Here is a 72,089-nt window from a genome sequence, read left to right on the forward strand (position 1 = left end):
TCTTAGATCCATAATATGCCAACGAGATTGATGTGACTTTCTTAAAAAGGAAAAATGTGAAAAAGTACTCTCAAAGTACAATCTGTACTTTCCAAAAGTGTTATAATTGAATCGAATAGAAAGCTGTCTAATCGATTAACAAGTAATCGAATCGAATTCAGAAACAATTCTAATTGAATCATAATCTAATCGAATCGAATCATCATTCGATTATATTAGACCATTTGATTAGACAAAAATCTTATTCGATTAGATTCATCCATTCGATTAGATTATTGTGCCATTCATTTACTTTACACTTAAACATTTTTTCACAGAAACTGCTTGGTCATTCGATTACTTGGCCATTCGATTACATTGTATTCGATTACTTTGGACTTGTGGTTTTTAAGCATAATCTGTTTGAACTTGTTTTGATCTTGAGTTCATCTAAGCCATGACAAATGCAAATGAGGAGGTTAAGAATGAGGCTGTAAGGAGCTACATGATCTTTGAGAATGAGGCTGGAACTACAACTAAGCCTCCCAAGCTACTGAAATGGGACAATGATTTTGAAGAATTCAAATGGCGTTTCAAGAACTACACTAGAATCGTTTATTATGGACTTCTTAGATCCATTGAGCTGGGTCCACATATTCCCATGACTACCATTGCTGACGGCCAAGTTCCCAAGCCCGTGACTGCTTATGATGATGATAGGAAGATGTTTAGTGATGATAACAAAGCTTATGATGTTCTTAGTGTTTGCCTCTCACATGAAATTGTTCAAACTTTGAGAGATCACACCACCGCTAAAGGCCTTTGGGATGCCTTGGTTAGCAAGTTTGAGGCTAACACTGAGATGAAAAACAATAGAAATGGGATGCTAAAGGGTGAGTTCAACATGTTCAACCATGTGTAAGGAGAATCAGTCACAAGCCTCATCCATAGATTTGAAACATTGATTATCAAGATCAAAGTGCTGTAATTGATTATGAATAGATTGAAATCAATGACAAGCTGTTAAACTCACTTCCGTATACCTTGAATAGCAGTGTGATCACAATCAAGAGGACAACTAATTTCAGATCACTACTCTTGCTGACTTGACATCCATCGTTAAGTCATTTGAGATGGATGACAAACTCAGATTGGTAATCACATAAGTTCTCTTAATCAAGCTGGGATATCCACCAGCTCTGGAGTAAGCACAGCTTTTCTGAGCCATGCACACCCTATTGTTTATGCTATTACTGGAATCAACAATTTTACAAGTCAGTCAGCTCAGAACTCAACCTTTAAACCAACTGCAACTCCTCAAGCACCATCAGGTTCAAGCTCTTTTCAAGATGCTGTTAATAAAGCCGTTTAACAAGCTTTGAAAGCCCATGGGATCAAGAAAACCACAAACAACACATCCTACTCTGCTCCTCAAACTCATCAAGTTGAAGACTCCAACATGGCAGTGTTTCATGCCTTTATTGCAAGCCACGATGTAACATCACGTAAAAATTCGGGCCAAAAATGTTAATTTTCAAAAGTCAAGGGACCACTTCTGCCAAATTCCAAACTCCAGGGACTACACTGAATCTGCAATATTTTTTTACTTTTACAAATAAGTTTTTAATTAAATGGATATTTAATTATTATGAAAATTTAGTAATTGTCAGTAATTAAATCTAGTTTAAGCTCATCTTGTGACTTGTCTATATTTTGCTTCCAAACTCCAGAGACTAAACTGAAAATTCTGTTTTCTTGACCCATCACGCTACGCGACAGGTCAAGAAAGACACCCATCGCGTACCTCGATGGGTTGTCTGACACAAACTGACACGTGTGCCACGTGGCACACGGTGGCAACGCCTGCCGCCACGTGTCACCATGTGGCAACACGTCCACCACGTGTAAGCGGTGCCTGCCACGTGTCGATACGTGGCAGGTCTACACTCTGACTCACCAACCCTATATCGCGGTACACGATGGGTGAGCCAGAGAAGCCCATCGCGTACCGCGATGGGACCCAAAATCTAGCCTATAAATAGCGGGTTCCGGCTCTTCACTTTGGCACATCAAAATCACATACATACTCTTTCACTACTCTCTCTCTAAAACCTCGAAGTTCGTGCCATCGATCTACCTCGTTAAACGTGTCCTGAAACCTCGTTTTCCGTGCCCATTATCTCGATATATGTACCACTCCCCGACGACGTTCCAAACCAAAAGGAGGTGCTGTCCCGACATCCTGACGATTTACCTCGAGGTACGCGCCAAGGGTGTTGGTGTCTCGAAAAGCGTGCCAAGGGTTGATTAAGCAAGTGTTGATAAGAAGGATAGAGTTGACGTTCTGCCCGAGTAAGAAGGAAATATTAAGCCAATCAAGGTAGGCATAATGCCCGACCAAAATAATAAAATATTATAAAGGCTTAATACCCAAGTCGATATTATTCTCGATAATCAAAGAAAGATATAACAAAGAAAATAAAGAAAAGAAAAGATAAAATATATATATGAATAGATATATATATATATATATAAGATTAATTTTTGTTATGAAATATATTATTTAAGTATAATGAGTATACTTAAATAATAATGAAAAGAATACGTTTCTTAAAGAAGAAGAAACGTCGAGATTTATGAATAAACTAAGGTTTATAAGAATTACTTTTCAACTAAAGGTTTTAAAGTAAAAAGAAATATTGAACTAAAGGTTCATCGAGATAAATAAGACTAAAGGTCTTAAGCCGGATCGTGTATCCGACTAATGAATGTTATACTCGTACTATAGGTGCGAGATAGCGAAGGAAGATTAACGGATGGTGTTGGAAGCCGATCCCATTGAAAAGGTGAATACGCCCCACTTTTACAAACTTGTTTCAAACAATCAAATGTGTTATGTGTAAAACTTTACATGAGGCTACGTGTCTCTAAAAAACATTGTAAATAAGAGTATAAGCCTAGCCCTCAGGCTGTGGTATACGTTTGTATGGATCCTTACATATGTGGTATGCGGTGGGCACATCGCACCACGCCTGGTCACGACCTCCAGCCACGATGGGCCGAACCAAAGTATGTTCGAGTGAGAATGACCTTGTGTATATTTATGGTACCTAAGTTATGTCGAGACGTTGCGGTGTCGTGCTGAGGTGACCTAGTGTAGAGACTCGAATTTATGATGATTGTTTAACTTGATTATTCCTAAGCCAAGATGGGCCGAGGCTTACGTGGTCACGAGGGGTAATTAAGTAAAGAAAATATTTTTAGCGTCAGCATATTCACCAACATTCGTTGCTGACGTATTTTATTAACATTTTGCAGGTAATCAGGACTAGAGATTGAGAAGACGAAGAAGCTCAAGAATCCGATGGCTCGGATAATTTTGTGTAAATATTAAAACATGGTGGTTTTGTAAACTTATAAACAAGTAAAATAAATCGAGACTTTCGTCTCGTATTTTGTAATGTAAATATTTATATTATCGATCCTTATGTTTTTATAATACCTCCGCTAATAACCATAACTCTGATTTATTTACAAATATGGTACCAACTATGGTTCACACTCCTAGGCCTAGATTGGGGGTGTGACACACGAGGAGTTGTTTCAAGGAAAATTGCTTCCTCATTCGTTTGAACAAGAAGACATTCCCGAGATCAACAAGAAGGATCTCAATAAAATGGACATCAAGTATCAGATGGTCATGGCTGTTCACAGGGCTTCAAACTTCATGAAGAAATATGGCAATAACCACTTTAGAGTCTCAAATGGAAATGATATTGGGTTTTGATAAAGAAAAGCTCTGTTGTTACAACTGCAACAAATTTGGGCACTTTGCAAGGGAATGCACTAATCCACCCAAGGCTGCAAATGACATCAAGATCACTGAGATGCCTGACAATGAAGGTACTTGGAGAAGTGACAAAAAGGTTGTTCCGAGCTACTCCTCAAAATCAAGAGTTTCAAGAATCAGCCAAGGAAACACATCCAAAAGGAACTTCGAGACAAGCTCAAAGGCAATGATCACCAAAATAGTTGAAAGAACTAAACCAGATTGGGAAGATGACCAATTTGAAGAGCTGGTGAATCTTCTAATCTTTGCTGGGATGGCATATGCACATGAAGCCAGTACCTTATCAAGTCATGTTGCTGAAACACCTCCATTTGTCTCTGACATTCCGAGGTACACAAAGTCTGCACTCAAACATGTATTGATAAGGTCAAGAGCTATAGAACACATAATGCTGACCTGATAGATAAAAATCTTAGCCTTAGTTACCATAACGGTGATCTTAGAAAAGCTGAAAAGATATTTGCCATTAGGATTAAAACTCACAATAATGATATGACTAAACTTAATGAAAAACTTTTCCAATTTGATAAACTAGCCGAACATTATAAAAGACGTATTGTTGAATTAAATGCTAAAATGAGAAGCTAGAATTAGACCTGACTCAAAGCTAGAATTATATTAGGGCTGCGTGGGTCTATCTTATGAGACATAAATATGAGGTTTCTAATAATATATAAAACCTCATGTTTATGTCTCATAAGATAGACCCACACAACCCTGATATAATCATTTACAATGGAAAGAAAGTATTTATACCTTTATTTGCTTGGAATCCTATAAGGAGCCCAAACATCAAGGTATAACACCTCATCTAACTCTTTTGACTTATGATCGCTCAAGGGAAATGATGGTGCCCTGTTCTATTTTGCCTTATGACAAACATCATAGCAACAAGTTTTTTAATCTACAAGCATCCTATCTACAAGCCCAATAGCATCAATCCACTTGATCCAAGCCCAGCTACTTAATTTGATCAGATAATCATTTCCTCACACAAACATTGAATTGGATTAGTCATTTCATATTATAATGTGTTATATCTTTCAAGAACATCAAATTAACCGGTGAGATTGATAATAAGCTATTGCAGACAAGGAAGCTTCTAACTTAGCATCAAATCCCTAGTCCAACAGGCAAAAGTAAATATGAATGGTAAATCTTTTTAGTTGCTTATTTCTTAATAGACCAAATTTAGTGGTCACTTGTTTGTAATCAATAAACTCAGTAGCTTAATGATTCTAATTATAGTTCTTAATCCATCTTTACTACATAACTTAAAACAAACTCTTTGTTTTCACTAATTCGAACTACAAATTATTAACCCACAGGCTTCTTGTATCAATTTACATCTAAAAGACACAATATAATAGAACGGAAGACATAACTCAAACATAGTCTTTAGATGATCAAGTTCTTTGTCCAAATCGTTGATAGCTAGATTATAAGCCTGCATTGGAGAAGACTGGATCGTTGTATGAACCTGTCAAATTAATAACCGTTAAACCATGTTGCATGTTTCCAAAGTGTATCAAGTGCATTAAAAAACCATAGAACACTTACACGAATGATGATTTTGTACTGAAGCGGGTGCGGAAGCTTGTAACTAGCGAACAGAACATATCCCATCCCTGTGCAACTTCTAGTTCACAGACTACAGAATTAAAGCAAGATTGAAATTTGAACTGACATATAAGAATAATTGAGACGATTGCTTGCATGTGAACAAAATTTCCAATGGTGTGATATTTTCTCTCGATGGTAATTGAAGCTGCGTTTATGATCTTAGTGCCACGTTCATAAGAAACACTAGAAATTCATCCGTTAACAGAACACAGTATACATAAGGATACAAATTATCATTGTGAAACTTCATTTATATGCATAAACTTAAAGGCTATGAAGTTGAGAAAATTTACTTCTTGGTACCTTTTGTCAAGAAAACAAATAATCGATTTTAGATTTGGAATATATACATACAATGACAAAATCCTTAACAAATACCAAATAAGAATCATACAAACCACTAGGGGTGCAACTGAGCATAGCTGATAGATAAAAATTAGACGGATGATGTATGCAATTTGTATTTTGCATAACATGATTTTTAAAGATGTGGGACGTGTGATTTATGAGTACGAGGATGAAAACGTTAAATATCAGCCAATTGACGAAACATAAAGAGAGTATAACATATTGGCTTCGAAAAATGAAGACGCACATGACGTGCCACGTTCGGACTTGGTCGAACATATATGGTCGTTAGCGCCTTCTTCCGACAACGAAGACTGAATATTGTTTTAATCTTAAAATATTTTTGGTTATTTTTTAAAGCTTTAGTTTATTTCATAATAATGTTTCCAATGTTTAAGTTTTAGGTTAATTATTAATATTTAAATATTATATATATATATAGGGTTATATATATATATAGGGTATGGTTAACATAAAAAACAATCATTTTGGGAGAAGCATAAGAAGAGATCTATACCATTGAATCTAAGATCTAGTGGTTGAGATTAGTAGTTTCTAAAAACCGTATAGTTTCCTATTTACATGATATAGTTTTCTATTTAGGTGGTTTGCTTTATTTTAAAGCAATTCTTACACTTCTTACAAAATAATTGTTTTTTATTTCAACTCTTATATATATATATATATATATATGGTATTGGATCATTTCAGAAGTTTTTTTACAAAGTGAATGTGTAACTCCATCAATCCCTAATTTCACTCCTTTTTTTATGTGTAGGTGCATATGTATGTTTGTAGGTACGTATGTTTGTATATGTGTATGTATGTTTGTATGTGTGTAGGTACATAGGTTTGAATGTGGCTCGGTACATTTATATGTTTGTAGGTAGGTTTGAATGTGTAATTAAGACATAAATACAACCAACCTACATATATGTATGGAACATCATATGAAATGGAGTGAAATTAAGGATTAATGAAGTTTTACATTCACTTCTCGCACTTCTCGCTGTAATATCACTTCTCGCAAGATCCATGCCCTATATATATATATATGATTAGGTTCATTTCAGAAGTATTTTTTAATACGAGAAGTATGAGAAGTCATCACAACCTATCATAAATTTTCTTTTATTTATGATTTATTTTAATTGAAAGGGTATTTTAGTACAAAGATTTTTTTTCATATATGGCAAGTAACTTATGTGTGGGATAGGTTACATTTTTTTTGTTTTTATTATAAATATTATTATCATATAACTTGTTTCATTTATCATAAAATAATTGATATTCCAAATTCTAATTTATCAATTAATATAACTAAGTTACAAACTAGTTTTTTCATTAAATTATTTGTTTTTGGTACTTTTAATTTATGATTAATTCTTTCATTTTAATTCTTCTAACTTACTAAATTTATGAAGATTTTCAACTTTATATCGAATTCGTAAAACCACATACACAGTACATAAATGATTATACACACGATAAAATTTACACATATACAATTCGAAATACCATACACACTGTACATATATGAACCTGCACATGATAAATTTACGCATACACAATTAGAAATACCACATACACAGTACATATATGAACTTATATAACTACATACGATAATATATACAAATACACAATTCAAAATACCAGGTACACAGTACATATATGGACCTACACACACTAAAATATACACATACATAATTCGCAATATAACCTACACAATACATATATGAACCTACACACGATATAATTTACACATACACAATTCGAAATACCACATACACTTTACATATATGAACATACACACTACAAAAAAAATTAATTATTTTTATATTAAACTACATATAATAAATAACATGTCATGCTAATAACCTACACTTGTAAAATTTTCACATACACATTCGTCATATCACCTACACGGTACATATATGAACTTACATAATAATATTTGTATAAAATAATTTCACGAATCGCATTATTTATGATTTGAAACAAAAGAAAAAACAGCTTAATGAAGTTATATCGTAATTTATTTTAGTATTTGAAAAAAAAGAAAGAAAAATGAAGTCAAACCTTGGTATTAAATTCGGATAGGAATATAATGTTATTTTTAATCAATAAATGATTTATTAGCAATTTTTTAGAGAATTCAATGATTGTAAACGTTTTGTTATATAAGAATAAGACCAAAGTACCCATTTTCTATTAAAAGCCTTATAAATGAGTTGTATATTTATTACAAGAATGCCATTATGATTATGAACCATAGATCAAACATAATCAATGATTCAGATTCATTTCTCACACTTCTCGCATGAACCACCCATATATATATACATATATATATATATATATATATATAGGGGATGGATCTTGCGAGAAGTGATATTACAGTGAGAAGTGCGAGAAGTGAATGTGTAACTCCATTAATCCCTAATTTTTCACTCCCTTGCTTATGATGTTACCTACATGTATGTAGGTTGGTTGTATTTATGTCTTAATACACATTCAAACCTACCTATACACATACAAATGTACCGAGCCACATTGAAACCTACGTACCTACACACATACAAACATACATACACATATACAAACATACGTACCTACACACGTATATACGCACCTACACACGTACATACGCACCTACACAACACACCTACACATAAGAAATTGAGTGAAATTAGGGATTAATGGAGTTACACCTTCACTTCTCGCACTTCTCGCTGTAAAAAAACTTCTGAAATGATCCAATACCTATATATATATATATAAGATTATGTTAATTTCAGAAGTGTTTTTTAGTGCGAGAATTACGAGAAGTAATTCTAACCAATCAAATAATTTCTTTTTAATTTATGGCTATTTAAATACAAAGGATACTTTAGTAAAATATAAATTATTTTATTTTGCAACTAGTACTTATTAATGGTCTAGTTAATGATAAATTACTAACTAATGGTAGTTACAAATTATTATTATTATTATTATTATTATTACTACTACTACTACTACATAAAAATCAACACAGGTGTATGTGTGTATTTGATCAAATAAGATGTCGATTTATATGAGAATAATAATAAATAGAAAATGAAACGACTGGATTAATATATTTACATAATACATACCTTATGATTTTGGGCATAATCCATAGTACATACAACATTTTAAGTTTTTATGTATTCACATACACTTTGTTTTGTAAAAAAAAAAACTTTGTTATTATTATGCATTTGATCACATACACTTTAAAACATGGCTAATTATTATTAGTTTTCTATTTGATCTCAAATGTAAGTTTTTTTTCCTCGATTTTAATCAACTAATGCAGTGTAGGCGTTATGTAATATAGATATAGCTACGTAACGTAGTGCAAATAAAATTTTTAAATGTTGTGTAGTCATAACTAATATATTGTAGACATATCTAATGTAGTGTAGATACACTTTCAAATGTTGGGTAGTCATAACTAATATAATGTAGACATATCTAATGTAATGTAGGCAAACCAAAACTAATATAGTGTAGGCACACTTTCAAATGATGTGTAATCATAACAGATATAGTGTAGACATATCTAGTATAGTGTGGCAAAAATAATGTTTGGTGAAAATTATCCTACACACGTAATATTAGTTAACTGTTTGGTAAATATAGTAAGTATTTATCCTACTTACCCTACTTGTAAACAAAATTATCCTACACACGTAATATTAGTTACTTGTTTGGTGAAAATGAAATGAACCAAAAATAACTTAAAATTGAAATAATCCCTAAATAGTATAATACATGAACCTACACAATGCACAACTCAAAATACCACATACACAATACATATATGAAACTATACCGTAAAAATTAATCCTTACATAGCAAAATATATAAACCCACACTACTATACGAACATTTTATCACCCCACACATACAAATTTGAATTCAATAGGTAACTACACTTTCACAAAACCCATACACATAATTGTATATTTTTAATTTTCTCTGTAGGTGCTATATGAAAGAATCCATAATATACAACCTAATAATGAAAAAATTAGGTGCCTTATGAATATATACTATAAAAATAAATAAATAGCTTACACAACTATAAATTCCAATATATATATATATATATTATAATTTATTTACAAAATTTGAATGAGGAAAATTAAGTAGTATTAATAATCTTATGAGCATTGATTATGGATAAAAAATAACCATTAAATTCATTAATGTCTGGTAATGAGACACAAAAGAGTATACCCTTTTTAATTAAAAATATGTCATAAATATGAGTTATTAATTACAATAATGTCATTTCTATTATAGACCATTGATTAAACAAAATCAATGGTTTATATTTATTTCTCGCATTTCTCACTATAATATCACTTCTCACATGATCTATTATATATATATATATATATGATTGATTTCTTTTGAGAACCACTTTGAGTTTTAAGAACTCGAAAGAACTCAACGTAACAATTTTTTTTCGAATTTTTTTACACATGTGTAATACGTAAGTGTAAGTAATATACAAAAAATCACAGTATTTTTTTACACACCGAATCGACTTTTTACACATGTGTAACTAACGTTTAAACTTGTGTAATTATCAAAAATACTTATTCTCTCTCATGCATCATTTTTAAATTAGATTTAATTTCAGCCACATATTTCATATCATTTAATTAAATGTGTGGTTCAAAATTGAGTTCTTAAAGTTCTTAAAACTTACCATGGTTCTCAAAATAACCCTCCCCTATATATACACACACACACACACACACACTAGGTTAGTTACCCGTGTAGCACACGAGTTATAATAAGTAAATTTTTAATGTTTTAATATAATGTGAAATACAAAAAAAATGTATCACATATATAAAGATTTATTATACAATAAAAAAATTACACATTACGCAATTTGGAAATAAAAAGTTGTTAGAAAATTCATAAATCATAAATTATTTATTTGTTCTTTTCTATATCAAAACTTAGTTGAAATGACAACTTTTTTAAAGTAACTCGTGGACCAAAACTCATTCTAATATTAAACAATTTTGACATGAACAATGTTTGATACTTTAATCGGTCAAGGAAACCCACCCCATTCGTATTGGTTACTTATAAAAATCTAATATTAATAACTAATGCAATACATTTTAGATTAAACAAATTAACATATTTATGATGATATTAATTCTTTTAAGTTATGATGGAATTATTAAAAATTGAAAATGAAATATTTAAAAGAGAAATGTAGTTAATGTTAATGTGAGAGAGATTAGGGAAAACTATTGGATCAAAACCGCATATTTCGACAAACCATAGGGACGAAAACCGCAGTTCACTTAATAATAATAGATTGAAAAAAAAAGATAAAATATAAAACTATTAATAAGAAAAAGAAATACATATTTAACATGAGAGAAATTGGAAAATTTTGTAAGGATCATTAATGTGTAATGGCATATGACATTAAGACCCGTGTAGAACACGAGTTAGAATAAATAAATTTGTTTAGATAATAACACAATATAATATGTCAAATGATTAATAATATAATATATGATAGAATAAATTACATATTACACAATACGGAAATAAAAAGTTATTGAAAATTAATAAATCTCTAAATATTTTTTGTATACAATATTTGTAATTTTAACCTACATATTAGTAGTTTCGTTTTATTTTTTATTTCAACTTTAGATAATGAAACACATCACTTACCATGCGTTAAAACAGGTTGTTTCAAAAACAAATCAAACCATCTATAGCGATTGACTGTAACTTTTATTAATCTTCATTGCAAAACAAACATAAAGTCAAAATTTCTTTATTTAAAATTAATTATTTTATCTAAATCAACGTGAAAATTTGTTACTTATAAAAGCTTAATATTAATAACTAATACAACATATTTATATAAAATTAAATAATATATCTATGTTTGTATAAATTTTTAAATTAACAAATAATTATTAAAAAGAGAAAATAATTGATTAAGAAGGAAAAAAAGAGTTAAATATAAAACTATTAATAAAAAGAAAAATGCATTTAATAAGAGAGGGTGGTGGGGAAATTTTGTAAGAAGCTATCTTATGTGATGCCATGTGGCATTAAAAACCTTTATTTATTATATAGTATATATATATATATATATAAAATGCAAAATGAGAAATGATCAATACCATGGGTTGAAGGGTGAGGTTGAATGATGGAGATAAAACTTAGTTGACACTGAGGTGGGGCAGATGGCGTGTACGTAGGTAGAAAGAGTGTTAGTTTTTTCAAAATGTTTTGCGTCACACAAAGTTGAGTTTTTAATTTATAAAATAAGTTTTATTTTAACTAGACCACACACAAATATGTAAATGTACCTATCGTATATGCAGTATAGTATATGGTCAAGATGTATCAAGTGAAGTCCTAAACTATAACTCACTCAGTGTAGCTGAGTTTTAGTATGCACGTATAGATTGTTAATTAAAGAAAGTAAAAAAGTTTGGAAAGCACGCATGGCTATCCACACGGTGTTATCATCCAAAGAGTTGTTTTATGTAAATGTAATAATATTCCGTGAAAGTTGTAATAAACTTTAATGATAGAACCATGTTTATGAGTAAATCGAATATTTTATAGGATTCTCGGGTTTGAGGCATTACATCTAATTTGATAAATATCATCAATCTACAATCACACACACATACTAGGTTTGTTTAACCGTTAGATTTTGGATTCTAACCGTTAGATTGATGATAAATATCATCAATCTACAATCACATACCTTGACGCCCTGCTTGAGGTGCGCGCATATTATGTATATATGTGTAAACCCTCGGGTGGGCAAAAATGAAATTGCACTAATTTTGACGTTATTTTACTAATCTCGTGAAAATAACGTTAAAAGTGACGGAAGGTTAATCAGGCATCATGTGGTGGCGTTGATAGCCGAAAGACGAGGGTACATGCACCAATCAGCCGGTATCCCGATGATTGAGTGCTATGTGCTTTATGTCCAAGGCTTGATGCAAAACTACTATCGAGCCGGGGGTCTCACCGGAAGCAGCCTCTCTATCCCTATGGGGTAGAGGTAAGGCTGTCTACATCTTACCCTCCTCAGACCCTAACATAGCTTTGCTATTGGTGGGATATGCTGAGTACGATGATGATGATGATTTTGGATTCTAAACCACAATATATACAATTGTATATATATCATACTACTAATAATAGAAGAACCACTAATATTGCCTAACGATAGACGTACTCGGCAAAGGAAGTAGACCAGCTATATAACAGATCGTCAGATCCACACTACCTAATGGTATGACGGACCTGTGATGTATGTAATTATAAAATATAGAGGGTTAGGTGAAGAATGATAGATATACTGTAAACTAGTAACAGTTGAATTGAAAACAAATTAGATGTCACCTAAAACGTATTTGAATATACAGAAACTCACAAATTAATGTTTTCAATAAGTTAATTGAATATTGAAGCATTATTTTATTAATTGTATTATTTAACATTAAGAATATATATTATGTAGTGTTTGGTAGATTATTTTGTTTGGCGTCATTTATTTAATGCAGATCAACGTCAAGTAATTTAAATGATAATAGATGGTAGTAACGAAGGAAGAAATATTCGCACTAAATTAAAATAACATGAAACAAGTACTTACTAATTGTTATCAATAAATTAAAATAACATGAAACAAGTACTTACTAATTGTTATCAATATGAGAACGTACATGAGTTGATTTAAAGATAATTAATGGCGAAGATAAAACGATTGATAATCAATCTTATAACGTCCACTAAGAAAGAAGAGGAGCATTAGATAATATGTTTTAGAAAATTACTAACGTTGTAAAGAATGTGGGAAAAACAATTTAGCATTATTTCGTGGGGAAATGAAAAACTTTTATCAACAAAACAATAAGGTAATTTGTTTATGTAAAATTGATAACTGAAATTTTTAACACAATATCTATAATATATATAAACGAAAACATAAAAATCCTACGTGTCGCGATGTGATCGCTCTCATTTTTTTTGGAATTACCAGATTTGCTTGATTTTTAAATGGAGACTTCTCATGCATTTGACATGAATTCATGGGTATGAGTCTTACCAAACCCAGATATTCCTGAAACGAGTTATAACATCCCATTAAATTAAAAATTATTCTCACCAAATTATTGATGTAAAAATCCTATAAAATAAGATGTACTAAAAATTAATATCTTATTTATTTTAAAAAAGATATATATTTTATTTATATTAAAAAACCATTTTGATAGTAAAAAAAATAAACGGGTCTTGGGTCTCATCAAACCATAAGTGTATTATTAACTTTCATAAATATTATTTATAACTAAACAACCAAATTTTTAGTAAAAGAAATAAACGGGTCTTGGGTCTAATCAAAACCATATAGCTTTTAAACCGGGTTATAACATCTCATTTATTTGTGAAACAATTTATCATCAAACCATAAGTATATTATTAACTTTCATACAATAAAAAAATATAAATGTAAAAAATAAATAAATATTAGAACAAATAATATAAAACAACCCCCGTAATACAGGGGATAAAAACTAGTAAGAATATATTCGTTGAATAAAGAACAGTAAATTATGTCATAATCAGTACCTTGGACAGGTAGAGAAACGATCTAAACAACTTATTAGTATATGAAATAAAAAATATAATGGTGAGAAATAGTTAAAGAAACTACTTTTGTTTTTCAACCATAGTCGGTAAAGACAGGATATATAAAAAGACCCACACTACTACGTAAATGTAATGGTATGACTTGTGAATGTGATCCGATCCATACACACAAGGTTAAAACCAATCCTCAAATAAAATATAAAGGGGTTAGGTGAGTGACAACGATAGGCATTTTGAATATAGAGGTGAGTGACGAAGATAGATGTATTGTTAACCTGAAAACAAGTTAGACGTCAACTAAAACGTCAAAAGTTAAATGTATTCAAAAAAATGTTTGAAATATTGTAATCTTATTTTATTAATTGTATTATTTGATTTTAAGTATATTATACAGGGTCAGGTAGAGTATTATGTTTTGGTTTAATTTATCTAACGGAGTGTTCACGGTTCGGTTTTTACTGTTATCAAACCGTAAATCAAACTATTAACGGTTTTTTTATTTCTGTAAATCAAACTATCATTTCCGTGTGTTTTTTTGTTGTGCATTTCAAAATTGGTAACATTTTCTCACTATAAACTTGTTGATTTAAATCTTATTCTTGACGGAATATTTCCCTAGCTAGCAAAATTATTGCATATATAATTTGTATAAGTATCAACTAATAAATATAATATCTTTCAATTGTGGCTTAGTGGTAGGAGGTAGATGTCACACCCTCAAAATCCACTAACGGAGTTTTACCGTCAGAGGGTGTGAACTGGCAGGATCGGAATCATCAGTTATAATCAAACCATAAAATAAAGTTTCAAAACCATGAAAACGTTTACGAGTAATTAAATGCGGAAGCGTAAAAACCTTTAATCAAAAGTTGCGTCACGCAGGACGACTTAAAACCAAAGATAATCGTTAAAAATAAGTTTGCAGGACAAAAGCGTTTTCAATCAATGCATGTTCCTAAACCGCGCGCCCGCCTCGGCTACCTGAGAATAACATACTAAAAGTGTCAACACAAGGTTGGTGAGTTCACAAGTTATATAAAATAAATCGTTTAGCGTTTGCGTTCAGCGTTTTGCGTAACCACGTTACGGCGTTTTGCGTTAAGCGTTTTGCGTAACCACGTTACGGCGTTTTGCGTTACCAGATAGTGTTATGTCAAATTATATATCGATAGGTAGCTAATCTATACAACAAGTATTACTAAGTGTTCGACACCGAAGCTGACTCGTTTAGTAAGTGCCTTGTCACCAGGTCCTCCAGACCATGGTACGTGTTAGCCAAAATTACACCCGCTCGACCTCTAGTCGAGTTTAGCGTTGGGTGGGGTTTGTCAAACCCAGTAGTACTACTCAACAGTGACTCGCTATTCTAAATATTAACCGGTTCGATGTGTAGGACTTCAAATATTTCGTTTGCCACTTAGCCTTTACAAGTGATATATAATTTATAACAAAATCTCAAATGCGTTGTGGAGTATGTTATCTCCCCCAAAAGAAAAGCGTTTAAAAAAACAGTTTAAAGAGGGGAAAGTGAAACTCACTGTTTGCGAAGAATTTCCCAAAATAATCACCAAGATGCGCGTCACCGAAAAACTCTCTCTAACGTTCTAAAACAACAAAGAGATTTTTCTAAGTGTCGGAATATTATCGAGTCTCTAGACCCGGCACATAATACCTATGCACATAACATGTTTCGTGTTTCGTTCGTGAATCGTGTGTGACTTTAACAAGTGTTTTTGTGACACATCACATGTGTAAGCAATCATATACGTGTCATGTATTCATAATGTACATTACTAGCAATTTTTCCCGTAAGGGCATTTTGGTCAACAAATAACAATTAACTAGCCATTATTCCCCATAAGGGCAATTTGGTCAAATCATGGCAAACACTTAGCAATTATTCCCCGCAAGGGTATTTTGGTCAAAACATAGCAATTATATAACAAGTATCATGTTTCATGCATTTTTACACAACTCAGCAGCTAGTTTCACCAAGACAGAAATCCTACTAGAAAGATTGTACTATTTCACCGATCATAGCATCTCAATTAATTTACCAAAAATCATCACAGAAGCACATATGTCTTAGGTTTCCAGAACATATTTTATTACATTTTTATTCCTCATAGTTTTCTCACAATCATCAAATCATTACAGCAAACTCATAACAGTCAAATTCATGCGCAACAGAATGTTATTTGCAATTCCCGTTAAAAGAAAAATCCAATAAATGCAAGACCACTTGGGTTAGGTTCCTAACTCAATGAGTCAACTTCTAGAAGTGGAACCAACCCAATTGGTCTCGTGGTTCATGAGATATAACATTTACAACATATCCTAACAGCAGGTCTAACAGCTCAGCTTTGCACAACGTATTTGTAAAATCATAAAAGTTAACTTCTACTTGTCCAAAAATTACAAACTTATACTTTATAGAAACTAGACTCAACCTAGTTTACTGCAGTACCCACAATCTCAACCAACTTTCACGTTTACACTTCGTTACAGTCACTTAAACATCGTATACACATTCTGTCCAGAATCTGTTTGCATCCAAACTCAACATAATAACAATCTATGAACTATCATGCATCCATATAACCCTCTAGACCCATAAACACCGTCCATGCACATCAATTTCACATTACATACAAGATTAGGGTTTGTGTTTGAACTCAAATCAAAGACACAACGATCACCATACAACAAGATTCAATCTAGTTATCAATTCATCATCCAAATAACAACAATCATGTTAGCTATGTACAAACTCAAAATCGGCAGCCTAGGGTTTGTTATTAACCCAACAAACATCAAAATCAATCAACAAGAATGTAAAGGATGATCAATTATACCTTCCTAGCACCTAGTTCTTGGATTAAACACTTGATTTCTTGATGTATGTGTGTGTGGAAATCGACGTCAGCAAGGATGAAGTGGGATGAGAGCTCCGATCGGACTTGTGGGTTTAGAATAATAATAAGTTAGGGTTAAGTTAAGGATATATTTATAAACACACAAGTTACACTCAAGTCCCTCCACTTCTAAGTATTACTTTTCTAGCCTAACTAACTTGTTTTCATCTTGAGTTAATGTTTATAACCATGTTATCACATAACACATAAGTCTAACACATAATTATCACATAATTACTGTTTTGACGTTTTTCGTTTATTTGTCAATCGTTTGCGTCGACTCGTTTGCGTTTCGGTGCAAATCCCGAAAGACTACACATGTAGTAAATGTTAAGCGTCATTTAAACCCTAGTTTAAATGTAATGAAGTGTGCGTTAAAGATTTTATGATCTTAAGTTTGAATTGACGGAGTTGAGTTAACGGAGTTAACCTGAAATTGACGATTGTCGCATCATTCCCATGTTAAAGAATTTTCGTCCCGAAAATTTGAGTCAAGTCGTGATGAGAGTCTGAAAGGGTAAGAAAAAAAAAATTTCAGTTTGTCATATCATCCCCTAGTAGAAAGAAATTTCGTCCCGAAATTTAATTCATACCTCCGGTGATGTCTGACGGTTTGCCGAGTTTCGCGGTTTTCTGTGTTTGGTTAGCCCTTCAAAAAGGTGAGGATACTTTTTCATCATTTGATCCTCGCGTTCCCACGTGAACTCCGGTCCACGTCTCGAGTTCCAACGAACCTTAACAATTGGAATTTTGCTGTGTTTGAGCGTTTTGGTTTCCCAATCCAAAACCTCGACTGGTTCCTCAATGAAACGTAACTGTTCATCAACTTGTAGTTCCTCCAAAGGGACTACTTGGGTTTCATCAGATAGGCATTTCTTCAAATTTGATACGTGGAATACATCGTGTATGCCACTGAGTTCTGTTGGTAGGTCCAGTCAGTACGCCACCGGACCAATGCGCTCAGTTATCCGGTACGGACCAACATACCGTGGGTTGAGTTTGTTTCGCTTCCCAAAGCGAACCACACCTTTCCAAGGTGAGACTTTGAGTAACACCCGATCGTTCACTTGAAATTCGAGAGGTTTTCGGCGCTTGTCTGCGTAACTCTTTTGGCGATCTCGTGCTGCTGCCATGCGATTTCGGATTTGAACAATCTTTTCCGAAGTTTCGAGTACCAGTTCTGGACCAGTGATTTGGCTGTCACCCACCTCTGCCCAGAAGAGTGGTGATCGACACTTCCGTCCGTACAGCGCTTCAAACGGCGCTGCCTTAATACTTGCGTGGTAGCTGTTATTGTACGAAAACTCTACCAAGGGTAAGTGGGGTTCCCAACTTTTTCCGAAATCCAATACGCAGGCACGCAACATATCCTCCAGGGTCTGAATAGTTCGCTCGCTTTGCCCATCCGTCTGAGGATGGTATGCTGTGCTCATATCGAGACGGGTGCCTAGTGCGCTTTGCAGCGACTTCCAAAAGTGCGAAGTGAAACGAGAATCTCGATCAGAAATGATTGAGACAGGCACTCCGTGTCTAGACACTACTTCCTTCATGTAAACACGAGTCAGTCTTTCCATTTTGTCCGTTTCTTTAATTGCTAGGAAGTGTGCCGATTTAGTCAACCGGTCAACGATTACCCAGATGGTATCGCATCCCGTCGGTGTCTTAGGCAAACCCGTAATAAAATCCATTGAGATGTGTTCCCATTTCCACATTGGGAGTTCCGGTTGTTGCAGTAGACCAGATGGTTTCTGGTATTCTATCTTGACTCTGGCACAAGTCAAGCATTTGCTCACGTAGGTGGCAATGTCGGCTTTCATGTTCGGCCACCAGTAAAGTGCCTTTAAATCATGATACATTTTATCTGAGCCAGGGTGGATAGAATATCGGGACTTGTGAGCTTCGTCCATCACTAGAGTTCTCAACTCTCCGTACCGTGGAACCCAAATCCGGTTCTCAAAATATCGGACCCCATCCGATCTGGTTTCAAGTTGCTTGTTCATGCCCCGCATGAGTTCCGATGGAAGATTGTCATCTTTCAAAGTTTCAAGTTGCGCATCGCGAATCTGATCGGGTAAGCTGGCATGAATCGTGAGTTGCAATGCTCGCACTCGTCTGGGTTTATCTGTTTCCTTTCTGCTGAGGGCGTCGGCCACTACATTGGCCTTGCCAGGGTGGTACTTGATGGCACAATCGTAATCTTTGAGCAGTTCGACCCAACGACGCTGTCGCATGTTCAGCTCTTTTTGATCGTAGATATATTGGAGACTCTTGTGGTCGGTATAAATGGTAAACTTGGTACCGTACAAGTAATGCCTCCATATCTTAAGAGCAAACACCACAGCTCCGAGTTCCAAATCATGGGTCGTGTAGTTCTTCTCGTGAACCCGTAGTTGTCGAGAGGCGTAGGCTATAACCTTCTCGAGTTGCATCAGCACACAACCGAGACCTTGTATAGATGCGTCACAGTGTACCTCAAAATTTTCCGTTCCCTCGGGGAGGGCTAAAATAGGGGCGCTACAAAGCTTGGTTTTCAACAGTTGAAAAGCGGATTCTTGCGCGTCACCCCAATTTTACTTAGTGCCCTTGTGAGTTAAAGCGGTGAGGGGTTGAGCAATCTTTGAAAATCCCTCGATGAAACGCCGGTAGTAGCCGGCCAGTCCTAGGAATTGTCGCACCTCAGTCGGGGTCTTAGGTGCTTCCCAGTTTTTGATGGCCTCTACCTTACCGGGATCGATATGGATACCATTCTCGTTGATCACATGTCCTAAAAAGTGAACCTCGCGAAGCCAAAATTCACATTTCGAGAGTTTAGCATACAGTTGTTCTTTCTTCAATAGTTCCAGAATTACCCTTAAGTGCTCTTCGTGGTCAGTCTCGTTCTTGGATTAGACGAGAATATCATCGATGAAAACAATCACAAACTTGTCGAGGTACGCCTTGCATACTCGATTCATGAGATCCATAAATACGGCTGGTGCGTTGGTTAGGCCAAAAGGCATAACCGAAAACTCGTAGTGACCATACCGTGTTCTGAAAGCCGTCTTTGAGATATCTTCTTCGCGCACTCTCAGCTGGTGGTAACCGGATCACAGATCGATCTTCGAGTAGTAACTCGATCCTTGAAGCTGGTCAAACAAATCATCAATTCGGGGTAAAGGATAACGGTTCTTGACCGTCACCTTGTTCAACTCCCGGTAGTCGATGCACATTCGGAAAGTCCCGTCTTTCTTTCGGACAAACAAGACAGGGGCTCCCCACGGCGATGAGCTAGGTCGGATAAAACCCTTATCCAACAGATCTTGCAACTGAGTGGACAACTCCTGAAGTTCCGCCGGTGCGAGCCGATACGGGGCTCGTGCTATAGGTGCTGCACCGGGTGTCAACTCGATTTGGAATTCGACTTGACGAATAGGAGGGAGTCCGGGCAAATTGCCGGATGACCAGGTATATCTTCAATTCGTTTCTCCTCCGCGGGTTTCTCAACAATCTGCGCCAAAATTGCCGGATGACCCTTTCGTAGATACTTCTGCGCCTTCATAAGGGTAATGACGCTGGTGGTCATGCCGCTTCTCTCGCCTCGGACCGAAATGATCTCGCCGGAAGGGGTGGTAATATGGACTATCTTATCGTGGCATATAATCTCCGCTCGGTTCTCGGATAACCAGTCCATGCCGACAACGACATCGAAACTACTAAGCGTAAAAGGAATAAGGTCGATATCAAAGACATGACCTGACAGTTTTAACTTACATCCCGCAAGTACATGAGTCGTTACTATAGTCTTACCGTCAGCTAATTCAACAGGAAACTTAGCATCTAACGGGGTTGGAGTTAAGTCTAAAAGTTGGCTAAAGGCTTTCGACACAAAACTCCTATCAGCTCCAGTGTCAAACAAAACAGAAGCAAAACAATCGTTTACAGGGAACTTACCAGACACCACGTGCGGATCATTGCGGGCTTGACCCGATCCAATCACAAACGCTCTTCCCTTGCCATTGCCTCCACCATTACTGCCACTTCCATTACCCCCATTGTTGTCATTCTGTTTCAGCTTGGGGCAATCTTTCCGGAAATGGCCTTCCTGCCCACATTCAAAACATCCCTTCGTCGTCATTGGTGGCTTAGGAGCACCCTTTGCCGCAAGGTCTCCTCTACATTCTTTCGCTTGGTGACCTATCTTTCCGCATCTTTGACACTTGACACGGTCACACTGGCCAACATGATGATAGTTGCACCTGTTGCACTTTGGATATTTCCCAGCATATCCGCTCGAAACCTGCCCGCTACCGTTGTTGTTGTTGTTGTTGTTGTTGTTGTGATTCTGAGTGTTAAAGCTCGGAGTGAATTCGGGCTTACGGTAGTGTTGTTGCGGTGGGAGGTTCGAGGATGAAGATCTGGTGTTGTCAAACTTCCTCTTCTCGCTGCTCGGGTTACTGTTGCTGTTGCTGACGTTGTCATTACTCGGATTGTCACGGGCTTTAGTGGTCGAACCCCTAGGTGGTAACGCACCTTGGGTCACAGCCTGATTCGTCAGTTTGTGAGCTAAACGGATCGCTTGTTGGATCGTGGCTGGTCTGGAAGACGTCACCATGCCCTGAATCTGCGGTGCTAATCCATCAATGTACATTTCTATCCTCTTGCTCGGCGGATCCACCATCCGCGGACACATCACAGCCAACTCGTGAGAACGAGTAGTGTAGGCTTCAATTTCCGAGCCCACCATCTTCAGTGACCAAAACTCCGACTCTAACTTTGAAATCTCTTCTCTCGGACAGTACTCCTCTCGCATCATGTTTTTGAACTCCTCCCAGTTCATCGCATTAGCCAGTTCCAACCCAAGGATCTGGACGTTTGAATTCCACCAAGTGAGGGCGTAATCCTCAAGTGTCCCAGCAGCGAATTTGACCCTACTGGCAGGGGGACAATTACACATCTCAAAGGCCGACTCGGCCTTCTCAGCCCAACGCAGGAAGCCAATAGCTCCCTCAGTGCCCTTAAACGTACTGGGCTTGCAGTCAAGGTAGTTCTTGAAGGACGTTCCACTCGGACCTCCAGCTTGAGTCTGAACGTGTGCGGCTAAAGCGGCCGCAACATGGTCGTTCAGCAGAGTTTGGAGTTCAGCTGCAGTCATGCTGATGTTACCACGTCCTCGTCCAGCGTTTCTTCCAGCCATTTCCTAGAATCACAGTATAAAATGTTAAACATGAATTTTTCTTTCATATACAACACACCATACATGTAATAAAAAGATAGGTAAGAAAGAAAATAAGAAAGAACATCACATCACAACCACATATTAGTCTAGAAAAAAAGTCATGATTAAAACCATTGTATTCGCTACAAAGTATTTCCAATCAATCCTTAAAATCATAGAAAAATAATAGTTCGGATGGAGACAACCCCTCCATCTAAGTGTCATCATCACTAGATGTCGTCATCCGAGGACACCTCTGAGTGTGCCTCCTCCTCAGCCGGTTCTTCCTCCGGTTCTTCTTCGGGTTCCTCCTCGGGATCTTCCTCAGGCTCCTCTTCGGGGTCTTCTTCAGGTTCCACTTCAGGCTCTGCCTCAGAGCCAGGCTCTGCCTCAGGTTCGGCTGCGTTCTGAGCAAGTTGCATTTGTAAGACATCGCAACGCTCTAGAGCTATCTCGGTTCGGGTCCTTGCTTCTTGGAGTTGCTCTTTCAAGTCTATCATCTCAGCTTGCATCTTCATCATAACTTTCATTTGTTGATCGCTAGTCTCTTGCATTTCCTTCATTGCCGCTGCCATGCGGGCAATCTCCTCCTTAGTCTCGGTTCCGTCTTTTAACATTCTGGAAACGTTCTCCCTCGTATGGCGCTTGTAACCCACGTCACGCTCCAAGCATGAAACTACAGCTGCGAGAACTCTCTCTACAGGTTCGGTTATGGGTGGTAGGGTGTTGGGATAAGCAGGGTGGTTCGGGTGAGGCAACGGGGGAACTTGTTCGCGATAGACCATACGTCTGATCATGTTAGGGTACCAATCCCAGCTAACGTCGTTTTCGTAAATGCCTCCGGATAGGCGGTATCTCTTCGGTGCGGGAGCTTCGAGTTCCGGGACTACTCGGGGCGGCGATGCGGTAGGTAACTGCGGTTCCTTCCCGTGAGCATGCGTCATCGAATCGGATGATGATGAGGGTGGCGTCGACATTCCTACAGGTAAGCCGTGTATGCGCGCGCGTATGAGTGAAAGAGGTAAAGAGATAAGATTACAAGACTACACAAACCTATGCAGTGCGTATCATTATAAATAATGGGTCGTCGCGGTTATAGTCTAGTATGCATGCAGCTTCTAGTTCGCTATAACCAATGGCTCTGATACCAATCTGTCACACCCTCAAAATCCACTAACGGAGTTTTACCATCAGAGGGTGTGAACTGGCAGGATCGGAATCATCAGTTATAATCAAACCATAAAATAAAGTTTCAAAACCATGAAAACGTTTACGAGTAATTAAATGCGGAAGCGTAAAAACCTTTAATCAAAAGTTGCGTCACGCAGGACGACTTAAAACCAAAGATAATCGTTAAAAATAAGTTTGCAGGACAAAAGCGTTTTCAATCAATGCATGTTCCTAAACCGCGCGCCCGCCTCGGCTACCTGAGAATAACATACTAAAAGTGTCAACACAAGGTTGGTTTCACCGAGACAGAAATCCTACTAGAAAGATTGTACTATTTCACCGATCATAGCATCTCAATTAATTTACCAAAAATCATCACAGAAGCACATATGTCTTAGGTTTCCAGAACATATTTTATTACATTTTTATTCCTCATAGTTTTCTCACAATCATCAAATCATTACAGCAAACTCATAACAGTCAAATTCATGCGCAACAGAATTTTATTTGCAATTCCCGTTAAACGAAAAATCCAATAAATGCAAGACCACTTGGGTTAGGTTCCTAACTCAATGAGTCAACTTCCAGAAGTGGAACCAACCCAATTGGTCTCGTGGTTCATGAGATATAACATTTACAACATATCCTAACAGCAGGTCTAACAGCTCAGCTTTGCACAACGTATTTGTAAAATCATAAAAGTTAACTTCTACTTGTCCAAAAATTACAAACTTATACTTTATAGAAACTAGACTCAACCTAGTTTACTGCAGTACCCACAATCTCAACCAACTTTCACGTTTACACTTCATTACAGTCACTTAAACATCGTATACACATTCTGTCCAGAATCTGTTTGCATCCAAACTCAACATAATAACAATCTATGAACTATCATGCATCCATATAACCCTCTAGACCCATAAACACCATCCATGCACATCAATTTCACATTACATACAAGATTAGGGTTTGTGTTTGAACTCAAATCAAAGACACAACGATCACCATACAACAAGATTCAATCTAGTTATCAATTCATCATCCAAATAACAACAATCATGTTAGCTATGTACATACTCAAAATCGGCAGCCTAGGGTTTGTTATTAACCCAACAAACATCAAAATCAATCAACAAGAATGTAAAGGATGATCAATTATACCTTCCTAGCACCTAGTTCTTGGATTAAACACTTGATTTCTTGATGTATGTGTGTGTGGAAGTCGACGGCAGCAAGGATGAAGTGGGATGAGAGCTCCGATCGGACTTGTGGGTTTAGAATAATAATAAGTTAGGGTTAAGTTAAGGATATATTTATAAACACACAAGTTACACTCAAGTCCCTCCACTTCTAAGTATTACTTTTCTAGCCTAACTAACTTGTTTTCATCTTGAGTTAATGTTTATAACCATGTTATCACATAACACATAAGTCTAACACATAATTATCACATAATTACTGTTTTGACGTTTTTCGTTTATTTGTCAATCGTTTGCGTCGACTCGTTTGCGTTTCGGTGCAAATCCCGAAAGACTACACATGTAGTAAGTGTTAAGCGTCATTTAAACCCTAGTTTAAATGTAATGAAGTGTGCGTTAAAGATTTTATGATCTTAAGTTTGAATTGACGGAGTTGAGTTAACGGAGTTAACCTGAAATTGACGATTGTCACAGTAGATGTGCACAAATCGGGCAATAGAAAAACTTGGGTTTGGTTATGACCGAGTATTGGAAAATCGAGAGTTGTTAATACCTGGGTCGGGTTTGAGTTCGGGTCTGGGTATTGTCTCTAAAAACCATACCCTATATATTGGGTTCGGTCAGGTATAGAATTAGGTATTCTAAAACCAGGTATTTGAATACATTATTTTCGGGTATTGAAAAAACCTTATTTTTGGGTTTTTTAGGGCCTATTTTCCGGGTATAGATTAGATTTTTTAAAAGGTTGCACTTTTTAGGGATATTTTTCGGTTATTTGAAAAATACCTGGTTTCGGGTATTGGGAAAACCCGGTTTCGGGTATCGAACGGGTTCGGGTTTTCGGGTAATACTGGGTACAAATCGGGTCCGGTTTGTAGGGTTTTAGTACCGAAATTCATACCCTATCCGTACCCTACAGGTTGGGCCGGGTACGGGTTAGGGTATTAAAAACCCGGGCATAAAAAAAAACCGGTTCCGGGTTCGGGTGTTTTGTGCACCTCTAGACTAGGAGGCGTAGGTTTTCCACCGGAGTCTTAAGTTCAATTCTCACTTTGCGTCACTTTGGGTGGATATTGGCAATGAAAGATTTGAGCTAGGCCTTATGCAAAGTTTGTCAGTTTAAACCCCAAGCCCACCCTGGTTTTCGTCCCATTGTGTGTTACACCAGAAAGTTATGCTCCTGTGATGCCAAAACGACTGTCTAGTGGCAGTCGGCGGTATAGTTTTCCTGGAAAACGCCCAAGCTAAACTCTGAAAGCCAGTGTGGACTCGGTGAAGATAATATAGTCTGGTTAGAGTGAGAGCAATGAGGTTTTTTTTAATTTGGAGAGTGCAATAGCCTAAATATAAGAATATAAGAAAGATGACGTTTGAGAAAAAAAACTAAAAAAAATATAAGAAAGCATAAAATATGGCAAGTTAGTCAATTATTAATTATATTTATAATACTTGAGACGCATATAATAAGAGAAGATGGATCCATGGTCTCAAAGCGAACACGAACTCGGGTCTGTTTGTAGTTACAGGTCCATATTCATACATAGTCACTCACCATGCAATATGGAGAGTATTTATCAGAAGATCCGGAATATTTATGGGAAGTTCGAATCCCACAAACGGAGGTCAACTTGGCCACTCAAGACTTTAGCCTAGAAACTCGGCTTGATCAAGATAACCGATTTATCTACTTAGGAAAACTCCCTGATAAACGCTGGCCCCGTACAGCTGCCATCAAATGGCATCATGTCACTCGTGACCAAGTGCACGAGTTCTATACGGAGTGCGGGTTGCATTCCAAGTGCCGCCATGAAAACATCATCCCTTTCATTGGTTTCTGTAATGATGGCGACAAGCTGATTACAGTTACCGATTACGCTAGCAAAGGCAGCCTTGATCGCTATCTTAAGAGTCGTTATTATCTAAGCTGGGAAAAGCGCCTAGAAATTTCTTTAGGGGTAGCTAAGGGCCTCAAGTATCTTCAATCGTGTCTTCTTGAGGACATGATAGTAGTAATTAGAAACTTGATGAGCAGCAATATATTGTTAGATGAGAATATGGAAGCTAAAATTTGTAGTTTAAAACATTCAAGGTTAGTCTCAAAAAAGGAGCAACAAGCTTATTCATTTTGTAGCGCTGCGTGGACCGATCAGTACTTGGATCCTGTTTATGCAGAGAGTCATCTCCTCAATCCGGAGTCAGATGTGTATTCTCTCGGCGTGATCTTATTTGAACTAATGAGTGGGACGTTGGCTGGTGAGCCAAAGAGCATCGGAGATCTTAAGCCACAATTTCTGATAAACCTTGTCCGCCAGTATTATGATGCTGGACTGGAAATTTTAAAAGATCCACGTATAAGTGATCACATTGATCGTCGTTCTTTCAGTTTGTTTAAGGAAATTGCATATAAATGCCTTAGTCTTAACATAAAGGAGCGCCCTTCCATCGATATGATCATCGAGAAAATTGAGGAAGCACTCCGTATTCATGTAAGTATCTTGCTAAATTATTTTGAAAGAAATCTATCTAGTTTCGCATATATGGAGAAAAGTTAGAACTTATTACAAACGTTTATTGACGACCCTCACTTTCTTTAACAACACCAAACTTCACAAACCTCATTAAAACTCATTAAAACTTATTCCAAACTTTTATCCTAAGAGAACCTTTTGAAATTGAGAACTTTGAGAATCATTTTTAACATTTTAAATACCAACTAATCAAATTTATTCCTTGCTATGTTGATCTCTTTTTTGAGATTCAGAAATAGTAACCGACTCGATAAATTCCACAAAAAAACCTCTTAAAAAATATTAAAAAAATTATAAAATGAAAAAAACAAAAATTTTAAAAAAGTAAAAAAAATCAATTTTTTTTCATCCTGGTTTTAAAAAAAAACAAACCTAATTATACACATATGTATATTATTATTTATCTTGATTGGACATATGTGTATAAAGAATAACATGTATAAAATTAAAAAAAAATAAGTATTATACATATGTGTATAATTTTTTTTGCTAAACCGGTATTTAAAAAGAGTATCGTTGTCAATTATGATAATTGTGGAGTCCTAATGGTAGTTGAAAGGAGCACCTGCTATTCCTCCCAAAGATTGGGCTGTCTATGATTTTCTTTCCAAATTTTCTATAAATATTTGAGTAAATTAATGGGTCTTGTATATATTTTACAGAGAGAAGATGTATATTCTGTCAATACCATTGGAAGCCACCAGGGTAAAAGATTTAACATTTCACCCTTTGAGATGAACTTGATTTCAAAATATGATCATAGAACCAACCATGGACAACTCCCTGAACGCTTTCAAAACCGCAAACCGTTTGTCAAAGAGTATACAAAAACGAAATCTGACGAGTTCCATCTTGAAGTTGATATGACGCCCAACTTCCAGCATGAAAACATTGTCGGGGTCCTTGGTTACTATAAAGCAATTCTCCCTGACTCGCCACTCACCTTTGGTTTGGGAAAAATTATTGAAAAAAAGATTGTTTATGAGAATGCTATCAATGGAAGCCTTTATAGTCATCTGGAGTCGCGTAAAAAGATTCGTTGCATAACATGGGCGCAACGTCTAAAGATATGCTTAGGGGCAGCAAGAGGGCTCAAGTGCCTTCATTCAGGTATTGGGGATCAGGGCAGACTAATTCACAGAAACTTCAGTAGCAAAAAGATATTGTTAGACGACAACATGGAAGCTAAAATTTATGATTTTACTAAATCAGTATTAGTCCCGAGAAATCAGCAACGAGTCTACCATCCAATGGTTGATCCAGAAAAAGAAAGGGTTGCACCAGTTAAATTTTGGGCTTACATAGATCCAGTGTATCGTGCAAGTGGCTTCCTCAGGACAGAAGTAGACATATACCCCTTTGGCAATGTAATGTTTGAATTGTTAGCTGGGACCACATTTTACGAGTCCTTGTTACAGCGTTATGTAGAGGGTACAGATCGTGCCACGTTCAAGCTGACAGCTCTTGTCCGACAGTATTATCATACCGATCCATTCAAATTAGTTGATCCTGATATTATAAATCAAGCTGATCGGCAATCGATACTTAAATATATGGAACTGGCATACAACTGCATTAGCTTCAACTTGAAGGATCGCCCTTCCATGAATATGATCGTCAAGACGATAGAGAAACTATTGAAGTTTCAAGTAAGTCTTTTCTTTTTATTATGTCAAAATTGTATATAATAAGAGTTGTTTGGGCAAGTAAAACACGGGTACTAAATCTCAAAGACGCTTGGCGGTTCCATTCCAAATTGACATTGAAATTATCATGAGCCTAGCTAGAATGTTATTTCACAAATAAATACCGTACCTTATTACACATAGTTAACACTCCCAACTGAAGTCACAGTTATAATTGCGTCAACACATACATAAGTGGGTACAAATATACAATATAAAACATTAGGCTTGCTTAAGTGTATAAATGGTGAGTAAAGCAATTTTATTTTTGATTTGTGCGGGAAGCAGTGTTATAAAACTCGCTATGCGCTGATAGGGGGACTAGCGATTAATCAGGATTATCAGGGATTAATCGGATTGGCCGGAATTGATATGTAAATTTCATATATACATATATATTCCAAATACCAAATTTTATATATAAAATTTTCAATTTTGACCGATTTGGAAAAATGGGGATTAATCGGCTACAAGTCGGTGGGGTAGCGACTAGCGATTAATCGGCGTCTAGTCGGGATTTTTGCAACACTGACAGGAAGAACTTCGATGATCGGCAAGAGTCTAGTTGGGGTGTTCCACGGTGAGTGTTATTAAACATATTATTTTTCTTGTATATTTTAAACATTGGTGCGAGTAATAACTTTACAAAAATTAACCATTTTTTTTGGAAAATTACTAAAATGAACAAGTTGACTGGGTTACTTTAAAACGCTGGCTAAACTTACAATGAGGTCTAAAATACTTTTCCCTATTTTTTTTATAATATGCAGGTACAGGTGGCAAATAGGTTGGGTTGGGTCGAAACGGGTCATGGGTCGGAACGGGTTAGGATTGAAACGGGTTAGGGTCGAAACGGGTCACTTAAAAAAAAGTTGTTTTGTTTCGGGTCGGAACGGGTTAGGGTCAAAAAGTTCGGGTTAAAACGGGTCAAGGTTGGAACGGGTCAAAACGGGTTTGGGTCAAAACTCGTTTAAGTGATTTTTCACTTCGTTTCAGTGCGTAACAGCTCGTTTAAGCGATTTTTAGTTCGTTTCAGCGCGTAACAGCTCGTTTAAGCGATTTTTCAGTTCGTTTCAGCGCGTAACAGCTCGTTTAAGCGATTTTTCAGTTCGTTTCAGGGCGTAACAGCTCGTTTAAGCGATTTTTCAGTTCGTTTCAGCTCATTTAAGCAATTTTTCAGTGCGTTTCAGCGCGTAACAGCTCGCTTAAGCGATTTTTCAGTTCGTTTCAGCGTGTAACAGCTCGTTTAAGCGATTTTTCAATTCGTTTCAGCGCGTAACTGCTTTTTTAAGCAATTTTTCAGTTCGTTTCAGCACGTAACAGCTCGTTTAAGGGATTTTTCAGCTCGTTTCATCGCGTAACAGCTCGTTTAAGCGATTTTTCAGTTCGTTTCAGCACGTAACAGCTCGTTTAAGCGATTTTTCAGTTTGTTTCAGCACGTAATAGCTCGTTTAAGCGATTTTTTAGTTCGTTTCAGCGCGTAACAGCTCGTTTAAGCAAATTTTCAGTTCGTTTTAGCATCTAATAGCTCATTTAAGCGATTTTTCAGTTCGTTTCAGCGCGTAACAGCTCGTTTAAGCGATTTTTCAGTTCCTTTCATCACTTAACAGCTTGTTTCAGCATGTTTTTGTTTCGTTTTTGTCGACTTTTCAGTTTCGGTTAATTTGTCGATTTTTTTTAACGAGGACAACGGACGAAACGTTTTAGTTTTTTTTACATTTTTTGTCTTTGTTTTATTTTTTTAGTTATGATTTTTTATTAATTTTTTTGAATATTTTTTGATGGTTTCTATTAAGATCAAAATCCCTCAAAAAAAATTCAAAAAAAACAAATAAAAAATCATAACTCAAAATATAAACGAATAACTAAAAAAAGGTAAAATACTAAAATATTTTCGCCGTTATTCTCGTTCATAAAAAAAAACCCCCGACAAATTAACCGAAACCGAAATGTCGACGAAAACGAATCAAAAACCTTAATCAACCCATCTAGTGCGAAAAATCGAAAGAAACCGAAACCCAACCCGTCCATTGCTAAAACTCGTGTCGGCACGAAAGCTGATCCGAGCCGAAACCTAAACCGATATCGTTCCAATCTAAAACCCGTTTCAACCCAAACATGTCACTTTTCCTTAAGAGTCTAACACACTAACCCACATCGACCCATGTAATTAAATTTGTCAACCCATTTTGACCCAAAAATAAGAATGTGAAATTTCAAGTGACCCATTTTGACCCATTTAATTAAAACCTATGACCCAAATCAACCCATTTAAATTTTAAAACAACCCAAATTGACCAATTTGGAATGTTTTGGGTCAAGGTTGCCACCCCTATATGCAGGTGTACTAAAACATGTTATACAATTAGATGCACATGGTACAAAAAAATGATGCATACTTTAGATGAGGTAGTTAGCATCAAGGATCGAAGTGTTATGGTTGAGTGACACAACCCTAAAAGGACTTTAACCGTTAAATAGTTAAATAATTGGATAAATCTTTATCAAGCAATAACAGTAGCACATGATATGGTTGTATTGTATGTACATATAATACCTAGCACTGTTCAAACTGCTCGCCGTACGCTCGGAAATTGTTTGAAAAATGCTTGTTTAATTTCAGGTCGGTTCGGTTTAGAAACAAACCAAGCACGAACAAAGCCTCGCTAAATTTAGTTCAATTCGTTTTGCTCGAATTATTTGTTATACATTAGTTTCATATTTAAATTTTATGATATATATAAAAGTATACTATTTTTTAAAGTTCTTAAAATTTTCCTCTTTTGTGTTGACTTCAAAGTTCAAGTTTTAACAATAACTGCTTGTTTTATATATGTTTTCTTGTTAACTTTGAGCTTTAGACATTTTAAAGTTGAAAGTCTTGAATTATTTATATTTTGGAGTTTTAGAAATTTAAAATTGAAAACTTTGTACGAAATCAAGCAAAATCAGTCCGAACCAAGCCGCCTGGTTTCAAACCAGACCAAGTTCAAGCATAAACATATTGCCTTTTTTTTTTAATTCAATCCCCTCTGTTCGGCTCGCTTTCAAACCAAACCAAGTATGAGCAAATCTACGTGCACAACACTAATAATTAGGGATGGCAATGAAACCCGAACCCGATGGGAAAACCCGAAACCCGACATAAATGGGACGGGTAATACCCGACCCATTAGGGTTTGGGACGGGTTTGGGATTAGTTTTGAATTTTTTCGCTGGTTTGGGACGGGTTTGGGATTTCTACCCGACCCGATTACCCGATAACGTAAACCCATTTACCCGATTATATACCCGATGTACCCGATATAACTTATTATATAATATATATACTATATTCCATTTATATTATTTGTCGAAACTTGTTTATGTCAATTATTTGAGACATGTTATGTTTATGGTAACCATATTTGTAATCGATTAGTTATATTTTGTCAAAACCCGGTAGAAACCTAGTGGGTTTTGAGCTGGGTATACCCCACGGGTATTTTATCAAAACCCGATAAGAAACCCGAAACCCGACGGGTAATTACCCGATTAAAACCCGACGGGTTTGGGATGGACTTTCATAACCGGGTATGGGTTTGGGAATGCCTAAACCCGACCCATTGCCATCCCTACTAATAATACCGCATAGTATAATCAAACTCGATTCTGTTGATGATTGTATTCACAGGACAAGGAATCTGCTAGTACAAGTACCATACGAAGCCTCCAATCTGAAGATTTAAAAATTCCACTAATAATAGCGGCCACAAATGAGTTCAGCCCCGGTAATAAGATTGGATCTGGTGGATTTGGTGATGTCTACAAGGGAACACTCACTGAACGTTGGCAAAACCGCACAGCTGCCATTAAACGTCTCAAGGCCGAATATCAAAAAGGAAATGATTTTTTTCGTAAGGAACTTGAGCACATTTTCAATTTCCACCATGAAAATGTCGTCCCTTTCATTTGTTACTGTGATGAAGGAAACGAGATGATTATAGTTACTGAGTATGCTGCGAATGGCAGCCTTGATGATCATCTTGAAGACTCGAATAAAAGAAGTCGCCTAACATGGGAACAACGCCTCAAAATTTGCTTAGGGGCAGCTAAAGGACTCCAACATCTTCACTTGGGAAACGGAGACGGTAACAAACTAATACACAGAGACGTCAAGAGTAATAACATATTGCTGGATGAAAATACGGAAGCAAAAATATGTGACTTTGGAATGTCAAGATCAGCACCCACAAATCAAGCTACTGATACTGGGCTGCATATCGGTATTGGGGGCACCGAGTATTACATCGATCCTATTTACCGAGAAACTTGGAAGCTCAGGGCCGAGTCAGATGTCTACTCCTTTGGGGTGGTTCTTTTCGAACTACTTACTGGGAAAATGGCATATAAACTATTACCATCTGAGGATGGTAAGACTGATCAGTTGTTCATATATGTGGTCAGACGCTTAAAAGGGAGTATAGGAGACCAATTAATTGATCCACTTATAAAAGACGAAGCTGATGATCGTTCCATTCTTGCGTTTCAAGACATAGCGTATGAGTGCATCAGTCTGAACTATAAGAAACGCCCTACCATGGACAAGATCATCGATAGGATTGAGGAGGCATTGGAATATCAGGTAACTAACTACATCTTTCTATATTTTTATGACTCTATAAATGCAACTTGTATATAACAAAATGCGTTGTTAAAACAAATACTCTTTGTATAACAAACACGTCTTATCATGTGTAACGGCATTGATATTTATATCATACATATATAACGGCAATTCGCTAAGCTGCAATCCCTTTTTTTTTCTTTTTTCCATAGGTAAACAAGAAGATCTTAAGCAAAGGTGGCTGAGAACTAGCTGAGATGTTTCTGTGGTTTGTTGATGTTTTTATTTGGTGTGAGTTCAGTTTCGTGTCATGTTTCATTATGTTTGTGATATGAGTGGACCTTTTGTTATGTTGTATTGTTTGTGATAGAATGATATGAATTGCTTGCCTCTTTCATTCATTAACCAAAATTGAGAGTCTAAATATGGTTCAGTATTCTATACAATCTTTTCCAATATTCTATTCTAATATACCCCCTTAGTCTAAGGTGGAGGATCCTGGATGCTTAGACTAGATCTGAAATCATTGAATAGAGCGCATGGCAAGCCTTTGGTGAAGATGTCTGCAAACTGGTAACGAGAAGGGACATGTAACACCCGAATTTGACCTCGATGAACTTTTTCCCGCACAAAATGAATATCAATCTCCATATGTTTAGTACGTTGGTGTTGAATCAGATTACTAGAGAGGTGGATAACACTTACATTGTCACAATAAACTAAAGAAGTGCGTGCTGGTGGTCTACCCAACTTGAGAAGTAGATTCTGGATCCAACAAATTTCAGCCACGGCGTTTGCGACAACACGGTATTCTGCCTCGGCACTTGATTGAGAAATGGTAGATTGACGTTTTGAAGACCATGAAATTAAGTTGTCACCAAGGTAAACACAATATCCCGAGGTGGATCGGAGAGTGTCAGGACATCCTGCCCAGGCATGCATATGCATGCACACTTGTTGCACAACATAAGAGATGTCCGGACATGTAAAAGTTAAATATTGAAGAGCTCTTGCTAGGCGGCGGTACATAGTTGGGCCATCAATTAAGGTGCCGCCATTGGGGTGTCTACCAGAGTGTGTACAAGATTATAGTGTGTCATATTGGCACGTTGAAGAATATTCATGGCATAGGTGGACTGAGACAAAAACATGCCATTTGGATCCCAAGAAACATAGATACCCAAGGAATAGCTCAAAGGTCCAAGGTCTTTTATTGCAAACTCACCTGAAAGACGAGCTAGAATATGTGTCTTTAATGAGGTTGATGAGGTGGTGAGTATTATATCGTCAACGTATAAAAGAAGGTATGCGGTATCAGGTATGTGTTTGTAAATAAAGAGAGAATGGTCACACGAACTGTGGTGAAAACCCAACGTGGTAACATAATATGTGGATCGTTGATACCATGCCCTCGAAGCCTGTTTCAATCCATACAGAGATTTCTTTAACCGACGAACGTGATGAGGAAGATGAGGATGCCGGAATCCGGAATCCCGTGGGTTGGTGCATGAACACTATTTCAGATAAATTTCTATAAAGGAAAGCATTTTTCACATCCAGTTGACTAATGTCCCATCCGTGGCATAGAGCAATGCTAAGAAAAGTACGAATGGTTGATGGCTTTACAACAGGACTAAATGTTTCATCACAATCAACCCCAACCTGCTGAGACATGCCATCACAAACTAAGTGTGCCTTATAACTAGGGCTGTCAATTCGTGTCTTAACAGGTAAGAGGCGACGCGCGTAACACAAATATCAAACTTGAATACGACTCGTATATATGTCATGACTATAAGACAGTTTTAAGTTTTGTGTACCAATAAGGGATAATGAGGGAGTCTAGCATACTAATTTCAATTATTTAAGAAAATAAAAAATTCACATACCGCACTTTTTTGATTAACAGGTCTTATCGTGTCTTTAACAGGTACCCAATTGTCAGCCCTACTTATAACGTTCAAGTGAGCCATAAGATTTAGTTTTATGCTTAAAAATCCACATACAACAATTTACATTCATGCCTGGTTTACGAGGTACCAACTTCCATGTCTAACTTTCGAGAAGGACATTAAACTCATCTGTAATGGCGTGGGTCCAAATTGGGTTGGCTAAGGCTTCGGTGGGGTTACGAGTAATAAGCTCGAGTGTATAGTGAGTGTGAAGGTTGAAGATTTGTGATAACTCCAGCCATGCGACGGATCGTCATAGTACGAGTCGGGGGTGGTGGAGGTGGTGGTTGTGGTGGTGATGGTGTTGAGTGGAAGTTTGAGAGGCAGGCTCAGTCGAGGGAGTTTGTGAAGGCGAGACAGTGGGTTTGGGAGTGTGGGCCGAGGGTGAGGGAATGGATGGTGTAGTTTGTGTGTGGGTCGTGGAGGAGGGTGGAGTTGGTGTTTGGGATGTAGGGGACTGCGGTGTCATTTGGGCTAGCGGTGCTTGTTGGGCATAGAGATGGAGGAGGAAGGAAAATCCGATGCCCAAAGATAAGGGGAAGGGTCGGGAGCTAGATTAGAATGAAGAAACTCCTAGGTTGGAGGTGGGTTTTGAAGAGTAGCAAAAGGGAAAATGGTTTCATCAAAAACAACGTGACGAGAAAGGATCATTTTTCGTGTAGAAAGTTCATAACATTTATAACCACTACTGTGAGACGGGTAGCCAAGAAAGACACAAGGGGAGGAACGATCTTCAAGTTTGTTAATTGAGGTAGAAGGAAGAAGTGGGTAGCAAAGGCACCCGAAGGTGTGAAGATGAGAATATGAGGGGTGTTTGTGGTATAGAAGAGAGGTAGGGGTGTAATTTTGTTTGGTTTTGCTTGGTAAAATGTTTAGAAGGTAGGTTGCAAGTTGAAGTGCATGTTGCCAAAAATTGGTGGGAATTGAAGAGTGTGTGGTAGGGTGTGGATTATGCTATTAATTGAACGAATTTTCCTTTCGGCTTTCCCGTTTTGAGAAGAGGTGCGGGGGCACGAAAAAAGGAAGTTCATTCCGTTTCGGGAACAAAAATCGTGGAATGATTTGTTGTTGTATTCAGTGTCATTGTCACATTGAAAACTCTTAATATTAAGGTTAAATTGAGTCTGGATTAAATTATGAAAATCGAAGAAAATGGAGAAAACACTAGGTTGGTTTGTGAAGAGAAAAGTCCTTAAAAAATTGGTGAAGTCATCAATAAATTATACATAATAACGATGCCCCCCCCCCCCCCCCCGGTACTAAGAACCGGTGAGATCCATAAGTCACTATGCAAGATATCAAACTATCTAGTAGATAATGAATCATAAAAGGATAACTTAACCTGTTTGCCAAAAACACAAGATTGACATACACGTTTATCAGGATGTTTGCCAACAGAAATAAAATTTTGTTTATTTAAAACTTGTAATAAAACAGAGCCAGGGTGCCCTGGTCATTTGTGCCAGCCTGAGATAAAGCAGCAAATGTGGTTGGACTAGTAAACTAGGTGTCGGTGGAGAAAGATAGTGGGTAGAGGTCGCCGCTGCTATTACTACGGAAGGTAGGAATCCGAGTCCAATAGTCCCTCACAAGAAAGCCAAATGGGTCAAACTCAATGGAAATCATATTATATTTGGTGAGATTTGTTGGAGTTAATTCCCGAACCGAGTTATGGGTCGGAAGGTGGGGCCGGTTCGAGCCAATGGATCGATCTCATTAATTATTTAATTATTGCAGTTAGAGATAATTATCTATTTTATTTATTAGATAGAGATGGAATTTTATTTAATAGATAATTAGGAGTTTGTGTTTTACTCTAATTGTAATCGAGCCTCTATATAACCCCCAAAGAATTCATGTAAGGGTTAAGAGAGAATTGATCAAGTTTATTTTCTTGATTAATAAAATTGGTGAGTTGTGCCAAATATATTCTCGTGTTTGATTCGATCCGGGCCACTAAGTTGCATTCAATATGTAAACCAGTTCATGCCCACTGATATTGAACAGACTTTACACAATGCGACTTTGAATCCGGGCCGACAGTGGTATCTAGACTCGGGCGCTACCACTCATATGACAAACAAAACAGGTAACCCAATTCAAGTAGCACTTAAATATGCATTCAAATCAAATTATTAGCAAAGCATGAGTTAATGTGCATAAAAAAAATGTTATATGCAACTAACATTATAACATGAAACTAGATTTACCTTCAATATTCATTTCACGTCCTTTTAAAACATAACAAATAAATATCACAATTCCAGATGAAAAACAAAGGTCATTAATGATTGGGAAGCAACGTTGGGACCAGAAGAGGGTATTCTTTCCGCTTCTGATTTCTCGATTACAGCCTGCGTGTAGATTATTCAACAAAATAAACTTAGACGGGAATTAACTGCAGTCTAATTGAAGAGTTCAACATCATGTTAACAAAACGACTTGCATATGTGGTTAGTTCAGTTTTTACAGATGTAAAGTAGCCATCAACAATGCGCATGTGGTTATCTCTCAGAGTCAGTAGTGAATTTGACCCGTTTAAACGTTTATTTAAGTGGTTGAATCAAATTATGGCAGGCCAACAAAATATAGTTTTTGGAAAATTATATGAAAGTCGACACGATATATTAATAAGAAAACCACAAGAAGTCGCAAGTTAAAATGATAGCCCATATGCGCATTAACTATTCAAACCTGGGTTTCTAACTCGCAACCCATAAAGGTGAATTGATCATAGAAACACGACTTCGATTGCAGGAGTCAACATCAACAAAACACGGCATACCAATCTAAAACAGTTCATAATTTGTGATCAAACCATCTAAGGTTACACCAATAAATGATCACCATGATCAGTATTCCCCAGAAACCCGTGCTACCTCAGCCTGCAAGAACAGAATTTATCAGATATGAGAAATGGAAAAAAAAAAACCATGTGACTATAAGAAAATACATATATAATAATAGAAATCAGCATTTCAGATATTAATTCTCACTTATGATGGGTTCCTATCCACAGCAAAGATTATTTAGCAAAAATTATGCAATTAACACTTTAATCCAATTATGTTTATAAATTCGAGTTAATTACATATTTTCATTTTTATCAGAGAGCGCCAGCCTCCAAGGGTTTTCAACTTTCAAGAATGCCTTTCAGAAACAATTTTAGGGAACTCAAAAGATATACGTAACATGTACGCAAGGCCTTTGGTGTTCAAAAAGTACAGATAGAATAATTACACGTAACAATTTGTACGCTGTTAATACAATAAAGAAATACTAATAACTTATACATGAAAGTGATCAAATAATATTCTCTAATCATCATTGCCAACCATGGGTAGTTGGGTTCAACAAGTGATGATTAAACAGAAAACATAAATTAGCCAGTGGTAGTGATAAAACGCCTTATGATAAAACACCTTACACTGGTGCATTCATGGCTTTCTCTGTCAAGTAAACAGATAATCGATTTTAGATTCGGAATATATACATACAATGGCAAAATCCGTAACAAATACAAAAATAAGAATCATACAAGCCACTAGGGGTGCAAACGAGCTACTTGAGATCAGTCCGGTACAAAGCTCGAACCAAACCAAGCCTTAGCCTCACATAAAGCTCGATTCGTTATCAAGCCCGAGCTCAAGTCTTTTATAGTAGGATCATTTAGTCTTAACGAGCCTTGTGTATTTTGAGTTTAAAAAGTATACCTAATGAGTTCCAGAATGTCATGGACTCCATTGGGATAAAGCTCTAAATTGAACATTTGCTTCTGTTAAAAGGAGATAAAAGTAGTTTTAGTAAACTACAAATACCTAGAGTTTTTACGATTATAAACTAAAATAATTATGTTACAAAATATAATATAGTGTAGTAATAATTACTCTAGTTATTTGTACACTTCTCAAGATAATAGTCATTTATATTTGATCCAAACTCTGTTAACTATATGCGTGGTGGCAAGACAAAAATATTTAACAAAAAAATGGCACGCACCTTTATAATAAGTGGGGTTGTCTGATAATAAGTTAGACAGATAAACATGTGAAGGTATTGTGTTCATACCTAACACAAAATGCCTAAAGAACAGGACATACTCTCCTGTTGTTAATTGAAAAGCAGATATATCTCTACCAATTATGTGATTCCATGACTTGAAATAACCCAACGCGTCGTCTTCTCGTTTTATGCTTCCTTCATCATACACAAAACCAACCCCGCATTGCCTTGTTGTTTGTCCACGATCCTGTGTGACAATAATTGTAATCTCGTCACCAACTTCCATCTCATTCGTCCCAAACATCCAATGGCTTAAAAATATTAGACGCCTTCCAAATACAGACACCATTTCAATACAATGCTTGTATATCCACACGTGGTTCTTCGTTTTATTAATAACTTTGATTACTGGCAAAACAAAGAATGGGTTATCTGGCAATCGAAATGTCCCATCCGAATATTGCAACGTCTGCATGTAACCAAAGTTTAAGCCTCTTAGCTTCTTAGAAGATGATGGGATGGTCAATGATATTGATGTCCCGATAAATCTACGCCTAATCCAATCCGGTAACCCTTTCCCCTCATAAAATGTGCTGAATATTCCAAATTCATAATACATCTGCAAGAATATACAAATTTAATCGATGTAACTTATAAAATGTTCACACAAAAACATTGAGTTAACTTGCTAGAGGAAATTAACCTGAGTTTGAGAATTATAACTTTTGGTGCAACTTTCTTTGATAGATTCCATATCACTCCACTCCAAACTACGTAATACATTTTCGTCAACACCGGCTAGAGGTTGGATTTTGACAATGCCTTGGATTTCAATTGAGGAACTTGCTGAAAAGCCTAAATCTACTAATAACTGAAGTTGCGACATTTCAGGATCGAATACAACTTTCTGTAACGAAGGTTGATAACGTTGTGAGGCGTTACTATAAGAATTGTGTGACAAAACCCTTAGTGTACGAGGAGGACATTCGATTGTTTTTAGCCTTTTACAGTCAAACATACTAAGTGTCTCAAGCCTAGGTAGTGTTCTCAAACAACTTGGCATTGAAACGATGGGAATACCATCTAAATATAAATCCTTCAACATTGATAGGTCCATGGGAAAGGATTCGGTGGACAAATTGCTACCTTTAAGTGACAAACGTAGTAACGAGCATGGTAAAGAAATTGCCACCGACTTTAACTCTCTAGGTATAGCCTCCACAAGTGCACAGGAAGATGCTTGTGAGTTTATGCCCATATCCATCACCTCAATTCGCGATTCAAGGAAGTTTCAACCGTCTACTACTAGCGTCTCAACGTTCTTTAGCTTTCCTAAGGATCTTGGGAGCTTTTTAAGATTGTGGCAATAACTTGTGTCCACGAAAGTAAGTTCACCGCATTCTTCAATCGATTCGCAAATCTCAAGCAAACTTATGCATTTTCTAACTATTAACCTCTCAAGTATAGGGACATGGAAAAAACCGGTGACACTTGCAAGTTGTTCGCAGAAACTCAGATCAAGAATCTTTAATGATCTAAGCAACCTTTTATCTTGTGAGTAAGATCCTACCAACTATTGAAATAGAGTTGAGTTAGTAAAATGCATTAACTCCATAAGGAATAATAATAATAATAATAATACCAAAAAATTAAAATAAAAATGAAGTAGATGTTTTTACTTTCATACCTTTGGTATACTCACTAATTGTGGGTTACTATTAAACATGCCAAATGATTCAATATTGCTATATGACATGTCAAGAACAACCAAATTTTCCATCGGTAAGTCTGCGGGTATGGACTTTAAAGAGAATCCATGCATACACAACCATCTTAGTTCCTCTGGAAAGTTGTCATTGGACCCAATCATTTGCACATAGTTGAGTTGTAGTAGCAATAGATTTTCCATCTTACTCAATGCATCTATTTTCAGCTCAAATGATCCGCGTAGCTTCTCTTTCTCAAGCATTCTCATGTCAAGTGTAAGGCCTAGAGTTTTATCTGTCCCCTATGAAAAAAAAAGGATAGAAAAAATGTTTTGAATAGTGTAAACGGAATAGACGAGAGAATGTAATGGACAAATGAATGAAATGGATCATTACGATTTTATCGTCATATTTGGTTACCATATGGGAATGTAATAAATCATTACTTTGTTTGTTTTGTAGGCAAGAAAAGACAAATTAAAGAATAAAATGGTATATTCGACACTTAGAACATGCATATCTCTTACCTTGTTTTGTTTCAACACTTTGTGTGACTCCTCATTACTCCATAATCGACTACGCTTCCATGGTTTCTTAGGAGCTTCTTGACATACTAAATCTCTTCCCATCTCTTGAATCAACGAATGCATCGTTAATTCATTATTCGATTGGATACTAAGAAGACATCTCTCAATCAGATTGGTAAGCCCAGAACTTACACACATACCACATGCATTTAATATAGTCTCAGTTAAATCTTTATCTTTTCCAACAAAGAAACAAGCAACATGCTTAAACAATTCTTTATCATTTTCGTTCTGCAAAGAGTCGAAGCTCATCTTCAAAACCTTGTTTATGCGAGAATCAGTTTCTTTCTTTAACCCTTGTATGCATTCTTTCCAATACACTACATCTCGCATATACAAAGACCTGCCTAAAACTTCAAGAGCCAACGGATACCCTTCACAATATTTCACGAGGTTTTTCGAGACGTCTTCATAACCTTGCTTGATACGATCCTTACACTTAAACGCGTGATGACATAAAAGCTCTAATGATGAAATCTCACTTAAGCCTTTAAGTAAGATTGTCGTGTGCTTGGGCTGAACTTGAGGGTTAAATAGTGCACACCTCTCAGTTAACGACGAGTCCTTGGTTGTTATGATGATCTTGCTTCCTGGATGAAAAGCTTTATCTCCAAGTAAGGCATCCAACTGCTCTAGACAATTAACATCGTCTAGAACTAATAACACCTTCTTATGAGCAAGTGCATTCTCAATCTTAGAGGTGTATACAGAAATATCATTAACTTTGGACCGCATTTTCTTGGAAATGTCTTCAGCGAGTTGCTTTTTAAACTCAAATAATCCACTAAATCGTTCAGAATGATTTCTACTAATGCCTTCAATGAAGCTGCTTTTGGCAAATTTTCTAGAGTGTAACCGGAACAAATGTTTAGCCAAAGATGTCTTTCCAATCCCACCCATGCCCACGACCGTGAGAACATCGGCTACATGACAGGATCCATCGTTTAACCATGAAGTAATGAACTTAATGTCATGATTCATCCCAATAAGGAGCGGCGGAGTAGTACTAATTAAAGCTACACCTAATCTATGATGTAGTTCAGTAACAATTTCTTCGATAAGCTCCGTCTCTTTCCTGAAAATTGGTTTGAATAACAAATATACTAAACATGTTAGCGCACCTGGCCAATGTGGGCTTAACTCACTTGGTAGAGTCATATGCCTTTTAAAGGGGAGTCACATGTTTAAAACTGAGCAAGAGGCTAGTGTATATTAAAATTACTGGTGTAAGTAGAGTATGGGTAACATTCGTGGTTAAAAGAAAAAACACATATTAGCGCATAATTCAAAGCATTGTTGTAGTTATTAACGTTGGAGTTGGTATGATGCATTGAGGATACCGAGGATTTGGGGGTTAATAAAATGGCCGAAGTCGGTATGTTGATAGGCACTTATTTTGGAGCCGATTTGAATCAGGTTCAATTGTAGGGGGGCGGGTGAGTTGGGTTCGTGGACTAAGGACGAGTCACGGAGCACACTTTGTTGCGATTCAAGAGACGAAATTGACTATATTCATTCCGTCATAGTCAACAACTCACGAGTACTTAGGCGTGACAAGTATTTGACAAAGATTGAAGAAATGGTTCAGGATGGTTCCGAGTACAAGATATACAGAAATGTACTTGTACGGAGTTAATGAAGTTTCCTAAGTCTTACTCCGAGTACCTAAAATAGTCACGAGTACCTATTTAAGGCACAAGTACTTTCATGGTCTCGAGTCATCTTGAAGTTCTGAGGATGTGACTTATGTACTCGTGAACACTTGTTCACGAGTATTTCGCCTATGTGTTATAGTAGATCTTCAATTTATTATTTGTTTGCTTTTGTTTGGTCAAACATTATGATCCTGACACTGATATTAAGAAAAAAATTTACAGGAAATTACTTCGGTCGCCCCCTCGCTTGGTTTTAAAAAGTAAGAAGTACACAAAAGTGACACGGTCTAAAACCGAAGCGTGAGGCGCACCGATTCTCATACGTGGGTCGCAAGGCGCAAGGTTTTTGTATAGTTATTTTAAAATTATCTCATAGATTTTTAGCATCCTCTACCTAATATTAAGCTATAAATAAGCTTTATACAGAATTTAGCATATAAATTACCTACATATACAACCTAAAAAGCATGTGGTACAACATTCTGAAGCATAGCGTGTACAAACAGGCGAAGGCGTTCCATGCAGTATATCATGTGTGTGAGCTCGATTTGGTATCGGTGGAAGGCGAAAGGAAATTGTGTTTAAGAACATGACAACTACGGTGGATGGTATTGTAGGAAACATAAAAGCTTTAAGTAATTTGCGGGTGAAAAATAGATCAAAAATGTTAAAAGAGTGTCATGGGATGATTGGAGTAGGTTTGTGGGTGAGAGTAGGCTGACCAACAACAGTTGGAGTGGGTTAGCCAACAACTTTGGTTTGTTAACGAACGATTCTTGCATGTGTTATATTGAAAACTGCGAATATGGATGTAATGTGTCGTTTTCAAAGCATGAAAACCCGTATTGAACGACTATAAATTGTATTTTTACTTACCGCCCCTTTGCGCCTTTCCCTTTTAGATCAGCAACTTCTCTTAGTGAAGTCTTCCATACCTCCATCTTCTCAGCCCATTGACGTTATTTCTCGGCATTTATTTCTGCGTCCATCTTCTTGATATGTTTTTCCATTGCATCACCGAAGCTGCCTTGTAGTTTCCTCACATCGGTGGGCTCAATATGATAGAAGATGGGAATAACGATTTGGTTGAAGTTCCTACGCTGCTCAAATATTAAAACAAGCTCATCGAGGCACCATGTGGACGACGCATAATTCTTAGACAACACGATAATAGACGACTGAGATGATTTAATAGCACTCTCTAGTTCTGGTTTTAACTTCTGTCCAGTTTCAATTTCCTCATCATCTAAAAACGTGTTAAGACCGATATCCATTAGAGCATTGTAGAGGTGATCTGTGAAGCTATTACGAGTGTCAGCACCTCTAAAGCTTAAAAAGACATCGTATCTATAACCATGATCATGAGTCAATGAAGAAGATGCGGATATTGGTAGAAGCTCAGTGAGAACAACCATTATGGATTATAGAAAGTTATGAATGATTTGAGAGGAGATTGATAAGATAGGTTGAGGTTAATATACATATATATGTATATATCAGCGTAACGTATCCGGCAAATCGCCTTTTGTTTGGTAGTTTTAGTAAATTATGGACTCACCTGGTTGTCTTTCATTATTCAATACATTTTGTTAGCATTTCTTATTATTTACTGTCATTGGTTTCCCCGTCAAGCGGACGGTCATGCTTAATTCTCATTCTTATTCCAAATAACATGACTCGAAGTCAAAAGTTCAATCCTTGTAGAACATATCATAGACATGTTTACTTTCCTTGTCTTGACCGATTTAAATACTCATTTAAGTGTACAAATCGAGTTATGTTTTATTTCTATGAGAACAAATGACCAAAATGAAAATAAAAGCAGTTCATAAAGAAAAAGTCAAAACTTGACCAAAGTTCATCTATAGAAAAAAAATATATAATTTTTGAAAAGTATATGAAAGTCGACACTGAATATTTAGAAAAAGAACTATAAGAAAAGAATATAAGAACTCGCATCAAAACTAACCGAAGTCACCATTTAAAATGGATGCACACAAGGCATTCACTATTCAAACTTCAGTTTCTGACTTGCAGCCTGAATAGGCGAATCAACCATAGAAACAAGACTTTGATTGCAGGAGTCAGCATAACATACCAAAAGGAAATAGTTCATAATTTGGACCAGACCTTCTAACATTACACTTACACCTAATAACAATAATAATCATGTTTAGTACTCCCCAGAAACCCTTGCAACCTCAGCCTGCAAATACATAATGTAGCAGGTATGAGAAGCAGAAAAGACACGTCACTGAAAATATAGAAAAGGAAAAAGCAACAGAATTTCAAAGATTGATTCTCGCATAATGAGCTCTAAAAGACATGAAGCACTCCGAAGCAGTTAGCTCCCAAAAGGCAAGGTACTAGTGTCACATACGCGAGGCGTTTGGTACTAAAAAAACTACTAGAGTAATCATACATGACTTTCTACATTGTGTATACTTAAGATTAAAAAATACTTATAAATTATACATGTAAGTGACCAAAAAATAGGCTCTAATCATCATCATAGCCAAGATTGGATTCAATACATGATTAAACAGAAAAAGTAATTTAATAAGAATGCTGATTAAACAGACAAATATAACTCAATAAAAGTGCTGATTAAACAGAAAACATAAATCAATTAGAGCTGATCAAACAGAAATCCAGAAAAGTTGAATATAAGTGCTGATTTAACATAAAACATAGGATGCGGTAAACAGGGAAGTAATAAGCAGGGGTTAACAGTGGTTAAAATCAAAACAGCAATTGTAGATTGATACTAATGGCTAATGGAACATAAATCAATAAATCTGATATGCTAAGAGTCATTAAAACAGCAATTGCAGACTAATAGTATATTATTAATCCAACAAAAAAACACAAATCATATACATCCTATAATACTAATCAATCAGGCAACATCAAATTAACCAGTGAGAGTGATTATAAGCTAATGCAGACAAGGAAACTTCTAACTAAACATCAAATGATCAAATCCTAGTCCAACAGACAAAATAATATGAATGGTAAAATCTTTTTAGTTGCTTGTTTCTAAATAGACAAAATCCAGTGGTCACTTGTTTCTAATAATCTAATCAACAAATTCAGCAACTGAATGATTCTAAGTATAGTACTTAATCCATCTTTACTGCACAACTTAAACAAACTCTCGTTGTTTCCACTAATATGAACTACAGATTATTTAACCACACACTTCTTGTTTCAACTTACTTGTAAAAGACAGAATATGATAGAACAAAAGACATACCTCGAACACAGTCTTCAGATGATCAAGCTCTTTGTCCAAATCATTGATAGCCAGATTATAGGCCTGCATTGGAGAAGACTGGCTCGTTGTATGGACCTGTCAAAGTAACGCCCATTAAAGCTTACCCGAACAAGTCGAACAAAACAAAGTTATACAGTGCATCAAATGCATTAAAAAAACCCCTAAAATACTTACACGAACGATGATTTTGTACTGAAGCGGGTGCGGAAGCTTGTAACCAGCAAACAGAACATTCCCATCCCTGTGCAACTGCCTGTTCACAATATACAGAATTAAATCAAGACTGAACATTTGAACCGACATATAATAATAATTGAGACGATTAAATACATGCGAACGATGTTTCCAATGGTGTGATCTTCTCTCTCAATGGTAAACGAAGCTGCGTTTATGATCTTAGTGTCCCTTTCATAAGAAACCCTAGAAAATCATCCATTAACAGAACACGGTATGCATAAGGATACAAATTATCATTGTGAAACTTCAGTTACATGCATAAACATAAAGACTATGTATGATATTGAGAAAGTTTACTTCTTGGTGCCTTCTGGAACCACGAATCGCTCATAACGGTCTGGTGCATTCATGGCTCTCTCTGGAATAATAACACATGATCGACTTTAGAGTTTAAGCGTATACGTACGAAGGCAAAATTCATAAGAAATACCAACATAAGAATCATACAAACCACTAGGGGGGGGGGGGGGCAAACAAACCGAGCCAAGCCGCAAACAAGCTACTCAAGATCGGATCGATAAAAAGCTCGAAACGAGCCGAGCCTTAATTAGCTATCGAGCCTGAGCTCGAGCCTTGTATGGAACATTGTTTAGGCTCTTCGAGCGTTGTGTATTTTTAAGTTTGAACTATTTTAGACTTCTACATATGTATTAATTTCACACTGCATCGCCGAGGTCGAGCCAAGCTTTGGCTCATTTAACTTATATAAACTTAGGCTCATTTAAACTTTTCTCAAAATATATAAAAATAAGTATAAGTATATATAAATTAGAATATATAATAAACAAGCTGAGCTCGAGCTTAGAAAAAACGACTCACGCTTTAGAAAAAGGGGTAGAAACGAGCCAACGCTTACACAAAACCACAATTTCTAACCACAATTACTACGAATTTAAAACAATAGCTCGTAGAATTTAAAAATCGCGATTATGTTCCTTGTAAAGAAAACGAGTAACAAAAGTCTAGGGTTTCTGTAATGCAATGGTTGATCGATGATTTAAGAGAGAAAGAGCGCTTACCAGTTAACAAGTAAGAGTTCTAGGGTTTCACCGGTAGAAGGAAGGAGTGTGTAATTAGGGGAAAATTAAAGAGACAATATTTTTATTGTCTAGTTGGAAGAAAAACAAAATGTGTCCATGTCGTTTATGGCCGGATCTGGGCGGTTTAAAACTCAAAATCAGTTTGGGTTGAAACAGGTTTGGTTTGGTTTGGTTTGGTTAACAAAAGTCAAAATCGGTTTATGATCGGTTTCGGTTCGGGCTGAAACCGCTTTCTTGACTATGTACGATCGGTTTCGGTTCGGGTTTTGATCGGTTTCGGTTCGGATTTTGACCGGTTTTTGCTCGGTTTTGGCCGGTTCGGTTCGGTTAACCGGTTTGGAACCGGTTTTGGTGAAGAAAACTACAAACCGGTTCTGAACCTACAGTTCAATCGGTTCCAAACCGGTTTCTGCATAATTGGTTTCAAACCGGTTCGGTTCAGTTAAACGGTTTATTTGCCCACCTCTAGCCAGCACTATTTGCGTTTTTTTCTCTTAAAATAGAGTAGTTTGCGTTCTTGTGGTTGGTGGACAGGATCATTTTGCGTCCATTCCTCTAACAATGTTTGTATATTCCATTAGTAATTTAACAAAATCAGGGCATTTGTGTCTTTTCACCCTACTCGTGAAAACCTTAATCATTTGAATCTTGGTATTTTTGCAACCAAAACCATTTGTATCCCGTATATCCGATTTTGAACACCCTCACCCGTGACAGTAAAACTAATCTTGATGAATGTAGTTAATTAGCTGGAATAAGGGTAAATGCCACCGTAAACCACCTTTCGTTGCACTTATTTAGGTGTTGAATTTTTGGCCTAACGGGGAAGATAAGATCAAGTAGGTGGTGTGGAAGTTTAGTATTGTATCAATGACTAATTATGGATAACAATGGTGTTGATTAATGTTTTTTTTTTGTTGAGCAAGTGTTTTGTTGATGAAGGTTTTTCCTTTATCATTGTTTATTTCTTGATCAATTTCACTATTTCCGATCAACTTTATATGTAACCGATGGTAACTATCGTTTGCAATGATTATGGATGGTTTCTAATACAATTAGATAATGCTAATTATATTGCATAAGAATTAGAATTTGGAGGGAGATAGAGGGATGCAAACTAGATATGCATTTTTTTCAGCTCATGCAAGGCACTTGAATTATCATGACCGACGGCGTTTGCATTACTTTACCAAACATAATTGGGGGTTGTTTGGCAAACTTGACTCGTCAAAAATTTACGCCTTTACACTTTTGACACAAATACTTTTAGCATTTCAACTTTGGCCATATAACTTTTTCTTACGATATTGTAACGAAACAAAATAATACCAACCGATTTACTGTCGGTTTAAAGCAACTAAAAAGAATGGGCATGGTTCTTTTCAAATATCTGACGAGATAACTGGCGTAGGCGTTAGAGTCTCTTCATGGATCTAAGTCTACGCCACTGCAAGTTGCAACGCCCCATTTCGTATGAGCTAAAAGATAAAAGGGGCCATAAGAATACACCTTAATAATACAGGGGTCGAGACGCGTATTTATGCTGCTATCATATATCACTTTAAAACCCAAATCCTCGTCTCAAAACGACTTTTGCGGCCAATCTTTCTTCTCTCCATCGAGAGCTCAAATCAGCCACAGATTTGGTTGCTGCACGTAAAACCCTAATTCCATTCATTTGTTATCTTCGTTTTGCTCAATAATTATTCCATGTTATTATCAATTTTGAAGTAGATAACTGGCATTAGCTTTAACTAGCAGAAATTGGGGACAATTAGTTAGGTTTAAGCAGCACTTATCTTAGGTCAGGGTTAGGGTTTAGACAGTTGTTAATTGTAGTTTCATTATCCAATCGGTGATAGGTTGTTCATGCTACCATCATGAAGTCTGCAGGACATGCTTTGCTTTCTTCTTTTAAACCTCCTTGTTATTCTTTTCCCACAAATACCTATCGCAGATTCAATCCCAACCTAATCATTTCTCGAATTTCTACAAGGAACTTGCACACACACAATAACAAGCATCAGCGGCGCCTTTCCAATTTCGACATGGTTGTGGAACAGTATTTACCTCCTTGGTTCAGGTAAATGCTGATGATATTTTATATTATGTTATAATTTTACGAGCTGTAAATATTTTGATTGGTTTTATTTTTTGTTAATAGTGTTGCCCCGATGATGGAGTGGACCGACAATCATTATAGGACGATGGCTCGCCTTATATCGAAACACGCGTGGCTTTATACGGAAATGCTGGCTGCAGAGACGATTGTTTACCAGGAGAAGAATTTGGTACGCGAGTGATCTAGTTGGTTGTGAGTGTGTATTGTGTATATGTGCAAATGTTGACGATATAGAGAATGAAGATTATATTGACATAAAACATATACATATATACATACATGCACATATACATATATACGTACGTGTATGTGTGTATGTGTACATAGTTTTGTATGTACATGATATTGTTAAATGTGAAGGGTGATTACTTAGGGTATGTGTACTTTTTTGTACATCTTGGAAACGATTTGGACCGAATCATTCGGGTTTGGTTGACACACAATGTGCCCTTTCCATCTTTTTAAAAATTTAAGAAAAGTTAGTGTGTCAAATTTGATCACTAATTAATTCAGTAAGTTCAGTTTTTTGAACAGTAGCTTGTATTCATCTTAAAGTATACTTTGTTTGACTATACTTTGTTTGACTTTTTTACTTATCCGGTTTAATCTATTTTTAAGTAAGTGTGGCGATTCTCACCTTTTAGTTCATGATTTGTTCGTGGTTTTACGAATCTAAATATTTGCAGACTTTTGACTTTATTTTCTTTTTGATTGATCAGGACAGATTTTTAGCCTTTTCACCAGACCAGCATCCTATTGTACTTCAAATAGGTGGAAATAACTTGGAAAATCTGGCAAAAGCAACACAACTAGCAAACAGTTATGGCTATGACGAGATTAACTTGAAGTACGATTAATTAATTTTATAAAATATTTTTTATAATGTCATCTTCTCAATCCATTTATATGGTGCAATTTTTTCTTCTGGCAGTTGTGGGTGTCCTAGTCCAAAGGTTGCAGGACACGGGTGTTTTGGTGTGCGCCTTATGCTTGACCCAAAGGTTTGAAGTTTGACCCACGTTTTTTAGCTACATCACACGGTTTTATAACTAATGCAGAACATGTAACTGTGTGTCAAAAGTGTTATTTTTAACTATGCTAATATTTGCAAGGGAAGTTTGTTGCTGAGGCTATGAATGTCATTGCTGCTAACACGAATGTTCCTGTTAGTGTCAAATGTCGTATTGGTGTTGATGATCATGATTCATACAATGAACTCTGTAAGTTATATTGTATATTATACGACCAAGCATGAGCAAGATTTTTTTCTTCATTTATGTTTGTAAGCGCTCGCTTACGATCGTTTATTGCAGTTTGTTCGTTTTTGTTCATTTATGTTTATAAGTTTACGTTAGCTTAAGTTTGTTCGTTTACATTCGTTAACATGTATTTAAATTTTTTAGGCACATTACCATTTAGTTTAGTTTTAATGACTTTTTAGGCCCAAGTGCCCAACATATTTTTGTTCGCATTTACTTCAATTGGTTCTAATCCAGTTATGTTTGTTCTTTTACTTTTGTGAACCGTTCGTCTAAACTATTAATAAACGGACATCAACAAACACGTTCGTTTAACGAACACAAACAAGAAATCCTTGTACGTTTAATTGTTTGTGCTCGAGCGTTTGTTCGGTTAAACTTAAACGAACTAAGACGAACATGCTTCATTCGTGTTTGTTCGGTTCGTTTACAAGCTTAAAAGCAATACTTTTTTGTTCAAAATTTTAAACTCTTTTATAAATTAGTATGTCAAATATGAAAGTCTTTCACAGTTTCAGTAATAATCTAACCTTATAAGTAAAATGTTTTAGGAGATTTTATTTATTAAACAATTAATCCAACTTTGGAACTGATCTTTTTTTACTTTTTGTTTGCAGGTGATTTCATATATAAAGTTTCATCTCAATCGCCAACTAGACATTTTATAATACATTCAAGAAAGGCTTTGTTGAATGGAATAAGCCCTGCTGATAACAGAAGAATTCCTCCCTTAAAGTATGTAATTAGTCAACTAATAATCTTAAATTTGATGATATTTTTTTCTTCTTTTTTCATAACTGTCAATGAGTTTTTGGTTGCATATTGTACAGATACGAGTACTATTACGCTCTTCTTCGTGACTTTCCGGACCTCCGGTTTACAATTAATGGAGGCATTAATAACATTGATGAGGTCAGCACTCACATGTTTTCTTTTCATGTTGATGAAGTTGTAATCTAACATTTATTGATATTAAATTACTAGGTACGTGCAGCACAAAACGAAGGAGCTCATGGTGTTATGGTTGGACGTGCTGCCTATAACAAGTATGAAAATTTAGCTCTCTCTCTCTCTCTCTCTCTCTCTCTATATGTAGAATCTATTTATGTATGTATACGTGCTGTTAGTTGACGTTTACTAAAGTTCTTAACAACTCTTTTGACAGTTCATGGGCCTTGTTAGGAAATGTTGATACTGCGATTTATGGTGCACCGCCTAGCTGTGTGACACGTCGTCAGGTTTATTGCAATATTATTTTTCAATTTTATTAAACCTTGGTTTTCTAAGTATTTGTTTTAAATATGGTTTCGTTAACTTCTTGTAGGTGTTGGAAAAGTACCAGGTGTATGCTGATTCAGTCATTGGAATATATGGGAATAATAAACCAAGTCTCCGTGATTTGGTTAAGGTACAAGCATCATTTGTTACAATTTTACTTAAATATCTCTTAATTTGCATTTTCTGATATATGATTTGCATATTATTCTTGTTATGCTGCAGCCTTTATATGGTCTGTTTTGGGGGGAGCATGGAAATGGTGTGTGGAAACGAAAAGCTGATTCAGCTTTCCATCATTGCAAGGTAACCAAAGTTTAGTACACTCGATTGATTCGGTCTTTTATCAAGTTTATCAACAATTAACGTGTTATGTATGGTTGCAAAAACTAGGCGGTGCAAAAAAACCAAAAACCGAATTGTATGTATAACCCAAAAAACCGAATCTAAACTCAGAATTCAATTTTCGATTTGGTCATAACCGAAAACTTTGTATTTAGAATGGGATAATTTGTATATCATATTCAGGCATTCACAAATCATAATATCATGCATACCAATTTTCAAATTTATGACAATGATGCCCTTCCCTTCCTTTGAAACTTATATTAGGATACGAGAGTTTGGAGTGTAGTGAGAAGGAAAGGTATAATGGTCATATTGCAAATTGTATTCAATGAAGTGGATAAGTAACCCAGAATAACCCTAATGGGTCACATTTGCCAGGCCTAATCAATATGACATTTGAAGTCTGGTTGGATAAATATAATATGAGGCCCCATATGATATTATGCAAGTTTCCAGGGTATACAAAAAAAGCCGTTAACAATAATAATCTACCTTTTTTATTTATAAAATATTAAGATCTTTATGATCTTTCCATTTCAGTTTTTACCCATTTGACACGTTAGATCAAGTTTGTAGCATTTTGGAAGTCATCCATATTTACTTATTTATTTATGTGGTCGGTTATGTTTGTAGACGTTCAAAGAATTGATGGAGGAGACAATAACAGCAATGCCTGATTCGGTTCTGGATTCCACCCCGGTTGATGCGTATTCGACTACCTGCATCGATAAATTTGCTGATTCAAAGAATCTGTTACCGTCACCTTATATAGTGAAGGAAGAGCAAGAAGAACAGCTGTTGTATGCTTAGTTTGTGAGCATAGAAAAAACTTTTGACCGGTTAATTATTAGTATACTCGGTATCATGTTTGTGCTCTCCCTAGGTGACATTTTTTGGGAATAGATCCTGCAAGTTAAAAGAAAATTGAGAAATTTGAATTTTATAATTCATTGACTATTATTTTGTTTGTTGTGTGTTAATCAGTCATAGAGACAATGGTTCAGTTATTAAGATATGGTTGCAATTTGTTTTTGTTTGTTTTGGAACAAACTCCCTGAAAACATATACAAGTACAAGGGTTTTTGTATGCAAAGGACATCAGTTTAGAAATCAATACTATGTTGAGAATTGCGAGAATCGCATAATTCACTTGTGCACGCTTAGGTAAGAAATAAAAGGCGGGGACAATAGTGTAATCCTTTAGCTCTTTGTTTTCTCACAAGAAACATCTAACATATGTTATTTAGTTCTCGTTTTCTCACAAGTCACGACTGTGCTATAGAGCCTTTTGACTCCACAAAAAGAAACTCAACAATCAGCCAACAATACTTGTATATCCGACTTATACAATGGCGGAATCAAATCAGAGTTTAGTAGTAGCAGGTTGTGACCCATCTAAGATATCGATGAGTTTATAATATCAAAATGGTTTTAAAATATTGTGTTTTTATCAAAATGTAAATGTTAAAAGATGATGACTTGATGCTGATGTAGATGTCAAGTATCAAACATGTTAAAACCATTCAATTTGTAAACAAGATGATATAAAATAACACACATTGAAATGAGACATGTTATGACCCATGCTTAGCAAAAGCCATATAATAAGGCTGAGCAGTTATAAACAAAAGGTCCATTACATATATAGTCAAAACAACATTCTCACAACTCAAAAAAATATTTAAATATAATACCTCATGATTACAATGAAAAAGATATTGGCACGTATATACGAATACACAGGATTATACATGGAAAGATTTAAACGTTGGTGTTGCAATATTGTTATAAGACTGTGTGTTGTGGTTTAACTAGATATCCATGATTTCCAACACACCTGAAGGTTCATTTGAGAGCGCGTAGAGTCGAGGAAGGACCTATTTAGAGCGTCAAAACGTTTTTTAAGTCAATTTTAAAATCATACCTTTGGAGTTGGACTTAATTACCACGAGATGATTTGTTAACTATTAGATGATCGTTAAGGATGCTTTGGTTCTCCAAATATGTTAATTATGTGTGTGAAATTAATAGATGCATGACCCCATTCAATTAACTTTATCACTACATGGAAAAACGAGGTGTTCTCATCACCATCAATCTCCCATTTTATTCTTGCATGTTGTTTAACATCATTAATTGGTATATTCAGGGTCGGCTTAATGTTTCCGGAGGCCTAAAGCGAGATTTAAACTCGAGGCCTTTTTCTATTAAGGTGTAAGCAATTTAGCAAATGCAAATTGATCTAACTTCTAATTTACATAAAAGAATTCATATGTCACCTCTCAAACTCTCTAATGAAATTAATAGAGTTGCATTTTAGAGCATGACTAAAAATATAATAAACCTTAGCGATTAGCATCAGTAGTCCTTTCACACAAGATCCCACAAAGATTAAGCATTGGAGAAAGTCCTTTGGGACATTTGTCATATGGTTCCTTTAAATATCATGATATTTGTAAAGAAAATTCGAAAACCCATCAAAAATCCAACAAGAAATCATTAAGCTTTTGAAATAGAAAAAATAAACGAAAGACCATCAAAAACCATACAAAAACCTATAACGCCTTTTCAAATCAACCAAACTTTAATCGACAAACAAAAATCTTAATCTACACAAATATTTCACACACCAAAAAAAAGAAAGAAAAAAAACGAAAGAAAGCAAACAGTGCACTTCATGTTCATGAAAGTCATAAATTTGGGCCTAATTAAATTGAATTATTTAAAAAATGTGGCCCTAAAATCTTGGAGGCCCAAAGCAAATGCCTCACTTGACTTGGGCTAGAGCCGGGCCTGGGTATATTCTTATTTCGCATTCAAGTACTTTCATCCTTGCATCCGATCTCGTTGATAGGTTTCATCGATTAGCATGCCAAGTTCCAGTTTGCGTTCAAGGGCCTCAACGACTTCTTTTTTTTAACTATTAATGGTTCATCATCGACTCTTTTTCTGCACTGTAAGAATAATATATAATAATATATATTTATATATGGCCGTTATAATTATTTATATTATAATAGATCAAAATATTAATATACCTTATTATATATTAGTTTGGTAATTGTTGATGGACCATATTACCTATAATTAACTAATAAAAGGTTTTTCCTTTGGTGTATATATAGAGAGATAAACATTAACATTATAACCTAATCACACACACATAACAATTTTGTGTGCCTCCTCTCTCATAAAACCGGGTTCCTCTCAAGAACCCTAACACCATCCTTAACTATACATCCTAAAGGGGAACTCGACCAAGATGACAAACATGCCAACTATCTCATACTCTGCTGCGATTACTATTCTCCATGCTGTAACAGGTTTATAGATTTAATATTTATCATGTTTTATATTACTTACATGAAGAACTGATCAACATGTGGCATCAGAGTGATGTTGATTAATCAGTTCTTCATGTTTTCCCAAAATCTGGAATTGAATCAGAAGACATGGACTAAAACTTGATAAACCCTAATTTTTTTTTTTTTCATGTTCTATTACGAAAACAATATATGAAATTGTTTAAAATAGCTAAAATTCATATTTAATAAACCCTAATAGTTTCGAAATCTGTTAAAATCGTGTTTAAAGAATTCGATTCCAGTTTTTGTATATGTTTAATAATTAAAATTTTCAACGAAGTTCTTCGTGTTCATCATAATTTTTGTGAAAATTATAACATATTTTGGTTCAAATCTGGATTAAATATGTTAAAGTTAATTTAGGGATATAATTTTTCAAATCTTGAATTAATTAAAAGTTTTGGTATTTTCTTAAAAGATTTGAATACCATTAAAATAGGAAATAGATATAATTGTTAATCCTTAAAAGATTTGAACCAAATCTTATTAATATCCTTTTAGTTTTCAAAATCTGTTTATGGATCAACTAGTTTACGAAATTATTTGTATGGGTTTATTATTATTATTATTTGTGTTTTTAGTTTAATTAGGATAATATTAATTTTTGGATTTTAGAGATCTCGGATTTTAAATTGTATCCCCTTATTCGGGGTTTTTTTGGAAAGGTTTTCCAATCTTCTTCCCGCAAACACGCTAATTTTCCGAAAACTCATTACTTTACCCAAAAACCCATAATACTCGAAAACATATTAACCAAGAACCCATGTCATCCGAAAACTATAATTTACCCGAAAACGTTATTTCTCGAAATCCTTAATTTTACCCAGAAAGTTTTTACTATTAACTCATTAAAATGTTTTGTAGATACTTAAATATTATAAAATTTTACAAAACATAAAGGCTTAACTTGAATGAACTTTTGATGTATCACTTCTGCCCAAAGGTGATACATTTATATTTACCATATCATTCAAGTCTAACTGAAAGCTTTTGTTAGTTTCTGCCTAACATAATATAAATGTCTCACTTATGCTCAAAGGTGATGTGTTACATTTTTATTCAGCAAAACTAGCATGTGCATAATTAAAATAATTGTCTCACTTCTGCCCAAAGGTGATGTGTTACAATTATTTTGCACACATACTTAAATAAAATTTAATTATGTTCAAAGGTGATTTATTTTTTGTTTAAGTAGAACTTTTAATTAATAGTCTATTAGTTTGATGTTAATAACAGACATATCACATCTTCAATAAAATATAATGATCCTCAAATTAATGATCCTTCATTAATCTAATGATCATAAATTTTAATATGTATTATCTTAATATCTCATAACATTACTCACTATAATTTTCTTCTATAAATAGCTATCTCATCCAAATCATGCACTCTAATCTCAAAACACAATTGAATTTTGTCTCATAAAGAGTTTTAATAACATTTAGCTCTTCTCAATTTTAATTATCTATTAAGACATGATATGACTATCCTACTACTCTTTCTAATAACAATTATTCCATTGAAAACTAGAGCCTAACAAATGGAATGAGTCAATCATAATGTCTATTACGATAATGATAATCAAGAACTTATATATATAAATAAATGCTATCACTAGAGTTATTATAGATTTAGTTTTTCCTAAGACTAATCAAAATAACTGTGACATTCGTCAAATTTGTGTCTCGATTTGGATTCGTTTTGTAAACTTTTATTATGTAAAACGACTCAACATTTTAGAAACTTACTTTATTATTACATACCCCGATCATCAATAAATCGACGTTTTGTCATATTATAGTGTCGTTAAGAAAAACATAAGAGATTCAAACTAATTTTCGTTAGGTTGTTATAAGCTTTTAGAACCTTTTAAACTCATTTTAAACGTTGTCTGAGACTTGAGGGGTTGTTTGTGAAAATATGCATACATATATAACAAAACCTAACCCTAAAACATAAACATTAAACCCAGCCGCACCTTCTTCTTCTTCTCTTGATTTCCGGCCGCCGCCCCCCTGCCGGCTCGTTTTTTCGGCGATGCCGATTCCGGCCACAACCACCAGCCAACACCACCTTCGGCCACCATCATCTTTCCCTCGTCTCTCGGTCCTCCGATAACCCCCGCAGCCACCCGCTCCCCCTTTCTCCTTCGGTTTAGTTTTCCGGCGACCGGAAAACTGGCCGCCGCCTACTCAGTCCCGCAACTCTCTCTCTATCTGCCTCTCTCTCTCTCTCTTGCTGTCTCTCTCTCTCTACCTCTCTCTCTCTCTCTCTCACGACTTCTCTCTCTCTTTCACTGGTGGAAACAGTTTCTCCGACGACCTTTATTCGGCTCCGACAATTGCTCTTGGCCAAGTATCGTTTATAGGTAAATTAACATTGGGGTTTGGTATTATTAGTTTTCTTATATCGGTTTTTTTTAGATTTAAAATGTTAGTAATCGGTTTTATTTATCGATTATAATCTTTGAAACGAGTTGGTTTGATTTGGGTAAAAGACGAACACCCGGGAAATGGTTATGTTATTTTTTTATGGGTTTAAATTAACAATTGTTTACCTTGGTTTCGGTTGAGTTGTACGTTAGTGATTTAAACTAGAGGTCTCGGGTTCGGGTCTCATCCTAGACCGGTTTTGGTATTATTATTTTTATATACTTAACAAATTTATTGTTACTACTAATATTAATACCACTACATAAAGATTATTATTAGTATTATTATGCTTAAATGTACTATTATATGTATTCATTACTAATATGATTATTATTATCATTTCCTTATAAATATTAAAGTTGTTAATATTATTATTAAAGATCACATTATTATTAATTATTAAAATTATATTTTATCATTTATTATTAGCAATAATACTATTATATTTATTTTTTTGTGAACTCGTTTAGAACTCGAACCGACATCGAGGGTGGTATCATTAGTACTATCAATATTATTTATTACTATTATTTTTATCGACAACACTTTAACTAATATCAAGACTTTTATTCTATAACTATTATTATGAGTATCATAGAATACTTATTGTTATAATTATTATACTATATTAGTATTATTAGAAATAGTTATTGTTATTATTATTATTATTATCTTATATATCTATATATATATATATTTATATACATAACATATATTTTTAGAATTATTATTATCATTACTATCTTATCATTAATAATATTATTATAATCTTTATTATCTTTTATAAAACCGAACCTTTGATTTAAAACACGTCTTGTCTCTTTTAATATTGTTTTAGCTATTTAAAAGCACAATAAGATAATATTACTTTATTTTAATTATCAATTAAGTACGAGTCCCTAATCGTTAACAAATTAACCGGTAACCTGACTAACAACCAGACCTTCTCGTTCAATGTTTTCCAGTATAGTTTCATTATGGTTTCAAGTTCATTAATATATAACATTATTTATTTTTTAGCTAAGGTGTTTATCGTTTCAAGTCGGATTCGTTCGTTTTGTTTACAAGCTTTCTATATGTCCATCATTAATTAGTTCTCAATTCATCAATCGAGGTGAGTACTTTCATATCCTTTTTTCCATCTTCCGTTTTGGGTTGACATTTCATACTTATCAACCTAAATGCTTTATTTACTTGAATCTTTAAACCCACAAACGTGATTGTATACTTTACTTAAATAAATGTTCGATTTGGGTGTTATATGCTTACATGATTACATGCTTATGTGTTTACCGCTTTTGGAATGTTGATTCATAAATCCGTGAACTATTTGGTATTCTCTTATAGCACGGTGCCGTTAATGTATTCTTATTAACGATTTCACGAAATCTCGAGTCCATTTGGTATTCTCTTATGGAGGGTGTCGTTAATGTATTCTTATCAACGATAACTACTTTAGCATGAGGCGGGTAGCCTCATGGACACTATGATCCGAGTATACTTGGTTGTTACCATTTAGAAAGGGTCCAAACTATTTATCTTTTGCATATCTAAATTGCTGCTATTATTTATTGTTTTGTATACAAGTTTTGTAGCTTTTTTTATTACTACATACTTATATGCTCAAACTTATGAATTTCACACCAACCTTTGTGTTGATAAACTTTATTTTATGAAATGTTACAGGTTTGACTTTTGTTGACTCGAGGATTTGACGAAAACGTTACCAAGACTATTAGGATATTAGTAAAACGAACAATATAATTGCTAGTTGTATTCAACTTGGTTGTGTAGACGATATGTGTTGTTTATTGATTTGTTGAAATAAAATGAGTTAAATAAATATTGTCACTTTAAATAGTGTCTTTTGTTTTTGGGCAATCGGTTGCACCCCGACATGTTCCGCCGCCTTTGGTCGGGTTGTGACAGATTGGTATCAAAGCCACAAGACTATAGGATAGGTGGTTAGACGTAACGACCTAGTATAGTCTTTACTTTAGGGATCTTATACGTGTTGCCTATACGTGTCTACCATACTTGATTGTTCAATACACTTGTTTATTTATATACTTATTTATTTTATCAAATCATAAATATACACATACACACACTTTCATAGTACTCCAAGGTATCCTTACCTTAAAACGCAAAAACATTAGTTTTTATTATGTTTTATGGATCACGAGCTTAACTTGGATCCCGTTGTTTCAAATCTCCTTAAAGATCGTCTCATATGAGATGACCACTTTAAGTAGTTGAATGCGAGCGTTCCGCCCACCATCCTAATTTTCGGTGTTAAGACAATGAATTACGGTGATTTCGTGGATTAGTGTTTTGACATGACGTTGTATTCTGATTTATTATTTTGCTACAATCGGTATTTGAGTCGAATACATGAAAAAGACGCGGTGGTACGTGCACATGTTTAGACTCCAACATGGTATTTTTGTAATAAAGGTTTTTAGTGTCGGAATATCAAGTCATGGTGGTTCATGTACGATTTTTCGCCTTTAAATCTTAAAACATTATTATTACATTTCGAGAATTTAAACGATTTTCCCTTTATTTTGTTATAAATCCTTATCACAAGCCTTCATTTATAAATGTTATATTTTTTTTATTTATTGGTAATAATTCTTTTATATCTTGATTTTATATGGTAAAGTTTTACACCAATTTTCTCATTTTGATTTCACAATGATTTTATTACAAGTTTCGTTCATTATGATCTATTTGATATAAGTTAAAATTTATGTATGTATATATATAGCTGGTTCGATCTGTTCGTAATGATTTTAATATGCCATTTATTTTTATTAAGTCTATTTACATACAAAGATCTTATTATATAAATTTTATAATATTAAGAAGGTTTTATGATAAATTACACCTTAACTTTTCAAGTAAATTTCCTATTGTATAAACTTTAAATTGTTTTTAAAGTCCTTGCACGGAAATTTTATAAAAGTTTTATTTTTATAACTATTCCGTTTATTTTGGACGATCACTTCAAAATTTTAATTATTTAAACTTTCCACGACATTTTTAATTACTATATTATATAATACACATGGTAAAATTTTCACTACTCAATTTTATTTTCATAACAACTTACATCATGCAATCTTTGGTTCATTATAAAGTTTCGCAAATAAAAGAATTTACATCATACGATTTTCCGCGTTTTAAAATTCATATGATAGTTTGGCATGATCTTTAAAGAAAGTCACAAACTTATAATTTGTAATCTTCTTGAAACACTCATGCAAAACTTCATAGAAATTTTACTTCAAAGACCAAAAATCGTTTACTTGTGAATTCTCGATTTACAATGCCGGTCATTTAACTTACAATGGTATTTTCGTTACACGATATTAAATAATGAACTTGGTAAAAAAATTTATTTTTTTTCATTTCGCAACCTTGGATTCCCAAAAACGACATTCATCATTTAATACTGAGATCTCATAACAAATTTCGACATTCAATTTACGTATTTTAAATTTTCTCATAAGCAAAAAAAAATTATTTTAATCTTTATATATAAAAAAAATTGTGTGATTCACACCCTCGGATCTCAAAAATTCTGTTTATATAATATATATTTATATTCATATATATATATTAACTTGTAATTTTTATTATCAAAATTTCCGTGGATGTTTCAAACATTATTTATAAAATATGATATCTTCAAGTTAATACCTATCATTAGTTCTCCCTAGACACAACCAAGTTTCCAAACACCCGTATTCCTTCCCAAATTACCGCCTCAAGTCAAACCATCCCTCCACAACAAAAGCTTTCCCACATACCCAAGTCTTCCCTCAATATGAACGAAACCTAAACATCCATAAATCTCACCAACTCAAACCCCATGCAAGATCCAAGATGTACAACATTAACCCAACCAAAAGCCTTAAATACCGACACTTTTACGTCACGAAAACCTATCAAACTCACTATCCTAATACTACAAAAACACCGACAAACACACTTACGAATGCCTTGGACATATACAAACCAAAGTTTACCCAACTATGACTCGATCGTTCGATCCTTGCTATGTCAAATCACAAACCATATCGCCACACCGTTCTCATCCAACATAAAATTTGATATTAAAATAGCAACCCAAACACTCCTTACAAAATACATGTATAAACCAAATCTCAACCCAAACTAGCCTAGATCAAAATTATCCAACCCATCAACTTAACCCGAACTCAAATAAGCAAAACCTCACATATTAGCCCAACCACTACTCACACAAGCATCCAAGCCTAAACCAATCAAACGACCTAAATTCAACAAATCTCATAAATCCAACTCAAGAAAACCCAATTATGCAAGCCAACCGAAACACACTCACTCCTCACCAAATTTCCAAACCATTCACTATTCGAAGCCTAAAACTCCCATACACACGCAAGCTTCATTTTTCACTAAATTTTTTTATGTATATATATATATATACAACTAGTGTATTTATAACAACCTCATGTGTTCAAATAATCACTTTTAAATTATAAAATTTTTCAAGGTCAACGATTTACGTATTTTGCTCATATTTCATTAACCATCTTGTAGAATATAAATATTGTTATGACAACAAAATTCTATTATGAGGATTTGTTTTTCAAAGGTTATTAAACGATTATATGTATGATTTCAAGATTTTAAATATTGTCACCTAAAGTGATAAGTCTCTTAAGAACTTTATAAATACGAGGTTTCATTTTGAATGTTGAATGCAGATTTACTTAATAACAAATTTCAACTTTCACCATCTTGCATAAACTCAATGACCATGGCTTTGCAAATCTTTTGGGACGCATTTATAAACGCTTCATACTTCATATTGTGACATAAATTTTAACAATTTGGGTTACAAGATTTTCATTCAATAATGATTTAAATATTTCCCCTAGCAATGCGTTACCACGATACTTTGTTATTATGTACATTTATTAGAAACGATAAAACGGCCTTACTTAAGACCTTATTTCAAATTTTATTCTATTATACACTACGCGGTTTACATATTTCGACATTTATTCGAGTCTTACGATTATTGCGATTTTTCTTTTCATTTGACGAGATGTTTCGATGACAATATTTTGCACATGAGATTTAATTTTGATGTTTTGATTATTCATGACCGAGTGCAAACTATTCAATAGCAATTTGTGTAATACTTTCAAAACCTTAACTTCGCCAAAAATCTCGTTTATCTTTTAAACGATATTTTCATGACTATGTTATTTATATTTGAGCATTTATGTAAACACGGTTCTATACATTATTCTATATCATTTCATCTAATCTATTAACGGCCTATGTGTGGCTGTCTACAAGTTTTGGCGCTATTAGAAATCGTTATTATAATGACGATTATATAAATGATTTCACAATAGTGGTAGTATTCACGTTTTATCACATTTCATCGATTGTTTTGGTTGTTAACTAAATGCTATTTATATTTATATTAATGCACGTATGCGTCACCCCAAAGAAACTCACCTCATTCTCATGTTATCACATTTCATGTAATCATATCCTCAAATACTTATAACCTCAAGTTTATTCACGTGTGAAACTCATCGTACGACGTTATTGCAAGTTGTATAATCGTTTATCTCAACTTTATGTGATCATTTATTGGACTTTTCATTTCTATTTATCGGGTTTCATCCTACCAATTTTATTTAGTACCTTGATTTATAGACTTTGGTAACTATATTGATGACTTTTGACTTCGAATCTTATTTCATATTGCTTACCCTAAATATATTTTTTTTATTTGATCGTCTTTACTTAATTTAAGCCAAATCGTTAGTTTCTCCTTGGTTCATATTTTAGAACTATAAATTGTTTCATTCATGTATCCCATTTTTCCTACTTATTAAAAAGTCAATCCCGAAATTTTCAACCGCTAGTTCTATTTTACAAATATTGGTAAAGTTCAACAAATTTATTTACACATTTAATAGTTAAATATTTCAAAATAAATATGTCTCTTAAACCACGCAATGGAACGAACCATGTGGACCATACGACGATCGAAATAATTATGGGTGCACACGTAATTATCGAAATCCCCATATGGAAGCCATGGTAAGTACGGTTGTGTGCGATAACTCAGACCCGAGGATGATGCTAGAAAAACGATAAAAATGTGAAAACATAATAAGGGCATGGTGGATACGCCGCTGGTACATCCTATATATAAGTGCTTTTATTATGTTTCTCATTTGTAACGTTTTTTCAAATCATGCAAGGATTTGACGTTATTCGTTTGTTTAAAATTTGTACATGCAATTATCTTACTAAAGACAACATTCGTTAATAATTACTTTTCTTTAAGTTTATTTTAATTTTGGGATGAAATTTTCAAAAAGTTGGGGATACTGTGACATTCGTCAAATTCGGGTCTCGATTTGGATTCGTTTTGTAAACTTTTATTATGTAAAACGACTTAACATTTTAGAAACTTACTTTATTATTACATAATATTATTATATACCTCGATCATCAATAAATCGATGTTTTGTCATATGATAGTGTCATTAAGAAAAACATAAGGGATTCAAACTAATTTTCGTTAGGTTGTTATAAGCTTTTAGAACCTTTTAAACTCATTTTAAACGTTGTCTGAGACTTGAGGGGTTGTTTGTGAAAATATGCATACATATATAACAAAACCTAACCCTAAAACATAAACAATAAACCCAGCCGCACCTTCTTCTTCTTCTCTGATTTCCAGCCGACGCCCCCCTGTCGGCTCGTTTTTTCGGCGATGCCGATTCCGGCCACAACCACCAGCCAGCACACCTTCGGCCACCATCATCTTTCCCTCGTCTCTCGGTCCTCCGATAACCCCCGCAGCCACCCGCTCCCCCTTTCTCCTTCGGTTTAGTTTTCCGGCGACCGGAAAAACCGGCCGCCGCCTACTCAGTCCTGCAGCTATCTCTCACGGCTTCTCTCTCTCTCTCTCTCTCTCTCTCTCTCTCTCACGGCTTCTCTCTCTCTCTGCCTCTCTCTCTCTCTCTCACACACAACTTCTCTCTCTCTTTCACTGGTGAAACAGTTTCTCCGACGACCTTTATTCGGCTCCGACAATTGCTCTTGGCCAAGTATCGTTTATCAACAACACTTTAACTAATATCAAGACTTTTATTCTATAACTATTATTATTAGTATCATTAATAATAATTATTGTTATAATTATTATACTATATTAGTATTATTAGAAATAGTTATTGTTATTATTATTATTATCTTATATTTCTATATATATATATATGTATATATATATTTATATACATAACATATCTTTTTAGAATTATTATTATCATTACTATCTTATCATTAATAATATTATTATAATCTTTATTATCTTTTATAAAACCAAACCCTTGATTTAAAAACACGTCTTGTCTCTTTTAATATTGTTTTAGCTATTTAAAAGCACAATAAGATAATATTACTTTATTTTAATTATCAATTAATGTAAGGCCCCGTTACCGGTAGCCCTACTTTGACGTTGGATTTACTCATAAACGCAGTTCTAAATATCAGAGTTAACAAAAACTTTCGCGGAATAATAAAACTTCAACCATAACATTTTACATAACCATCAAATCATGTCTTATAAAATATTCGTAGTCAATTAAAACAAAACATAGTCTTTAAAACATCACAAGATTTCTTCAAGATGCCAGTATCTTATATTTCCATGCCATGTGTCTTCAGTCACGCGAGCTGCCTCAACCTATTTGCCTGCGTGCATACTAAAAGTCAGCTATGCTGAGTGAGTTCTAGTTAATCACATAACTTACTTTTCATACACATATACGTGCCCGAAGGTACGCATTACATACATATCATGTTCATCATTCGTCCATACACATTCATATCTAACCATACATTATAAAGGGTGTTTCACCTACATACCTCGGACATTATTATTAGGGTCCGGTCACCCTTCATCCTCAGATATTATTAGGGTCCGGTCACCCTTCATCCTCGGATATTATTAGGGTCCGGTCACCCTTCATGCTTCATACCATACATGTTCTTACATACTTTTCCTGACTATACGTGCAATCTCCGAAGAGCGTTCACGTACTAATAACATATCATACGTACATTATGCATACATCATATATATTCATACATGCATTTTATCTTACATCATACATAGCAATCGCATCTTTAGCTACCACCTGACGGTACATGCAATATCCGAAGATCGTTCACGCACCGTCAAGCAATCATCATACATACATCATACAAGGCATACACTTACCACTTAAGGTAAGTGTATTAACTATCACATCGAGTATACACACAGCCCCGAAAACATAACAAGGAAGTGGGGCTAGGAACTCACCTCAATGCGGTTGCGTTCATCGTTTACGGTTATTCCCTTCTTGAGCTGTGCACGACTAACTGTATAATAATTATACTTATCAATAAACTATCACTACACATATCGTCTTTCAAGTTTAATCATTACCCTCAACGAACGGGGTCCGGGGGCAGCGCCCCTGGCAGCGGGGTTCTAGGGGCGGCAGCCCCTAGCGGGGTCCAAGGGGCAGAGCCCCTGGCTGGGGTTAAGCTGCCTTTCAATTCGTTATCTTTTAACTATAGCGAATCAAGGGTAATTCGCTATCCTTTCCCCTTCACGAACTGAAGTTAGTTCGTTATGTTTACTTAGGCGAATCAGCTAGCGAATCACTTTAATTCGTTGCTTACTCCTTAGCGAACTAGGGTTAGGTCAGGGAATGTCAGACCCTGACATCCCTTAACCTCGTACATACTTTTCCAACGCCGCCTTTGCCGGAAAACCGCGAACACGTCAGAAAAACGAGCTTTGACTCGTTTTTCACCGTTTTTCGTCCCGTTCGATCCAGATCTGAGCTAGGGTGACCCCTAAGCTCATCATAGTTCGGTTTATACCCGATTCCACCCGGATCTCGTGACTTAAACAGTTTAACGGTGTCGGCTCGTCGTTTCATGTTTATATCTAATGGGTTTAAGCTCATACAATAAAATACTATCATACCTTGGGTCGGGATTGGTTTCCTTCTTGGTTTCGGTCTAGAGAGAGAGAGAGACAAGAGAGAGAGCTTAAGTGTGTGTTTTGGGAGGTGTATGGAATGTATGAAATGAATGATTAAAGGCCAATTAATGACTTATATAATTATGGATCATAGGCTTAAGCCCATGGTCCTTTCCTCTTTCTTTCATAGCCCAAGTCCATAAACCATATCCATTTAACCCAACACTAGCCCGACTCATAATAACTTGTATTTTAATTTATTAACCGAAACCCGAAAAACGGGATTGTTACAATTAAGTACGAGTCCCTAATCGTTAACAAATTAACCGGTAACCTGACTAACAACCGGACCTTCTCGTTCAATGTTTTCCAGTATAGTTTCATTATGGTTTCAAGTTCATTAATATATAACATTATTTATTTTTTAGCTAAGGTGTTTATCGTTTCAAGTCGGATTCGTTCGTTTTGTTTACAAGCTTTCTATATGTCCATCATTAATTAGTTCTCAATTCATCAATCGAGATGAGTACTTTCATATCCCTTTTTTCATCTTCCTTTTTGGGGTGACATTTCATACTTATCAACCTAAATGCTTTATTTACTTGAATCTTTAAACCAACAAACGTGATTGTATACTTTACTTAAATAAATGTTCGATTTGGGTGTTATATGCTTACATGATTACATGCTTATGTGTTTACCGCTTTTGGAAGGTTGATTCATAAATCCATGAACTATTTGGTATTCTCTTATAGCACGGTGCCGTTAATGTATTCTTATTAACGATTTCACGAAATCCCGAGTCCATTTGGTATTCTCTTATGGAGGGTGTCGTTAATGTATTCTTATTAACGATAACTACTTTAGCATGAGGCAGGTAGCCTCATGGACACTATGATCCGAGTATACTTGGTTGTTACCATTTAGAAAGGGTCCGAACTATTTATCTTTTGCATATCTAAATTGATGCTATTATTTATTGTTTTGTATACAAGTTTTGTGGCTTTTTTATTACTACATACTTATATGCTCAAACTTATGAATTGCACACCAACCTTTGTGTTGATAAACTTTATTTTATGAAATGTTACAGGTTTGACTTTTGTTGACTCGATGATTTGACGAAAACGTTACCAAGACTATTAGGATATTGAATTTTGTCTCATAAAGAGTTTTAATAACATTTAGCTCTTCTAAATTTTAATTATCTATTAAGACATTATGTGACTATCCTACTACTCTTTCTAATAACAATTATTCCATTGAAAACTAGAGCCTAACAAATGGAATGAGTCAATCATAATGTCTATTACGATAATGATAATCAAGAACTTATATATATAAAATAAATGTTATCACTAGAGTTATTATAGATTTAGTTTTTCCTAAGACTAATCAAAATAACTGTGACATTCGTCAAATTTGTGTCTCGATTTGGATTCGTTTTGTAAACTTTTATTATGTAAAACGACTCAACATTTTAGAAACTTACTTTATTATTACATACCCCGATCATCAATAAATCGACGTTTTGTCATATTATAGTGTCGTTAAGAAAAACATAAGAGATTCAAACTATTTTTCGTTAGGTTGTTATAAGCTTTTAGAACCTTTTAAACTCATTTTAAACGTTGTCTGAGACTTGAGGGGTTGTTTGTGAAAATATGCATACATATATAAGAAAACCTAACCCTAAAACATAAACATTAAACCCAGCCGCACCTTCTTCTTCTTCTCTTGATTTCCGGCCCGCCCCCCCCCCCTGCCAGCTCGTTTTTTCGACGATGCCGATTCCGGCCACAACCACCAGCCAACACCACCTTCGGCCACCATCATCTTTCCCTCGTCTCTCGGTCCTCCGATAACCCCCGCAGCCACCCGCTCCCCCTTTCTCCTTCGGTTTAGTTTTCCGGCGACCGGAAAACCGGCCGCTTCCTACTCAGTCCCGCAACTCTCTCTCTCTCTCTGCCTCTCTTTCTCTCTCTCTCTCTCTCTCTCTCTCTCTCATCACCTCTCGCTGTCTCTCTCTCTCACGGCTTCTCTCTCTCTCTACCTCTCTCTCTCTCTCTCACGACTTCTCTCTCTCTTTCACTGGTGGAAACAGTTTCTCCGACGACCTTTATTCGGCTCCGACAATTGCTCTTGGCCAAGTATCGTTTATAGGTAAATTAACATTGGGGTTTGGTATTATTAGTTTTCTTATGTCGGTTTTTTTTAGATTTAAAATGTTAGTAATCGGTTTTATTTATTGGTTATAATCTTTGAAACGAGTTGGTTTGATTTGGGTAAAAGACGAACACCCGGGAAATGGTTATGTTATTTTTTTATGGGTTTAAATTAACAATTGTTTACCTTGGTTTCGGTTGAGTTTTACGTTAGTGATTTAAACTGGAGGTCTCGGGTTCGGGTCTCATCCTAGACCGGCTTTGGTATTATTATTTTTATATACTTAACAAATTTATTGTTACTACTAATATTAATACCACTACATAAAGATTATTATTAGTATTATTATGCTTAAATGTACTATTATATGTATTCATTACTAATATGATTATTATTATCATTTCCTTATAAATATTAAAGTTGTTAATATTATTATTAAAGATCACATTATTATTAATTATTAAAATTATATTTTATCATTTATTATTAGCAATAATACTATTATATTTATTATTTTGTGAACTCGTTTAGAACTCGAACCGACATCGAGGGTGGTATCATTAGTACTATCAATATTATTTATTACTATTATTTTTATCAACAAACACTTTAACTAATATCAAGAATTTTATTCTATAACTATTATTATTAGTATCATTAATAATAATTATTGTTATAATTATTATACTATATTAGTATTATTAGAAATAGTTATTGTTATTATTATTATTATCTTATATATCTATATATTTATATGTATATATATGTTTATATACATAACATATCTTTTTTGAATTATTATTATCATTACTATCTTATCATTAATAATTTATTATAATCTTTATTATCTTTTATAAAACCAAACCCTTGATTTAAAACACGTCTTGTCTTTTTTAATATTGTTTTAGCTATTTAAAAGCACAATAAGATAATATTACTTTATTTTAATTATCAATTAAGTACGAGTCCCAAATCGTTAACAAATAAACCGGTAACCTGACTAACAACCAGACCTTCTCGTTCAATGTTTTCCAGTATAGTTTCATTATGGTTTCAAGTTCATTAATATATAACATTATTTATTTTTTAGCTAAGGTGTTTATCGTTTCAAGTCAGATTCGTTCGTTTTGTTTACAAGCTTTCTATATGTCCATCATTAATTAGTTCAATTCATCAATCGAGGTGAGTACTTTCATATCCTTTTTTCCATCTTCCGTTTTGGGTGACATTTCATACTTATCAACCTAAATGCTTTATTTACTTGAATCTTTAAACCCACAAACGTGATTGTATACTTTACTTAAATAAATGTTCGATTTGGGTGTTATATGCTTACATGATTACATGCTTATGTGTTTACCGCTTTTGGAAGGTTGATTCATAAATCCGTGAACTATTTGGTATTCTCTTATAGCACGGTGCCGTTAATGTATTCTTATTAACAATTTCACGAAATCCCGAGTCCATTTGGTATTCTCTTATGGAGGGTGTCGTTAATGTATTCTTATTAACGATAACTACTTTAGCATGAGGCGGGTAGCCTCATGGACACTATGATCCGAATATACTTGGTTGTTACCATTTAGAAAGGGTCCGAACTATTTATCTTTTGCATATCTAAATTGCTGCTATTATTTATTGTTTTGTATACAAGTTTTGTGGCTTTTTTTATTACTACATACTTATATGCTCAAACTTATGAATTGCACACCAACCTTTGTGTTGATAAACTTTATTTTATGAAATGTTACAGGTTTGACTTTTGTTGACTCGAGGATTTGACGAAAACGTTACCA

At 35.1% G+C, this 72,089-nt stretch overlaps 3 protein-coding genes and 1 pseudogene across 7 annotated transcripts; 2 read left to right on the forward strand and 2 right to left on the reverse strand.

Moving 5' to 3' along the window:
* The first annotated feature begins 26,534 nt into the window (after window positions 1-26,534).
* On the forward strand, window positions 26,535-34,167 carry LOC143582141 (uncharacterized). The gene is made up of 4 exons (XM_077064773.1): window positions 26,535-27,467; window positions 28,172-29,158; window positions 32,868-33,818; window positions 34,102-34,167. The coding sequence occupies exons 1-4, from the start codon at window positions 26,535-26,537 to the stop codon at window positions 34,165-34,167; spliced, it is 2,937 nt and encodes a 978-aa protein (XP_076920888.1).
* A 4,270-nt stretch (window positions 34,168-38,437) lies between these two features.
* LOC143582137 (DNA-directed RNA polymerases II, IV and V subunit 11) lies at window positions 38,438-48,319 on the reverse strand. Of its 2 annotated transcripts, none has more exons than XM_077064771.1 (6): window positions 48,236-48,319; window positions 47,514-47,574; window positions 47,310-47,399; window positions 47,154-47,232; window positions 46,959-47,054; window positions 38,438-38,637 (listed from the first exon to the last, which is right to left on the reverse strand). In XM_077064771.1, the coding sequence occupies exons 2-6, from the start codon at window positions 47,564-47,566 to the stop codon at window positions 38,605-38,607; spliced, it is 351 nt and encodes a 116-aa protein (XP_076920886.1). In that variant the 5' UTR covers window positions 47,567-47,574; window positions 48,236-48,319; the 3' UTR covers window positions 38,438-38,604. The 2 variants fall into 2 exon arrangements, with proteins under 2 accessions (XP_076920886.1, XP_076920887.1); XM_077064772.1 differs by lacking the exon at window positions 38,438-38,637 and adding an exon at window positions 45,809-45,908.
* Window positions 39,176-45,134, reverse strand: LOC143582135 (disease resistance protein RUN1-like; annotated as a pseudogene).
* Window positions 48,320-49,807: 1,488 nt separating the features above from the next.
* On the forward strand, window positions 49,808-54,254 carry LOC143582134 (uncharacterized). 4 transcript variants are annotated; one of them, XM_077064763.1, is made up of 13 exons: window positions 49,808-49,912; window positions 50,214-50,339; window positions 50,421-50,547; window positions 51,098-51,225; window positions 51,310-51,379; window positions 51,496-51,598; window positions 52,255-52,372; window positions 52,468-52,549; window positions 52,622-52,683; window positions 52,803-52,875; window positions 52,962-53,045; window positions 53,138-53,218; window positions 53,894-54,253. In XM_077064763.1, exons 2-13 carry the CDS (start codon window positions 50,305-50,307, stop codon window positions 54,068-54,070), a joined length of 1,140 nt encoding a protein of 379 aa, XP_076920878.1. In that variant the 5' UTR covers window positions 49,808-49,912; window positions 50,214-50,304; the 3' UTR covers window positions 54,071-54,253. The 4 variants fall into 4 exon arrangements, with proteins under 4 accessions (XP_076920878.1, XP_076920879.1, XP_076920882.1 ...); XM_077064764.1 differs by having other exon boundaries at window positions 49,821-49,912; window positions 50,253-50,339; window positions 53,894-54,254; XM_077064767.1 differs by having other exon boundaries at window positions 49,826-49,912; window positions 50,119-50,339; window positions 53,894-54,254.
* Window positions 54,255-72,089: the final 17,835 nt, after the last annotated feature.

The sequence above is a fragment of the Bidens hawaiensis genome, unplaced genomic scaffold (assembly GCF_021521415.1).
Source record: "Bidens hawaiensis isolate Kalapana, Puna unplaced genomic scaffold, B.hawaiensis_p1.1 tig00031469_1, whole genome shotgun sequence".
NCBI classification, from domain to species: Eukaryota; Viridiplantae; Streptophyta; class Magnoliopsida; order Asterales; family Asteraceae; genus Bidens; species Bidens hawaiensis.

What these genes read in the sequence shown, in the direction of transcription:
- LOC143582137 (XM_077064771.1), bottom strand. Translation starts at nt 47,566, where the DNA reads ATGAATGCACCAGACCGTTATGAGCGATTCGTGGTTCCAGAAGGCACC. An exon ending in GTTCCAGAAGGCACCAAGAA is followed by an intron (nt 47,400 to 47,513) that starts GTAAACTTTCTC and finishes ATGATTTTCTAG; the next exon opens with GGTTTCTTATGAAAGGGACA. An exon ending in ATTGGAAACATCGTTCGCAT is followed by an intron (nt 47,233 to 47,309) that starts GTATTTAATCGT and finishes TATTGTGAACAG; the next exon opens with GCAGTTGCACAGGGATGGGA.
- LOC143582134 (XM_077064767.1), top strand. Translation starts at nt 50,137, where the DNA reads ATGAAGTCTGCAGGACATGCTTTGCTTTCTTCTTTTAAACCTCCTTGT. An exon ending in GCATTAATAACATTGATGAG is followed by an intron (nt 52,550 to 52,621) that starts GTCAGCACTCAC and finishes TTAAATTACTAG; the next exon opens with GTACGTGCAGCACAAAACGA. An exon ending in GTCTCCGTGATTTGGTTAAG is followed by an intron (nt 53,046 to 53,137) that starts GTACAAGCATCA and finishes GTTATGCTGCAG; the next exon opens with CCTTTATATGGTCTGTTTTG.
- LOC143582141 (XM_077064773.1), top strand. Translation starts at nt 26,535, where the DNA reads ATGCAATATGGAGAGTATTTATCAGAAGATCCGGAATATTTATGGGAA. An exon ending in AGGAAGCACTCCGTATTCAT is followed by an intron (nt 27,468 to 28,171) that starts GTAAGTATCTTG and finishes TATATTTTACAG; the next exon opens with AGAGAAGATGTATATTCTGT. An exon ending in AGGAGGCATTGGAATATCAG is followed by an intron (nt 33,819 to 34,101) that starts GTAACTAACTAC and finishes GTGTGAGTTCAG; the next exon opens with TTTCGTGTCATGTTTCATTA.